Source organism: Lissotriton vulgaris, chromosome 1_1 (genome assembly GCF_964263255.1).
Source record: "Lissotriton vulgaris chromosome 1_1, aLisVul1.2, whole genome shotgun sequence".
NCBI lineage: Eukaryota > Metazoa > Chordata > Amphibia > Caudata > Salamandridae > Lissotriton > Lissotriton vulgaris.
The window spans coordinates 1,888,643,289-1,888,715,377 of record NC_141685.1 but is presented as its reverse complement, the minus strand read 5'-3'; the positions used below and the strand labels follow the sequence as shown (position 1 = coordinate 1,888,715,377).

General features: G+C 42.7%; 1 protein-coding gene across 1 annotated transcript; it reads right to left on the bottom strand.

Moving 5' to 3' along the window:
• Window positions 1-30,522: 30,522 nt before the first annotated feature.
• Window positions 30,523-31,209, bottom strand: LOC147751351 (T-box-containing protein TBX6L-like). Its single transcript, XM_086933188.1, has one exon. The coding sequence runs from the start codon at window positions 31,207-31,209 to the stop codon at window positions 30,523-30,525; it is 687 nt and encodes a 228-aa protein (XP_086789314.1).
• Window positions 31,210-72,089: the final 40,880 nt, after the last annotated feature.

Genomic DNA, 72,089 nt, shown 5'->3' with positions numbered 1-72,089 from the left:
TGTATGCAGTGTTATAGGCCCCACCGACATAGGGTTTAAAATTATTAAGGTTGCGTAGATGTTTTCTGGCTTAGTGTCATAAGAAAAGATTTATTTTAGCCGTGCTGGATCAGTGGGCATTTTACCCATAACTGTGTTTAGCATTTGCAGAGTTATTTTAGTTGCAGACCCCTGAATTTGTCCTGCTGGTGTAGCTCTTGTTGGCTGAGTGTGAGTGTTCTCATCACAAACTGTCAGGTTTCTTTAAAGTTTTATCGTTCGTTCGTGATAACTTTATTTCGATCAACGACCATAAAAGCACAAGCAGAATGTGTACATTCAATAAAATACATAAATAATTAAGAACCAGCAGTTAAAACATTATTAAACAATCAGTTATCCACGAGAAATGACCATCATTAAAAATTAATCACAATTAATCAAAGTGGACCTTCTGCGCCACATACCGTGCAAAAAGCGGGAGACCGAGAACACAATAAGGGGGGATGTATCATATTTTAAAATTCTAACAGCTTGAGCCCAATGTTTTAGTCCCAGATTTCGGCATAGTGGTACCAGCCAGGCTCTCCGGATTACACTATAAGCAGGGCAAAAAAACAAAACATGGGCAATGTCTTCTTTGCCATTGTTGCAGACAAGGCAGATTCCCTCCTCTTGACCTGCCCATTTGCAGGTCAATGTCCCAAGTGGCAGGCAGCCGTGCCTTAATTGTGTATATAATTTTCTTGCAGGGTGAGGTTCTATTTCATCAAGAAATTCCTCCCTGCTGGGCACAAGTTTTACCTGCAAAAACTCCGAAGACAACCTGCCCATACTTGGCGAACGGTGCAGCAGACTTAGGTTGTAGTGCCTCAGAGAGGCCAGCAGCACAGTTCTCCTCAGCACTGGACAACTCTCCGCCGGGGTCTCCCATATTTCGGGCATTCCTATTCAATAGGCAATAGTTTTAATATGGAGCAACCAGGGTATTTTCTTGCTCTTCAATGACCCCCAGACAGCAGCGAACTCAGCTCTATAATCCGCAAGCTCCGGTACTGTCCAGAGCCTTCTCCAGTACAGGAGGGATCGGGCCGCTAATAGTTCAGAGATGGGCACCACACCTAGGTCAAATCTCAAGGGTATGAGTGGGGTGCTTTGGGGTAGTCCAATCAAATTCCTCATAAAGGCCCGTTCAACCCTGAGAAGGCTTACTGTACTCGAATGTCCCCAAAGTTCTGCACCATAAGTTACAGCACGTCTAACTTGAACACTGTAGATTTCAAGCGCTGGGGAGACTTTCTTGTTTGTGTGGTTGACGCAAGTCAGCTAAAGGCATTGTGTCAATGTCTGAAAGCGATGTGTAAGCCGCTAGGACCGGCCAAGTCGCTCCACCTCTACCGATTGAACTGAGTCTTACTTTATCTTTTGTGTGAGAAAAGGGCACCTTTAAACCAGTTTAAGTGCTCCTGGTAGGTGAGCGGAATTTCAATATCCTCATATGGACCGTATGCGTCTGGTACTTCATTCTCAGTGTATGAATGAAATGTATTTGTGCGTGCATCTGCTGGTCGGAATTTGACACATGAATAGAATACTTCTGTTCTGTAAGACCCATGTGCCTCAATCACGAAAGTTACTGTCCCACCTCTAGATGTGACTCTGTCTGCTAGTTTTAAAGTAAGGGCAGTTCTAACATTTTCTGAAATGTTTATCAAACCTTCCTGCTCTTCTTCCCTTGCTGAATTCATACGTAATGATGCTGCAGCGTTGTCGCTTTCAGTCATTGTTGAAAGAGTTTCAAGGAAACTGGGATAAAATTTTATGCACAATAGGAACTATTTGTCCTTCAAGCTTGAATAAACCTACAGTCAATAAATAGGATATGCCTACTCAACTGTGGCAGATTTTTCCTTCCCACCCCAGACGTTTCTGGGTAGATGTGAGTAGGGGTCTCTGAGGAAAGCACGACTGAACTACTCAGATTTGACCATTAAATAAGTACTAAACCAACGTTGATGCCACCACGCCATGCAGTACCTATAAATCTATATTGGAGATGCGTGTTTAGACAACATAAATTGTGGGATTGGTTCCAGACTGACTCCGGACACCCCCATTGGTTATGTTCACCTGTGTACCAGCTAGCCCACAGCGTCACTGTAAGCTCCTCTTATCAGGGAGAGAATAGTTCCTGGCAACTATCTAACATGATAACCCTGTCCCATTAGGGATCATGAAAACAGTACAGTACTTTTTGCTCAGTCACTTGTGCTCACTTTGTCTCAGAGAGATACACAGAATCATCGGTGGGGATGTTTTCAATAAACATTTATTGAACCAGCGTCATTCTAGTATAAAATAGGTGTGCTGTAACAACCATGAGACAGAAACAGATCTAAACGATAATAAGCACCAATAGAGTAAATGGGTGGTAGATTTCTACCATAGTGCTAAAACAATGTATATATGCAAGCATATAAAGACATGACAGTAATAATGCGTACTCCTACTATGCAACCCTAACCAGATGTACCTCTGTGTACTTAGCATGTATGTAGGTGTAGAGCCAAGAATCCCCCTAGGCTTAAGTCAACCACATTACCTGAAGAGAGAAACTGTGGGACCCCGTAATGGTCTCGGGATGGACAACCCGCAAGGGATGTCAGACCACTGCGAGCTGGAGTGACGGCGTGCAGGAAACCCAGTATCTCCTGTCAGTGTGTCAGCATGGAAGTCTTTCTCCTCTGCCTGTTCCGGCAAAGATATGGTGTACTTATACCCAATAGGTACCCTCAGGGGATTCTACCTTGCTGTGTCATGTCGGTTGAGGATGACGGAAGGGATGACCCTTATACATAGTTATTATGCAGAGGATGGTAATTCTGCTGTGATTCAGAAATCCTCACTTATAATTAATGTGGCTAGTTTGCGGGGAAAACCACACAACATTTATGCAGTGCTTAACTAGGTAAAAGATCAATACCAAAACCTGTTATGTAGTGTAATGGTACAGTAAATGTAGGTGAAGGGTAGGGGACTACTCAAGCCTATATTCGGGTACTCTATGAAACATAACATGTCACTGCAGGATAGGTACAGGGTTTGGTGCAGATGTGTGGATGAATATGAGTAATAGAAGCATAAAATAGACTTTGGGCCATATTTACTACGCTATTTAGTGGTCTCAAACCCTGCATACGTTTAAAACACAGGATTTGCGACCAATAACGGACTTTTTACTGTGTACTAAACGCATTATTCGATTCAGTAAATAGTTGCCAAATTGCAAAATAATTTTAGAAAAGCAAAGAACAGAGAAAAAACACCTAACGATGTACAAAACACTAAGGGCTTCAGATCTCCGGGTGATGTCCACCTCGGACACAGAGGATGACCCACCTTGACCCTCACAATTGCAAAGCCTTTGATCAATAAGAGGCATCTTTGCTCCATTGGTCTATTCCATTGCTGTACATTTTTGCATTACATATACTGCTGAGGTCTGGGAGGGTAGGATATATAACAGCTGTCGTTAGTTGGAGAACAGTGTTGGTCTTTGCTTGATTAACCCTTTTATACAATTTAAGGGTATGGATTTATGCCAAATTCCTTTGGATATTTTTCTGTACCGATATTTTTATGACTGTAAAGTGTGTCATGTTTTTTTCAACCAAAATGCTAAATAAAGTTGTTAAAAAAAAGAATAGAAATCCAGAACGAATAGCAATTTGCAGGGGTGTTTTTAGAGCATTCCTTCTAAACTGTGATTCGCAGCCTTTGAAAACCATTGGTTTGAATGTTTGTTTTACGCTTGTAAATGGTTAAAAAAAGATTTGTTGGGCAGCAGGTACTGGTCCAGTAGATCACGGACGAATCTCAAACTAGCTTTGAAAAAAGATCCCATTTTCTTTCTTTAAAAGCAACCTCGTTCCTTTCAAGGAAAATGTACCGATTGGCGCATTGCTCTTTAATCTGCACTCCATATTTCTATTATTATATATGAGCTCACTCTCTGATATGCACAATTTTCTGGCTGGTTGATTCCAGAGAAATAAATATGCACATGGGTTGTTGTGAAGTTATTTCACGGTACAGATATTTAAATAAACACTTTTTAAGTTTCCGTTCAACACTTTGGCTAGACCAACCATTTTCTAGACATTGTAGGGAGTACACTCTCTTAGGGGACCCAGTTTCTGCTTCAGCCTTCATCACCTGAAACTGAGTGACAAACTAACCCTGGAAGACAGCCACCCAGAACAAGTGCAGGATCTTAGAACTACATTAAACCCAACACCGGAGTACTGCTAGAGAGTATGTCTGCCATCATTTTTTTATAGTAAACGCAGGCATGCTGGGATGGGGCGCACTAAACAAAGCTTTGCCATGGAAAATAGCAGTCTAGATAGAACTGATTGGTAACAACATCAAACCCACGCAGGAGCCATCAACAAATGACCTCAAAATTTCAGAACATTGAAAAACAAAAAGCCTGATGTGAGAGGGTACAGCTATACGGGAACCTGGGTAGGTTGAGCCTTCTTTCCCATTCATCTGCCCACAAGATTTTGACATCGTTTATAGGGACAAAAGAGGTGCTGAATTCACTTTATTCACGCTGACAATTTTCTGTTTGGCTAATAAGATTTCTGAGAGGCCACTAGTAGACATAGAAACGTGCACAGACAGCAAGTTCCGAAATTTGCCACCAAGACTCTTGGAATCTCCAGTAGCCCTCCTTGGCCCCTTCACCCTGAAACCGCACATTTCCCAATATTTCCTACAGTTGTGGATTTAATTGAGAGGTGTTGCAAATGCTCACCCTCTTTAGGGGAATTCTGTCTTATTTCCCTGTACTTCATAAGGAGTATCACCCTAGAAACGAAAAGGTGAGGCCAGTGACCAGGACAGCCGACTTGCCCTCAATAATATTGCTTCTTAGGTAATGCCTGACCAAACAGTGACCCTTTCAATCTCCTCATGTCATCTTCAAAGTTAGACACTTGAACACTTTCTTGAGGCCTTCTGGAAAAGAAGTAAGCAGCTGACTACAGAGCCCCTCTGGGCCAAGTTTGAAAGTCACCTTGCATCAATCGGAGGGACAAAAATAGACATATTCTCAAGACACAGAGAAGGCAAGAGAGAAGGATTTGTTTATTTTCCAGTACTTTACCAAGCAAGTGAGAATGAGGCTTAAATTAGCAAAGAAACAGCGTTCATTTCTCACACAAATTTCCATCCAACTGTGCGTTGACGTCACAGACCTCAGACGCGTTGGTGGCAGTTGGAGTATCAGATTCGTGTTTGCCTGCCAAGGACAATGGAAACACTACATGAGACATAACAGAGGTTATCAGTCATGTTGCTAATTTATGGTTTTGCTTCCAAATCAAAGGCTGTGATTTGACACAGCACATGACCTCATGTGCTTCAAGAATACATAAATCACTGGTACATAAATGTACAACACACAACATTTTCTTTGGACTGGAAACCGAAAATTATGCTCCTAGCCACCATACTTAAAGGATTTAGTGCCAAGATTAAATGTCTTGGTTAGAATTTGTGGAAACAGGACTTATATGCAATAATACTTAGAGTGTTTTTTCTCAGTGAGTTGAAGTTAACAGCAGATGGGAAACACTAATACCGGAAATCTAATGCATTTCCTTGGCAAGACCTTAGAGAGTGATGCCAGTAGGAATATAACATGTAGGGTGGCACGAGGCTACTGGGAGGAGTTGCTCTTTGTTTGGGCAATAATGAAGGAAACATAACATGGATTCACTGTGTCAATGGAAAGATGCACTTACCTTGCAATCTGCATCAGCAGGAACATTGTGAGCTTCCACACTTCTCTGAACCTACTGCCATACTTGCTACAGCAACATGTAGGTGAGAAGCAGACCCAGAAGCAGACCCAGGGAGAGAGGAATAGGACAAGAGAGAGAAAAAGAGACACAGGATGTTGCCACATTGCCTGGCAACACAACCGGCATGATTTGCATTCCAGAAGCATTAACATAAAAAACAAGAGAAAACGTTTAGTGATCTCTTGATAACAACTTCGACACCTAACATCTTATATTGAATACTTTCTGGCAATATGGATATTTGTAGTGTGCGGTATTTACAGAACCTTGTATCGACATGCGGCAACACGTAGAATGTTTGGGTCACAGTGATGTTCTCCTTCGAGACTGGTTCCGTGCTGCTGGGAGTGTGTTTAGTTAGAAGTTGAGGAACCCTGCAGCCGGTCCTACTACTTGCCTAGTCGCTAATAAAGTGTTATTACTCACTTCGGTGTAGCGTTATCACTACTCTTTTGGGAGGGAGGGTTGGGGGGGGGGGGCGAGACCACAACCAGCTTTTTGTGTGTAAAAGGCCGCTTTATTGGAACAGGTAACATAACAATTAAAACTCCTCGGCCAATGCCTTAAACTAAACTAAATAAAAAGCGTACCTACCCCCGGCCCCCCTCCCCCACCCCTAACATTTTTCAGAACCCGCCCCCACCCGAGCATTACAACGTTACAGCAATTACAAACACTATAATTCAATACATAAACATATAAGCCTATAAATCTAAAACATCTATTACACAAAAACTCCCCTGCCTGCCCTTTCACCACTTACGATCACCCAACCTCTGTGAATACCCCAACAATCAACCTGCCTAAACAATCCAGTTGATGACCCAACTTTAAACTAAACAACAAAAAATCTGCCAACCCTGGCCAACTTCCACTAATGCCCGCCACCCAGAAAGCAGGGGGGGAGGAGACTACACCCCCCATTCTGCCCCCCCAAAAAGAATAACTCCTTTATACCTCCATCGGACGGTCCTGTACATTGAGACACCAGGATAAAACTTCTCTAACCTCCAACAAATTAAGGTCCATACCAAACCTGGATTAGTGAACCCCATCACTCCGGAAAAACTCTACTGACTCGAACCGAATGTCTCAATGGCACACTCTCCCAAAGCCTAGACTCCTGCAAAACCTGGAAATCTCAAGGTTGACCTTCTTCCGGGCCCTATCAATCGCCCTGGGATTCCGAGCGCCCCTCCAAGTCCTGCGCGGCACAAGCTCTGTCCACAAAACATGGCAACCAGACCACTGTTCCCACAAAAGTGCCAAATCCCTTTTCATTTCCCTTAACAAAACCACCCCTTTCGCCCCACAAAGATCATTCTCTCCCAAATGAATTAGCAAAACATCCGGGCACTGGTCCCCAACCAACCACTTATTCAAAGCCGGAACCAGCTCCTTCCACAACATCCCCCCTTTCCTTTTCCAAACAATTTTAAACAACCGCTCAATAAAACCCAAAATGTTCCCAAAATAAGAACTGCCAGCTTGGACTTGAGCCCATTTAACGAAAGAGTGCCCCACTATCCAAATGGTCAACTCCGGGGAGCGAGGACCCGCCACAGAACCTGCAACAAGAAAAAACAATGTGAGATTCATGTAAAAGAGGGTGATGCAAGCGCTTCTTCTGCATCACTCCTCACATAGCGTTGGAAACAGTAAGATGACCAGCGTCCCAGCCGCATGTTTTCCCCCCTAGACCAGCCTCGATTGCAAGCTTCTGTAGCTGCCCTGATTCTAAAAAAGTGCGTCCCAAACTGAGACTATCCAGACCAATTTCCTGCAATGCTTTACGCAGCACCATGGGCAGTTGATAATCCGTCAGCATGCTGAAAAACCCTTACACTATCCTCCCCTCCAAACAGGGTCTTCCATCACCTGGCCCAGTATAAAGGGCACCGGAGAGGCCGCTTCCAGCCATACACCCTTACCACGCCTCCTCTGGTCTGTCTTTGCGCTGGCCAACCAAATATGAATCCCTCTCTCCGAGAAGAAAACCTCCTGCGAAGTGATCCCTAATTTCAACCTGGAAACTAAAAGCTCAGCAACCCTAAAGGCTCCAAAAACATCCAAACCATGAGAGTAGAAAACAAACAAGCTTCAAAACCATCTCTACAAACCACAGGTAACACCGCCAACAAACGCGCCCAATTCTGCCAAGATAACGACCTGCGTGATAAACGCTCTCCGCCCGCTCCCTAGCCCAACCTTCCAACATCATCCTCCCTACTTCCCCTGCTGAAGAAGAGTAGCCCCACAAGAGTTTCCCCATAAAAGAAATACCTGCCAACTTCCCTGCAATGGTAACCTTAGAAAGACCCTTTTCCATGAGGAACAGCAGAAACTGTATCACATCCTCTGACCGCCTCCATGCCCCCTCCCGCCGACAAGCACCTGATGCTATGAATTCATTCAGACCAGGGCATAAGCTTCACGAGTAGATGCTGACAATGAACCTACCGCCAACTGTATAACCCTACGTTGCCTACATACCACAGATGATCCGGCATTGGAGTTGGTGTCCTGTCCTCCTTGGCCAGCCCATGGAATCTCTCCCACTGCGAATGAGACAAAGCATCCACAATGTCATTGTCCACCCCAGGAATATGAAGTGCCCTGAATGCAATATCATGCCTAAGACAGCCAAGAACAAACACCTGCAACAACTTCAGAATCTGCTCGTCCCTGAGCCGACTGCCTGTTGATAATTTCCACCACAGCCATATTGTCAATCCTGAACAACACCTTCTTATGTGCCAGTTCCTCAACCCACATCGTCAATGCCACCAGCACTGGAAAAAGCTCCAAAAAGGCAACGCTTCTCCCACCATTCCTCCACTGCTCAGGCCACTTCTCCGCACACCACCTGCCCTGCTAGTATAAGCCAAAACCATCACTGCCTGCTGCATCTGAAAAAATCTGAACATCCCAATGAAAGTCATCCTCTCTGACCAATGGTATTCCATGAAAGGAATGCAGAAATGCTTTCCACAAACGCGGATCCTCTTTCACCCCAGCCGACAAATGGATATGGTGGTGAGGCAGATGATGTCCCGCCAATGCACGCCCCAATCTCCTGCAAAAGGTCCTCCCTGCCCTGACTACCCTGCAGGCGAAATTGAGATGGCCCAACAAAACCGGGATGTCCTTCACCGTTACCTTATGTTTTGCAAGCCTTTCTTCCAACAGCCCCAACATTTTTGCTTTCTTATTAGCTGGCACCCGCGCTTGCATTCTTACTGAATCAATTTCAATGCCTAGGAATGACATGCTCGTACAAGGACCCATTGTTTTTTCCGGTGCCAAGGGCACCCCCAGCTCAAGGAACATGTCCAGCGCTACCTGGCACTCCGTGGAGCCTGGGGAACCAACAAAAAAGAAGTCATCTAAGTAATGTGTTACCAGCTCATGACCAGTGTGCTGCATGAAAAACCACTGTATGAAAGTGCTGAAACACTCAAAGTACAAGACATTGAACAACCCATCAGTAATGCCTTATCCACGTACCATTGTCCTTCAAAATTGATTCCCAAAAGACTCTAGTCATCCGGATGTACGGAAAGCAAACGAAATGCAGATTTTATGTCGCATTTCGCCATCTCTGCAGTTGCGCCCGCGGTCACCACCAGTGACATAGCAATGTCAACTGAGGAATATGACACTGAGGCTGCCTCCTTATCAATAAAATCATTGACTGAAGACTCGTCAGGTCACGAAAGGTGTTGTATTAGTCTGTACTGTCCAACTTCTTTCTAGGGCACCACCCCGATTGGAGAAACAATCAAGTCGTCTACAGGCCAATCATCAAAAGGACCTGCCATCCGTCCCTCAGGGACTTCTTTGTCAGGTTCAGGTTTTAAAGTCTTTATTATGATAATAAAATCATAAAAGACAACATTTAAAAACACATAAGATTTGGACAACATAACAATATACCAATATACTGACATTTTACAACAACAGTAAACTTGTCCAAGCTTGTTAAAGTTTTTTAACAATAACTAAATATATTTAAAATAGTTATTAAACATCCAAGCAATACAAAGACAAACCTGACCAGATAATTCTAAGAGTGTAAAAACAATGAGTGAATTAAAACATTCTTAGTACGTTATACAGACTTCTTTGTCTAATTTCTCTTGCACCACTGACGTATGTTCAAATGCTGACTTCAAATTTTTTGCCCACCCCCTGCCAAGGACCTTTGTAGCCCAAACGAAACCCCTCTTCAAAACCCTCCAACAGCACCTGTTTTGCTTCCAAATCCCCGTAATCCCTCAACGCTGACGCCAATGCTGCCATCCTAACTGGTGTAGGAGCTCTTGGGCCCAGGCCCCTGAGATCCCTTACCTCCCCTACCACTCTGGAACTGCTGTGAAGCCCCCGATGTGCTAGCATCTGGCTATTGCCACTGCTGACTTCCTTGTGGCTTAACTCCCCAACATCTGACCAAGGGGTGTTTCTTTCCACACTGGGAGCACTAGTGCCGGAACTTATAATACTCCCTTGTACACATGCCTTTATTAAACTCCCAGAACGCTCCTGACCCAGATTGTGTGACTGTTGCACTCTCCACCCCTCCCCGAGTGGGTTTCCCCTGAAAGGGCCGGTACACCAAAGGTAAACCACTTGCCGTAAATATGGTTTCACCCCCCACTGGCGCCCCCATTGTATGTTGCTCTAAATCTGAGTCCAATTCCCCCCACTTTGCTTCCGGATGCCAAGCCATCCGGGCTCTGAATTCTTCATCACACTGTGCCCACGCATACCCACTACCCGTGATCTGCGCTTTCCGAATGACGTCCATATATTTAAATATAGCCACGCAGCGCTTTGGAAACTTTTCGCAATATACGCTGGCATATATAAAAAATGCAGGCGTCCAGTTTTCAATAGTCAAAGGCACCTTAGGCCGCCTCGCCAGCTCATACTCCTCCTCCTTAGATCCTTCTTTGGACCGTACCTCCCTGTGAAGTAGCTTCAAAATTTCAACGTACTCCCCCTTCCAAATGCGCTCTTCAGTGGCTAACATAAAATTTGCACCCAAGGGCTTCGTCACACCCATGTAGGGCAGCTTCTTAAACTTTAACTCTTTACTCTGTAAACCCTCTTTACCTGTGACCTCTGGTTCTGTATTCATTCCACTCTCCACTTTAGTGCTTGGCGCCACCATATCCCCCGTCCCTACACCTTGGTCTTTAACATATTTACCCCTATGGAGCTTACCACCCAGCTCCTTCCGAACGTCCTCACGCCCTGTCCCCACCGACACCATCTTTGGTTTGGCCCGTGGACAATGTTCTCACCTGGCTCTAACAAGGCTGCCCGACCAGGCGCTGATCTCCATGCCACTTGCTCCACAGGGTCCACCATCCGAGGAGACCTCACCCACAGGCCACGCTCTCTTCTGGGTCCCAACGACACTGCCCTCCTGGGCTGCACCACCTCTGGTGCCTGTAAAACACTAGATGACAGATGAGAAGGCACCACCCCTTCTCACTGTCCCTCAACTCCCCTTCTTCGGGACTGTCCTCATCATAATCCAATACAATCGCTTCCTCTATCTGTAGAGGATCTGACACAAAAACAACACTGCAGGCCTTAACCGACCCCACATTGCTTACACCAGCCCTAGCGGCCCCTGAAAGCACCCCTGGTGGGGGAGCTGACTGTACCCGCCAGTACACCCCCCTACGTTGACTGTCCTGAGGATTCCTGTCCAGTGGCCCTAGTGACCAACTTGTTCCTCCTGACGTTGGAGCCAGTGAGGCCGCGCCAGACCTTCGTAAGCTGGACATGCTGGGATCCCTCGCCAGTACGGAATGTGCCACGCAAGGCTCCACCCTCCCTTCTCCTCAGCGCAAACGAGTCGCACTTCGCCCTACCGAGTCCGCAGTCCCATGTCGCTCCCTACCCTGAAAAGAGAAAGTTTGGACTGGTGTGCTGGGACGTCGCAAAAAACTAACTGGCCTACTCTCTTGCCCACCCCAAAAAGCACCTTCCCCCTCACCGCCTTGACCTGCGTACCGTGACCGAAACTTACTTACCCGGGGACAATTGGGAGAAGAGGGGTCCCCCTCCATTTCGTCCCCACTCCACTCCAACATTGTCTCCGCATTTGGCGCAGACACCGTCGCCAACTGGCAACCCCTCCCAGCCCCCCACCCGACCCCATAGATTCAAACCTTGCCACCACATACCCCTTCGCGTTCCCAGCACCCCCCAAACCCCGTGAACTCTGGGGGGGCTGATTGTTATTGTTATTGTTAATTGAGATTTATATAGCGCTAAGTCACCGCCAGGTCTCTTAGTGCTCGGAACATGGGGGGGAGACAGCTTGCTACATGTGTGGTAAAAGGAAATAGATCTAAAGAAAGTTACTCTGCATTTAATACTTCTCTAAAGAGGACAGTTTTGAGTAGTTTCCGAAAGTGGAGCAAGTTGGGTTCTTTACGTAGCTGGTCAGATAAATTCACTATACCCACCCACCCCCCTGCCCACACTCCCTCCGCCGAGGACGGGAAATCATCAAGGCCCTCCCACGCTTGAACCCCGACCGCCGGGTCCAGCTCTGAATCCGAAAGCCCGTAGGCCCTCGCATCACCCTCGTCAACCCCAGTGACCTGGCCTTGAGCCACCCCCAAGGGCTGTAAATCCCCACACCCACCAACCTGCACCCACTCCCCCTCCCCATGAGAGCTGCCACCCACTGAGAAAGCCTTTCCTCTGCCCGAAGGAGAAGGGGAAAAAAGGAGCAGGCTAATGGAATCCCTCCCACCCCTGCCCTCCCAACCCGACCCCCCCCCCCTCCCTGTCCCCCTGCTCGAACACACCAAATGACAATACAGGCGATGCACCTGTCTCCGTGGCCCGCTCCCTCCTCTCCTGCCACTAGCCACCTCTGTATGCACCCCAATGAGCTGCGGGGATGCTATCTGGCCTTGGTGCTCCCCCTCTCCCACCCCACTCGAACCTGCAACTTCCTGAGTAGTAGATGGAGTCTCCAGAACACTACGCTGCTCCCCCTCTGATAACAAGTACCCTGAGAGGGGAGCGCCAAGCAAACTTAAAGTATCAAATCAGGCAAAAATGTGGAAATAAAAGATCAGGATTAAAAAGCTTTAAGAAAGGAACGTAAGTGCTTTAAGTGTGATAGTAAAAGCCATTTGGCCAATGATAGGAATTGTCCAGCCATTAAACAGAAGTGCAGCAACTGTGGAAAAATTGAGCATTTTGCTCCAATGTGTAAAACTAAAATGTTAAGAAAGTATAATGTCAAATGTATAGAGGAAGGTGCAACAGAACATTTGAGTGACGAAGAAGCTGATGATGGTGATTCATTTATTATGAAGATGAGAGAGAAGGTAGTTCTAAACATTGGAAATGGGTACAACAGATGTAAACCAATGTGCTCAATGAACATGGGGGGAGTAAGTATTCTCATTGCTGCAGATATGCGTTCCCCATTCACTATAGTTAATGAGTCACCATGGGAAGGTACATTTGTGGACAAATTGGGTTCCAATCTTCGTGAAACAGATATTGCACCTGAGAGTTATACTGGTGAAACCATAGAGCTGTTAGGTTACATAAATGTTATCTTTAGATTCAAGAACAGGAAAACATTGGGTACAGTGTATATTTCCAAGAAAGGTCCTTCAGTCCTTGAATGGAGGAATCAGAGAAACGTGAACATCATTTTAGACCCCAATGGAATAGAACAAGAATTGGTGCTAGATGAGGGTGAGGTTGTAGGTAAAAAAAAATGTGTTATGTATTTCCAAAAGCTTTTGCTAGAAGACTTGGGTGATGGAAGGATTCAAACACAAAATATTTTTGAAGCAGAACGATTCTCCCAAAATACATAACCTCAGGAATGTTCCCATATCTATAAGGGAAGAGGTAGGAACAAAATAGGGAAGATTAGTTAAGGATGGTGTGATAGGAACAGGTGGAGTCATCAGAGTGGATAGCTTCATTAGTAGTTGCAAGGAAAGCTAATAGAAAGAGAAGATTATGTGTTGTTCTACACCATCTTAATGCTAATAATTTGGTTGACCAATTTACGTTACCCAAAATCAACGAGATGTTGACTAAAACTAGGGGCATGGAGTTCTTTTCCACATTGATTTATCCCAAGCATACCACCAAATTCCTTTGTGTGAGGAGAGTAAAAAGTACAAAGCTTTTATTTCTCATGTGGGATGCTTTCAGTTCACAAGATTGCCATTCGTTTTGGCTTCTGGGGGATGCTCTTTTTCAGTGTTTAATGTTCAAGACCTTGACCTCCGTCACAGGCCTCCACTCACCCCGACTGCTTCGGCTGAGTGTAGACGCCGAGGGTAGGGTCTCCGGTTTCGGCGGCCATATTGGGTGGGGCTGGGCTGGTGATGCGCTCTGGCAGCACTACAAAAGGGCTCAGATCGGTGGAGCAAGTGACTCTGACAATAGCTACTCTCCCCTCCTGAGGCGGAAGCCGGGAGGTCTCCTACCTTTTCTTTTAATTACCAGCATTTTAAATTGTGTAAAATCGTATTTTGCATTTCTGATGTTGTTTTTGCACACTTGATTTTAGAAGTGTGTAGAGACTCCCCTGCGCTTCTTGGCGCTTTGTGTTCCTTCTCCCCCCTCCCTTTACCTCCGGACCGGCTCTCGGCTGAGTGAAGACGCCGAGGGCAGGGTCTCCGGTTTCGGCGGCCCTATTGGGTTGGGCTGGGCTTGTGACGCGCTCTGGCAGCGCTACAAAAACAGACGGTGATGACTCCGCGCAGCAGACGCGTACAGCTGACGCGCCGGACCTGCACCGGAATCGTGCCAGAGTCCTGCCCGTCTGCGCTCGTCCGCGCTCGATCGGGCTCAGGGACCAGGCACTCTGGTAGGCGTTTGTCTTACTCTGCAAATGACCTTCTATTACTGGACTCAGGTGGGCATATTGTAAATTCCACAACGTTGTCCATCCTAAAGGAATTTAACATCTTACGTTTTCCTAGTTGTAGGGACACTTTCCAACTATCTCCATTGAAGCTTGCCAGCCTAAATACTAGGTCACTTCAGAAACACCACCTGGAAATATTCACTCTCTTACAGGATGAGACCATCGACATATTGACCCCTACCGAAACATGGTTGGGTGAAAACTCCTCCCCCGACATCATAGCTGCTCTCCCAAGTGGATATGATATGATCTGGCATAATCGTCCGGACGAGGCTCGAGGTGGAGGAGTAGCAATTATTTTTCAAAAACAGCTAACAGTGGCTAAAGTCCTAGCTGAAACAATAAACTCTGTAGACCTACTTGGAGTAAAAATCATCCTGAATAATTCCTGTTTTATCGTTCTTACTGTCTATTGTCCACCACAATGTACTGCAGTATTCAATGACCTTTTCTTCCCCATTGTATCGGATATATGTACACGATACAAGAAAATCTTGGTGACAGGTGATTTTAACATTCATTGGGACAGGGCAGACAAAGATCTGCCAACACGTCAGTTACAGACCTCCGTGACCGCATTAGGCTTTGAACAATTAGTGGAAGCCCCAACTCACATAAAGGGCCACACCCTCGATCTAATCTGGACCTCTATTCCAGAGGTGGCCCTCACGAGTATTGTACCATGTATCTGGTCTGACCACCATCTACTCTTGTGTGATGTCCCACAGGATAGTCCTCAGGTCAAACTCCCGTTAAAAACTAAAAAAGTGCGTCAGTGGAAAAAAGTTGACTCGGCAACCCTAACCGACACCCTTTCCAAATATGTACAACAGTCAACGAGCCCACATGACAATCCAGATCTAGACCAAAATTACAACACCATAGTGGCGAGTCTTAGACAGTCTATCGACCAGATAGCCCCGGAAAAGACACTGAAAATAGAGGGCACGGAAAAAGGGGCCCCTTGGTTTACCCAGATCTTGAGGGATCAAAAAAGAAAGCTTCGCCATCTTGAGAGATGCTGGAGGAAGTCTAAAGACGATACAGACCGCGAACTTTATAAAACATCTCTGAAGGTGTACAAAAAACTTATTGTATCAACTAAAAAGGACTATTATGAAACCCGCATAAAAAATGCAGTAAATGTCCAGAAAGAAACTTTCAAAATTTTAAAAGAATTAAGTAAGAAGGTTGAAAGGGTAGATACAGTGATAGATTGTAACACCTTCCAAGGCTACTTCCTTGAGAAAGTGGCAACCATTCTGTTAGATATTAAGAAGGATATCCCTAATAAGCCTACTATTTCACTGGCCCCCCAAATTCCTCCGACCTCTACTATCTCCAGATTCCCAAGTATAGATTCTAAAACTCTTAGACAGCTCGCCACTTCAACCAAGTCAGGCTCCCCCGCAGACCCTTGCCCCCCTGGAATCTTTCGGTTGGCGCTCCCCGTTTTGGAGGACCAGATCGTTGGCCTTTTAAACAACTCACTAGACACAGGCCTATTACCAGCTAGTTTTAAAGAGGCACGCGTCAAACCCTTGATAAAAAAACCAGGGGCTGATCCGACCTGCTTGAAAAACTACAGGCCAATATCCCAGCTGCCTTTCCTGTCCAAGATTTTAGAACAGCATGTGTTAAAATCACTGTCACCTTTCCTGGAGTCATATCATCTACTCCAGGACCGGCAAGCGGGGTTTCGTGCCCATCATAGCACCGAGTTAGTAATGCTGTTGGTGCTGGATGAGCTTAGATGCATGGCTGACAGTAAAAAACCAAGCGCCCTGATACTTTTAGATCTTTCAGCAGCGTTTGATACTGTCAGCCATGCCTTGCTCCTGGACAGGCTGGCTGTGTCTGGGATAAAAGACCAGGCCCTCCAATGGTTAAAATCTTTCTTGCTTGGGAGGACTCAGAGGATCCAACTAGCAGATCGTATCTCTGAGGTGGGTGTTCTGGAGTGTGGAGTCCCGCAAGTGTCCGCACTCTCGCCACTCCTGTTCAATCTTTACCTGCAGCCACTGATAGACTCCCTGGCGAACATGGGCTGTAAAGTCTTTAACTACGCCGATGATACTCAGCTGTTGCTGAGTATCGACAATACAACATCGGCTCAGTACATGGCCCAGATTATACTACGGTTCACGGTGAGCTGGATGACGACGAATCTGCTAAAAATTAACCCAGATAAAACGGAGGTCCTGGTAGTTTCAACTGCCACCTCACCTTGGAATGATTTGTTATGGCCCCAAGAACTTGGACCGACCCCAAAGCCATGCCCTAGCGTAAAGAGCCTTGGTATTAAGATCTCTCAATGACCAGCCAAGTATCCGCCGTCGTTGGAACTTGCACTAACTTGATTAGGCAGTTGCGAAAGTTAGTCCCCTAACTTTCTCTAAATATGCTCCGAACCATAGTTTTGGCAACAATAGTCTCCAGGATCGACTACGGGAATGCATTATATCTAGGTCTGCCAAAAAATCTGATCAACCGCCTGCAGGTCACCTTGAATGATGCAGCACGGTTAATCTTCAGATTACCCAGACAGACCCATGCTTCCCCATTATTGCACAGGCTACATTGGCTCCCCATAAAGCAAAGGGTGGAATTTAAAAGCCTGTGCATTGCCCATAAGGCAATTTATGGGCAGGCACCTGCCTATATAAAAGAGAGGCTTGAAGTTTATAATCCCAAGCGAGCTTTAAGATCTTCCAACTCCCAATTACTGTCATGTCCGCGCTTTAAAATGGCAACCAAAGGCGGGAGATCCTTTTCAATCCAAGCCCCTCAAATGTGGAATAAGCTACCTGAGGCCCTTCGTAAAGAAACTAACCTCCTCCTTTTTAGGAAATATTTGAAGACACTTTTATTCAGAGATGCCTTTGGATCTCTGTGAGTCAGGCTGATAATCCGTATCCCTGTTTACTTACCTTTTCTTGTTGCTGTATCTGTCAGGAGCGCCTTGAGACCTGACGGTGATTTGGCGCGATATAAAATCCAGATAACAATAACAATAACAATCAGTTGCTGCCTCTGGTCCCCGTGCCTTGTGGGTTCGAGTCTGCTGTGTGCTACTGCTTTTTCATTGTTTCAAACTATTGTTTTTGTGTCCTGTATTTTTCTTAAATTCACGCTTGTCTGCTTTTCTTGTCTTACTCCTGCTATTTCATTGACCCCTATTGCTTTCCCTGGTTTCTGGCGCCTCTCGCAGTCCACATCCCTCACTTTCCGCCTCTGTTCACCCAGCCTCTCCCCTCTCCCTGTGCCTGTTTTCCCACCTCCCAACTGAGCGTCCCTCCCCTCCCCTACTAATGCAGACCACTGCTTGGTTGCGCCGCTGGCGTGCCGTAGGCATGCCAAAGGCAAGCCACTCTGCGCCCCTCTGTGCCGGGACCGCGCCCACGCCAGGACCCCTGGACCCCGCGAACGCCATGACCACGATGCCCACCTCTGCTAAGACTCAAGCACCCTCCACGCACTCAACACCGGTCGTTCACGCAGCTGCTGCCTTGCCGCCCAAAGCGCACCCAAGGACCCTTCTCCTGCCGGAACTGCAGCCTCACCAGCATCCGGCCCATCAACCCACCTACCAAAGAACCCAACTACATCAGATGCATCCTTCTCAACACCTGCTACACACACAAACACGCCGTGGAACTCTGGGACCTACTGGACTCCAACACCCCAGATGTCGCCTTCCTGACGGAGACCTGGACGAACTCCTCCTCTGCACCCGACATCGCCATAGCCCTCCCAGAAGGCTATAAGATCACCCGCAGGGACCGCACCAATGGAGTGGGAGGAGGAATCGTCATCGTCCACAGGAACACTCTCAAAGGCACAACCAACACCAACTACACCCTCAGCACCGCCGAACACCTGCACTTCCAGATTCACACCAATCCCAACACCACCCTCAGAGGAACCCTCGTCTACAAACCCCCCGGACCCCGAGCATGGTTCAGCGACTCCATCACTGACCTCGTCAGCAAACACGCAAACACGCCCTCGCCTCCATGGACTACATCCTCCTCGGGGATCTGAACTTCAACTTCCACTTTGAGAACAACGACACCAACTCCACCACCCTGATCAACAACCTCGCCATCCTTGGACTCAGGCTACTCGTCACCACACCCACCCACTCTGCCGGCCACACGCTTGACCCCATCAAGGGGGATGGCTACAGAGCTCCACGCCTCCGTGTTGCCTCCTGTGACCTGTGATCAGTGACCCCGCCCACTGGAATGGAATGGCGGCGAAACGCTGGCTGAAACGCTGTAGAAAGGACTCGCTTCTGCCTCTGCTCCACTTTGGATTTTGCTTTTCGGGCTTTAGCGGAGGTGCTGCGCTTGACATCTGTAAAATGGTTTTGCTGCTGCTGCTTTTGGATTTTGCACCACCCCTGAGCTCCGAGGTGGTTACTGTGGCAGGGGCTGTGGCTGCGGCAGCTGCACTTTTTCCAAGAGCTGGAACCAGAGGTGAGATAAGAAGTTTTTGGAACTCTCTCTCTACATTGGGTGCACCATCGTGAGTAATACCTGGCGGGGTAAAAGGAAAAGAAAAGAAACTTTTTTTTTTTCTCGTGTGGGCGTAATAGAAAGTAACAAACATTCAAGGAGGCTAAATTTTGCCAACTCTGTTAAAAAATAATGGGCAAGCTTCAAAAAGAGGGAGAGGAGTTTACAAAGCCCAGTAAAGTTGAATTAGCTGCCCGCCAGAAAACGAGAACTCGACAAGCCTTAGCCAGAAAGGCCACACGTAAAGCAGCCAAAGAAAATGACAAAAATAAAGATAAAAATGAGGGTGAGAGCTCGGCCCGGGACACGTTGCCGGAGTCCTCAGATGATGAATTACCTCTGCCTCCTACCTCTTTGAAAGTAAAGGGGCCAAAGAAGGCTACCATGGATTGTCAAGACATCGATAATTCAATAATACAGTCCGAACTAGAGCCAGAACTAGAAGCAGAAGTGCCAGCCGGCACCTTGGTGTCAGTTCTAGAAACACCGCCTCAAGCAGGAGAGGCCAAAAATAAAAGTGGTAATGGAGGGAAAGAGCTAAATGACTATCCTCTTTTTGCAAAGACAACAACTCCCAAGACTCTTTCTGTACAGTCCCCCACTACCGCAACTCTGGCTGCCTCACCAGCATTACTAGCCCCATCAGCTACAGCTACTGTTTCACGTCCCGACGACCCTGGCCCGACAAAACCATCTAAGTCACATTGCCATGACAAAACATCTGAGCCTCTTCTGCTACATACTTTGCAATCTCCTAGAATCTCCACAGAAGAGGTGATGGTCGGGGGAGGTTGTGAGCAAGACCGTTTCCCATCTCCGGATATACAAAGCAAGGTATTGGGAGCCGCTTGTGCAGAGGGTGATGAGGTTCTGCTGTGCCTCAATGAGAGTAATACGGGCTCTAATCTAAAACCTTCGGCAGGAAAAGATAACTCTCCTGGACTAGAGGAGAGATCAGAGGCGAGATATCAGCTAGATATCAGCAAAATGCTGAATTTAATCTTGGATGAAATTCGAGAAATCAAACATAATCAGCAAGTGGAGATAGCTGCCTTACATTCAAGAATGGACAAATTTGAGGAATCAATGTTGGCGAATCCGAGGAGACTCCAGGAAGCAGAGGCTAGGATATCTACCCTTGAAGATCAAATAAATCTGGTTTCGGGGGAAGTAAAGGATGTAACCAAGAAGAAAAACTTTCTCGAAATCAAGCTAGATGAGCTCGAAAATCAGTCCAGAAGGTCAAATTTAAGGATTGTGGGGGTTCCGGAAGGAATTGAGGGTTCCGATACCATTCAGTGGGCCAATTCTTTTATTCAGCACACAGTTCTACCTGAATTTGAGGGGGACCTGACAATAACAAGGGCTCATCGGGTCCCAGCCCAGCGTTTCCCAAATTCAACATTTCCAAGAACTATACTTCTGAACTTTGCTGATTACAGAATCAAGGAGAGGATTCTTTCTAGAGCTTTTCAACAACGTCAGTTTCCAGTGTCAGAAACTGTAAAATGTGGGATCTTTTCAGATATGACTGCAGTTGCTGCAAAAAGAAGGAAAGAATCTGTAAAAATTCTACATTTATTTAAAGCAAATGGCGCTCAAGCCTCAATTGCGCAGCAGTCAAAATTGAAGGTCCTGGTTAAAGGAAAATGTTACTTGTTCACGGATGTAGAAGACGCGCAATCTCTTCTTGATGAGATCTCTTCTGGTGCCAGGGCCTGAAAAGGGGAAAATCTAACCTTGGCCTTTGCTATGCTCGACTCTTCTGGAAGTTGTTTTCATCCTTTTCACTTTGGTGCCCTTTTTCCTTTCTTTTTGAATGGAGCACAATAGTACTATGGGGCGGCAACAGATTTACAGGTCACTCAGGGTGTAACAAAAGGACACCCAAAGCAGAAGAAGGGGGAGGAATGTGGCCAGCGTGGCAGGGAGGGGAGCTTTCACATTCCTGGGAGGGGGGGGGGGGTAAATGTAGTAAAAAGGAATAGGTGCAATAGGTATAGCATTTTCTTTAGGACAATTATTAGTAGGTACACAACAGTTGTTTTCCCTCTTCTCTTAGATGAAAATTAATACTTGCAATATCCTGTCAATTAATGTAAATGGAATATTAAACAAACAGAAGTATAGGGCTCTGGTGAAATGGGTATTATCTTTTAAACCCCAGGTGGTCTATTTTCAGTAGACTCATCTGAAGTCTAATAGTCCGAAGTTATTTATTCCTAGATACTTTTCTAATGTCTTCTTCTCATCAGCAGGGTTGGCCCAGAGAGGGGTTGCTATTTATTTCTCAAGGGATCTAGCCTGGGAATTCTTACAGGTTCATAGAGACGCCAAGGGGAGATGGATATGGGTGGTGGCCAAATTGCAAGATAAAATTATAAACTTTGTGAATTACTATGGCCCCATCCTTGATGATATTTCCGGGCTGTCAGAAATGCATGAATCTTTGAGGGGAGCCCCAGGACAGATAATTTTAGGCGGAGATTTTAATTATATTCAAGATTTGTCAAGAGATACTTCTAATAAAAAAAAGAAACAGCTTAAGCCTAAAACAAAATGTTTTTTTGAAGCACTCCTACATGAATATCAATTAAGGGATCCATGGCACTATAGGAATGCTGAAGGTGAATCTTTTACATGTTATTCACACCGGTTCTGGACTGCATCCAGAATAGATTTCTTTTTAATATCTAGATCATTTCAGATCTCAAGAACTCTGATTGGATGCAATCCGTTTTCGGATCACGGCAGAATAGAATTAGAGGTAGTACTTGGTGGAGAGGATGGGGATGGGGAGCGTCCCAGGTGGCAGCTGAATCGCACCCTGCTACAAAACCAGGAATGGGTTTCAGAATTCAGAGAATGGATTTCACAATTCTTTGAAATAAACGACAACACAGCTGAACCCTTTTCTGTTTGGTGCGGATTTAAAGTAACAGTACGAGCCCAGATCATCGCGTACACTAGCGCCAAGGCAAACGAAAGAAAGCTGAAAATATCTAAACTTCAGTTAAACGTAGAGAGGGAATATACTTTACAGCTCCAACAACACTCGAACCAATTAGAGCGAGCTAAAACTCTTCTTCGTGATTTTTGTATTTCAGAAGAGATTAATAGTTCAAAAGCCTTCCAACAAAAGGTCTATGAAGACAGTCAGTTGGTGGGAAAATTATTAGCTAACTCTACCAGAAAAAGGCAGGAGTCCTCACTGATAGGGAAAATCCGTGATCCTCAGTGTGAGTTGGAGGAGGAGGATAGAGACAAGATCTCTAGGATTTTTCTGGATCATTTAAAAAAATTTACTCTACGGAATACCAGGTAGAGGAAACAATGATCCAGGACTACTTCGCAAATATAGAAATCCCCAAAATCTTTGAAAATAGAGTCAACCAAATCAGCCTTGGAATAAATAGCCATGAAATACAAGATTGTATAAAAGCAACTTCTGGGGGAAAGGCTTCCGGCCCGGACGGATTCCAAATTGAGTTTTATAAGTTTTTTTTTAAAGAATTAGTACCTCCCTTGAAAAAATTGTATAACTATGTTAGGTTAGGCGGACACGTCCCTGTTGAGTTTAAGGAATCTACAATTATATGTTTTATTGAAAAAGACAAAAATCAAAATGATGTTAATTCATACAGGCCAATTAGCTTATTAAATTCGGATTATAAAATCTTCATGAAAATATGGGCTGAAAGATTTGTCTCGCAGCTCAAGAGGTTATCCATCAAGATCAGTCTGGGGTTATCGCAGGACGCTATATGGCAGCAAACACCGAGTTCTTAATCCAGGCATTGGACTATTTTAAAGTAAATTCGACTCCAGCCTGCATTTTATTTAATGGACGCAGAAAAAGCGTTTGACTTGGTGAATTGGGCAGCACTGTTCTATTCTCTCGGTCAATTCGGTTTCCCGGCCTTAATTATTAAGATGCTTTATAACATCTATGAGGGAGCATCGGCTCAAGTAATAATTAACACAAAACAGGCCGGTAATATCAAGGTAAACCGGGGTACAAGGCAGGGCTGCCCGTTGTCCCCGCTGCTCTTTACTTTTTTCATCGAGCCTCTAGTAGTAAAGATTCGGGACAACGTGGCTATTTAGCCCCCTATCATCGGTATGTCTAAATTAAAGTTATTTGCAGATGATATTATACTATATTTAATGCCTAAAAAAAAAAAATATTGAAAACTTAATGAGAGAATTTAAAAACTATGAAAAAATAGGGGGATATGAAGTAAATCCTAAAAAAACTGAGGTCCTCGCTTTAAACACTGATCTTCATTTTCTCCCTGTTGATCTGCCGGCCCAAGCTGCAAGGAGTGACCCAATTAGATACCTGGGCATTTTTGTGACCACCGAATATGATATGCTTTTTCTTTGAATTACATTAGAATGAAGAACAAAATTCGGAATCTTCTAGATCAATGGCTCCTTCTCCCATTATCAGTTATAGGCAGGGTATCACTGATTAAAATGTCGGTGTTGCCCTTGCTCATATTTCTGTTCAGTAATGTCCCCATTAAAATTAACTTAGGTTTCTTTAAAGAGCTCGAAACAATGCTGAGAGGTTTTATATGGGGCAAAAAAGCTTTGAGAGTTAAACTTCCAGTGTTACAACTTTCAGTTGATCAAGGAGGCTTAGCCCTACCCCTTTTAAGGACCTATTACGAAGCTGCATTTTTTGATATATATCGGCAGGATTATTGAGGAGCAATCAGACAAGAGATAATTTTTTTCTTATAAGGATGTTACAAGAGGCAGGTTCCAAAATTCCAGTTTTTTTAAAAGTTGCAAAGCTCCCAAAGAGGTCAAGATATAAAACGTTAAGAGAATACGCCTCAAGACTGTCGCTCCTTTTCAAAAAACATGGCACCAATGGCTCTAATTTTTTACGTTTAATTGAATGTACTCCAATAGGTCTCCCACTAAGCTTAAATCATATAAATAATTGGGAACTTTGTGGATTTCGCGAGCTGAGACATCTTGTAGCCCAAAACAGGGTAATTAGTTGGCAGGAGGTAGTCGCTAGATCCAACGGTCCCTTGTGCCCGACCTTTTTCGAATATATGCAGATCTTCTACTTTATCTGAAATGATACAAGTGGTCTGCTTATTGCTCCTAATGCTATATTTATAGCCTCATATGGAGGAAAGAACAAAGGTATCGGATATTGGTACAAGATGCTTCATCGCACAGAACAAAATGTACTAGTAGATAAACATTTGGAGAAAATAAGTCTCTCCACACAATGCAATTTTTCTACAAAGGATTGGGAGGTCCTATGTCAGCTGGGAAATAAATCTTTACGCGATGCCAACTATAAAAGGATGTCTTTTCTATCTCGCTGGCTAGCATATTATACACCGGAGGCATTGGAAAAGATGTATCCTGAAGTTGAGAACAAATGCTTCAGATGTATGGCTAGTAGCCAGGGAGGATGGCATCATATTTTTTTCACTTGCCCGCAGTTAGAAAACTTCTGGAGGGGAATTTTTGCCAATATCGAGCTGGCTATCGGGAAATCTTTTCTACCAGCAGCAGAAGTAGCCTTGTTCGGTATATGCAAAGACAGGAGCAGGCTTAATAAAGCAGAAGAAGTATTTATATTTATATCTTGTGCAGTTGCTCGTTCTTTAATACTTCAAAATTGGAAGTCCAGCGAGATTCCATCTCATATAAAATGGTTTAATAAAATGAGGAGAACATGTTTTTTTGAAAAAAGCTTATGCTGGCATAGTGGGAGCTATTGGGAGATTTGAGAGGAACTGGAAATATTTTGGGAATCTAGAAGAAATGCAGGGAGGATGATTGGTGAAGAAAATCGAGATTTGATGATTTTTAATAACAATCTTTTCATCTATGAATGTGATAGTTTTTTCTATCTCTTTCTAGGACATCTGCACTTCATTAGCACTTTCTCTCTACATTAGCTTGCACTATGCACTTTGTAAGATTGTACTTTTGTATACTCTTTGCACTTTTAGCAGTAGCACTTTATCACAGTTTTTGCTCGTTTTTGCAGATGCACTTTATAAATTGCATATTTTGTACATTATGTCTGGGAACATTTTATTGATGATATTGGCTGTTTTTCCATCTCGATGAATCTCCCTTTTATCTTTTTATCTTTTTATCTCTTGTCTGCTATTTAAGAAATCTATTGGAAATGTATTGATATTGAAATCTAAAGTGTAACATGCTTCGTACCTTTTTTTTTGTTAACCATTGCTCTATTCAATAAAAATAATTTTTAAAAAAAGACCCCTTCTTCTCCGCAAGCTCCCACATCTCCTTCAACCACACCACGAGCTCCACTGGACCGATCACCGCTACATCCACTTCACCTTCGGGAAACCCACCAAGCACCACCGCACCCAACAGGTGCCGCGCTGCTGCTGGAGCAAAGTCACTGAAAACCAGCTTTCCACCATCCTTGCCCGGAGCCTACCCCCAGACACGACCGACCCCAACACTGCCGCTCGCAACCTCAGACTGTGGATCAACGACTGTGCCAATACCCTAGCCCCGCTCAAGAAGTCCTCCAACACCCACACAAGCAAGAAAGCCATTTGCTTCATCGAAGACCTCCAGACCTCAAAGCAAACCTGCCGAAAACTCGACAGAAACTGGATCAGTGAACGAACTTCGGAAAGCTACACAGCCCACGAGAACGCCACCCGCAGAAACCACCACCTCATCAGATCCGCCAAAAGGACCTCCTTCAAAAACCACCTAGACAAAAACGCACACAACAGTAAAGAGCTCTTCAACATCATGAAGGAACTCTCCAACCCCAACTTCAACACCAACAGCATCCCACCCTCACAAGAGCTGTGCGATTCGCTGACCACCTTCTTCCAACGCAAGATCGCAGACATCCACAACAGCTACATTAACATTATCAGCACCACCCCGGCTACCACGGAGACCACCGCTCCCACGGCCATTAGCCGCTTGCTCGCCTGGACCAACATCAACCACGACAACACCATCAAGATCATGAACACCATCCACTCAGGATCCCCGGAAGACCCCTGCCCACGCTACATCTTCAACAAAGCCAGCAGCACCATCGCACCCCATCTCAGAATAACCATCAACTTCTCCTTAGAGACAGCGATCTTCCTGGAGAGTTGGAAGCACGCAGAGATCAACGCCTTACTCAAGAAACCGAAGGCGGACCCCGAGGACCTCAAGAACTTCTGAACCATCTCTCTGCTCCCGTTCCCAGCGAAGGTCATCAAAAAGGCCATCAACAAACAACTGACCAGCTTCCTCGGGGAGAACAGCATCCTGGACCCGTCCCAGTCCGGGTTCTGCAGCAACCACAGCACCGAAACTGCCCTTATCGCCGCCACTGATGACATCAGGGCCCTGCTAGACAACGGAGAAACCGCGGCCCTCATACTCCTGGACCTGTCAGCCGCCTTTGGCACAGTCTGCCACTGTACACTTCAAACACGCCTCTTTGATGCCAGAGTCCAAGAGAAGGCCCTGGACTGGACCTCCTCCTTCGTCTCCGGCAGAATACAGAGCGTCCGCCTCCCCCATTCCGCTCCAAAGCCACCGGGATCATCTGCGGCGTACCCCAAGACTCATCCCTCAGCCCAAAGTTATTCAACGTCTAAATGGCACCGCTCGCCCACGTCGTACGACGGCACAACCTCAACACCATCTTCTATGGCAATGACACCCAGCTGATCCTCTCCCTTACCAAGGACCCCCACAAAGCCAACACCAACCTCCACGAAGGAATGAAGGCTGTTGCAGACTGGATGTGGAACAGCCGACTGAAACTGAACTCGGACAAGATAGAGGTCCTTATCCTCGGATCCACCCCTTCAGCCTGGGACGACTCCTGGTGGCCAACTGCACTAGGAACACCCCCAACACTCACTGACCACGCACGCAACCTAGGGGTCATCCTTGACTCTACCCTCTCCATGACGAAGCAGGTCAACGCTGTCTCCTCCTCCTGCTTCCACCCTCCCCATGCTTCGCAGGAACTTCAAATGGATCCCCACTGAAATGAGAAGGATGGTCACCCAGGCCCTCGTCAGCAGCAGACTGGACTACGGAAACGCACTCTACGCAGGAGCTCCGGCCAAACTCCTAAAATGGCTCCAACGCATACAGAACACCCGATCCTCGACATCCCTCGCCAGAGCAACATCACACCCCACCTAAGAGACCTGCACTGGCTCTCTGTCAACAAGAGGATAACCTTCAAACTCCTCACCCACGCACACAAGGAACTCCACAACACCGGACCAGTGTACCTCAACAGCTGACTCAGCCTCTACACCCCCAACCGCCAGCTCCGCTCCACAGACCGTGCCCCCGTCACTGTCCCGCGGATCCACAGAGTGACCGCCGGCAGCAAATCTTTCACCCACCTTGCGGCCAAGACATGGAACACCCTCCCCATCCGCTTACGGCAGACCGAAGACCTTCTGCCTTCAGAAAACTTCTTAAGACCTGGCTCTTCGAACAGTAGCTGCTCCCCCCCAGCGCCTTGAGACCCTCAGGGGTATGTAGTGTGCTTTACCAATGCTATGGTTGATTGAATACTTTTGGAAAATTGGACCAAGTCTTAGTTTAGATGATATTCTTGTGATGGGTAAGGATAGTAATGACTATAATGAAAAACTCAAGCGTGTTTTGTCATTGTGGAACAAGTATGGCTTAACTGTAGAATATGCAAAATGTAGATTTTCAGAGAGGCAGGAGATGAATTTAGGACATGAGATCAGTGTGACAGGTATCCAACTTGAGACTAAACCAGTGGAAGCTATTAAAGATGCTTCCAGTTTAAAAAGTAAGGAAGAAGTCAAATCTTGTTTGTTGAATTTTTTTCCAAATTTGTCAGGAATTTTTTTAGGAGAACCTTCCACATTAGTCAGTTACTTAAATCCAGAGCGAAATTTGAACGGTCTGTGGAGAGTGAAAAGGAATTTTTAAATGTCAAAAATGCAAATGCAGCTGCTCCTCCGTTGCAAGGATTAGACTCCATGGGAAAAAGTGCAATCACCACTGATGCTAGAAACATAGGTCTTGGGGCAGTTTTATCCCAATATGATAAAAACGGTATGAAAGAATAATAGCTTATGTTTTAAGCTCATTATCACCAGCTGAAGAAAAGTATGCAGTAATTGAAAGAGAGGCATTGGCATGTGCATGGACGCTTGAACATTTTCATTCATTTATTTGGGGCAGAGAAGTGACAATCAAGTGTGACCATAAACTTTTGGTTTACGGTATTGACTAAGGTGGGTATGAAAAGTGTTTCATCAAGGTTGGCCTGAATTTCTATGAGACCACTAGACTTCATTTATAGAATGGAGTATTTACCTGGAAAAAATGTGGTGGCCGGTTTTCTATCATGGCTTCCAGATTCTAGAAAACCAAGATGAATTGTTGGATGAGATCCAGGTTGCTTGGGTATGGGACTATGGATTGAATGCTTTCACCAAGGAAGAGTAGGCTATTGAATATAACAAGGAGTCCATAAGTATGGGTAGTCAACCAAAAGTAGAGTTGTAGGAACTTTAACCAATCTGTGAGGTAAGAAATTAGTTAACACGACTGGTTCCCCCTGAATCCTTAAGAAAAAAACAAATATCCTTGTGTCATGAAGGGCATTTAGGGGTCATTAAGACAAAGCTGAATGTGAAAAGTCTCTACTGGTGGCCTGGTATTGACATCGAAGTGGAGATTGTGGTAAGCAAGTGCAGCATATGCGTGTCTGCAGATCAAAACTCTTAAAACCTTAAGAGCCTCCTATTGTGGAAAAAGTGTAATCATTTCTGTTAGCATAAGCTGAAGCCAATTTTGGTTGTGGCATCCATTTTGTTAGCTATGTAATTCTTCTGTCTTCACTGTTGCTTTCCCTTCTGTTCTGCTTGTGTCATCAACTTTAGTTAACTCCTTCTGTACTGAGCCAAAGCAATGTATGTGCTGAGAAAAGGCCTGTAGCTGCTGGAATGCACCTGGTCCAAGATATAACTGTTGACTATTTCTGGCTGCTGTATGCAGTTCTGTTCCCCCTCCCACTTTGCTGACTATCTGCCCATGTTTGTTGGTAGTTATTCTTGTGTATGCTTGTACCTTCTATTTGTAACTACATGCTTACTCTGCAACAAATTCTGTATAAAAGCACCATGGTAGGCGGATTCAATGTACTAACTCCTGGAACACTTGAGGCTGCTGTATGGACATAGTCCCACACATGAGTGAATAATAAACTTGTTATTTGAATTCCAGCTTCAGTGCCAATCTCTATTTTGTTGGTCTACAGACCCGTGGACAGAGAAGGGGGACCCCTGCACCGGTGTGCACATTAGAAAGCACATTTCCAGAGTTGGTGCCTGACACGTAGGTCCTTATCGGAGGCGCGGCCATCCAAATGAATGGTCTTGACGGAAGAGTGGAATATTACTGAGGAGACGTCCTGCATGAGGAGACCCTTGTCTTTGCAGACCGAAGTGACTCTTCAGTTTTTTCGATTAGACCCTCCAGATAGTGGCCAGTCCCGGCTGAGGTATCCCTTGGCTTAATTTTTTGCAGTGACCATTATGTTGACCAGGAGATTGGCAGTTGGAAGTTGGTGACTCTTGTTTGGTAAGGTTGCTGAAGTGGCACTCTTGATTTGCTTGGCCAATATTCTGGTTTTGTTTGTTTGATTTATTTTTTGCAAAAGATAAAGGAAGGTAATGTGGAGATTTTTCTCTACTTTTGAATATTTTGGAAAAGTAATATTTTAAAAATCACTTAGTAGCATGCCTGTTTCCAGCACACTCAGTAGGCTGTGTTGCCGTCTTGAAGGTACCAAAATGGTTTTAGACAGAAGTCAGCCGGCTCCCCCAGAAGAGACATCTAATTGGCATATGTACATTAAATACGGTATTTCTTCCATAATGTATAGTACACAGTGGAACAAATATACGAAAAACGATCCTGATCTCCAATGGCCAGTAAATGGGTTAAATGACTTTAAAAAAATTCAATATGTAGAAAAGTGTTTGTTTAAAAGAAAAAGTCGACAAGATATTTTTAAATATTTATTTGAGTTTTATATAGCGCTGGCTAGACCGGAGGTATCAGAGCGCTTTACATAAGGTTCCGCAGAATTACAAAATTACATCAGTTACAAGTTACAGCAGTTACAGGAAAACATTTTAAGAGCATCGGAAGACGAAATAAATGGAGCTTAGTAGGGTGTAGGAGGGAGAAAGGATGGAGATAGGATAGATGGAGAGACAAAGGAAAGTCTGCCCAAAGTCCGGCTGGGTGGGTGACGGCAGAAGGGAAGTCCACACCCCATCTCTTCTATAGCAATGAGGTAGCTCCACCGGGCATCAGTCAAGCGGCTAGGTCTCAATGAGAGCATTGCCCTTGAGAACACACTCCGGACACCCTGATACGCATTATAGGGGAACTGCGTTGGCACTTGCTGCTCTCTGGGAGGCGCTCTCTGCCCGCTAGACTCTGGTGACCCCGGCTGGATTCTGTTGCCGCCATCTTGGTCCTGCCCCCATATGGGGAACCTGCCCACTTGGACCAGCTGAGTCTCCTCTTTCACTTGTAGCGCTTGCAGAAGATCTGCTTCATCGGAGCAGCCTTCCTCCTCTTCTAGCTTTCTCTTCTTTGGCTCCTTCGCGGGGCTATTGCTGTGCTTTTTTGGGACAGGTTCTCTTCTGCTGTTATTCCCATGCTCCCGGAAATCCTTGGCAAAGGGGTTGTTTTCAATCTTTAGTTTTGTCACCATCTCATTCTGATAGGCAGTGACCGCGGTGAAGATCGTCTCCAGGAAAGCAAACATCTGGACGACACCCAAGCGCATGCTGTAGATGTCTTCAGCCTGTACAAAGTGGATGGGCAACTTGTAGCGGTGCATGGGTGGAGATCGGCAGGTCCTTTCTGGTCCAGGGTGGTGTTAGTCAGCTTGAGTTTATGGAAGGAGATGGCCTCTTTTATCCAGTGCCTGCCAAGCGTGGGTGAGTCCGGGTAGATGTAGGTACGGCAGGGTGGTGGTGGCTCAGCCTTTCCTGCCACTTCCCATTTGTTCTTGTTCCACTTGTATCTGAGATATGTTTGATTGTGTACGACTGTGGGAGAAAGAAGTGCAAGAGAGAGTGAGGAAAGAAGAAGCTATAGCAGAAAAAGAACAGCATAAAACAATATATCAAAAAGCAATGGAATTAAAAAATAAAGAGATGAAGGCAATAAAAGAAAATGAGGAAAGGGGGCGTCTCTTAGAGGTAACTGGCCAGTACCCTATTAGGCGCCCCATTTATCCCATACTTAATAAACCTCAGGATGGTTCCATCTTGTTAGATCGACTTCCGCCCCCGTATAAGTTTCCCTCTGCCCATGAGAATGATCTTTCTGAAGATGAAAAAGACAAAGATAATCAAGATAGGTGACAGACTCGCTCTGCTCTGTCCACTGCTCGCAAAGAAGCTTGTGGGACTATTTTTGCTCCAGACCTTGTAGCGATGGTTGAACAGTGGAAAGATTTAGAGCAGTTATATTTTGCAGAGAAGTTCACCTGGGAAGTAATACTTGCTTTTAGAACCATTTCCAAAAGCCTAGAGCCCATTAATTTAAATTCTGATTATAAACAATTAAGTGATGGAACTTTCCTTCTTTCTAATATATCTTATCTTATCTTATCTTAAGGGGATTTTGTATAGCGCTCTGTCACCATAGGTTTCCTGGCGCTGATTGAGTGCTGAGAGGTGGAAGCACGGGAGTCTAGCCAGACTGTACGAAAAGGAAAGTTTTCAGGAGTTTTCTGAATTCCAGAAGAGAATTAGAAGATTTTAGCAGAAAAGGCAAGGGATTCTAAAGGTTGGGGGCTAAGTGAGCGAATCTGCGGCCACCAAATTTTTTAAGCTTAATTAGGGGAGTAGCTAGGTGTAGGTGATGAGAGGACCGTAGATTGCGTGCCGGGCGGTAGAGGGTGACCAGAGATTTAAGAAAGGCGGGAGAGGTTCCATAGACCGCTTTGAATGCTAAACAGCCGATCTTGAAAGCGGCCCTCTGTTCAACCGGCAGCCAATGAAGTTTGCGGAGTAATGGCTTAGCGGACTGCCACTTCGGGATCTTGTAAGCCAGTCTGGCCGCCTGGTTCTGTACTATTTGAAGACTGTGAAGGAGGGATTTGGGTAGGCCATGGTACAGAGAATTTGAGAAGTCCAGACGGGACAGTACCAGGGCGATCAGGACTTGTATCAGAGCCTCGGGTGTAAGAAGATGGGAGACTTTCCTGATTTTCCTAAGTTGGAACATGCAAGAGGACACGACAACACCCACCTGGGGCTTCAGGGAAAGCTCCGTGTCAATAATGACCCCGAGACTTTTTGCTGATTTGGCTGGAACGGGTGGGGGGCCAAGCTCCACCGGCCAGAACTGTGGACCCCAGTACGTGGGACTATTGCTAGGGAGAATTCGCTCTGTTTTCCCCGGGATTAACTTGAGCTGGTTCAAGTTCATCCATTGTTGGATGTGTAGCATCACCACTTGACAATCAGTGGCTGCATTTGGGGTGTTAAGAGGGAAGATGATTTGCAGATCGTCTGCATAGTTGAGGACGGTGATGTCCCACCTCTTCAGGGAGTGAATGAGTGGTTGAAGATAAATGTTAAAAAGCAAAGGGGATAGGGAAGATCCCTGTGGTACTCCGCAGGTCGATGGCACCTTGGCAGCCATAAAAGGGCCCAAGCGAACCGCTTGGGTTCTGCCCGACAGAAAGGATTTGAGCCAGGCAGAGGCCAGACCCTGGATGCCGGCCTGCTCGACACGATGGAGGAGGATGTTATGGTCCACCGTGTCGAACGCTGCTGACAGATCTAATAGGATGAGCCCTTGAGGTATCCCTTTGTCGGCGTTGTCCCTTAAGGAATCCATAACTGCCAGGATCACAGCCTTGGTGGAATGGGCTGGTCGGAAACCGGCTTGGTTGGGTTCGAGGTAGTTGGCGCACTCGATGAATTGAGAGAGGCAACTGGTGACATGTGCCTCCAGGAGTTTGGATAGATAGGGAAGAAGGGAAATAGGCCGATAATTCGCGAGGTCCTCTGGGTCAGCACAAGGTTTTTTTAGCAAAGGCACCAAAACTGCCTCCTTAAAGGAGTTGGGCACCGTGCCTGTCTCAAGGGAGGTATTTAACCTGATATTTTATACCTGATCTAATTAGGCGAGTGGTTAAATGACGAGATGATACACTACATTTAAAAGCGGAGCAAAAATCAGTTAGTAAAGTTAAAACTGTGCAAACAGTTCACACCCCAGCCCAAAAAGAAGAAGTTTTGGAAACAGCCAATTACCCTAGTAATACTATAGTTACTATGAAACCAATGTGTGAAGCTGCGCCTTTGAATGTTTCTGTGAAGGGTGTGGGAACAAGTGCTGATAAAGATTCAGATGATGCAAAGGGATATTTTGCTTATAATTGGGTTTATACTCCTTGGTGTAGAGCAGACGTTATGGCTCTTAAGGCTGCTTTGCTCGCTCCGAGGAAAAATCTGCCTGCTTTCTATGAAGAAGTGAAAGGAGCCATTAGCTCCTGTACTATGACCTTGCCATATATCGATTTTTTGGGGACTTATTTTGCCCCCTGATATGTGGAGAACAATTCGGAAAATAGATGATAATGTAGCATATGGTGATACTTGGGTGCATTTAGAAGAAATAGATGTGGCTAGGGAACCTGTTCAGAAACCACAACAGGAGATATTAGATCTTCCCAAAGCTATCGTGACTAAGTTAAAAACTCTCATACCCCTAAGAAAATAGATTGGATAACATTAGCATCTTGTAAACAGAAAGCAGGTGAGTCAGTTATGATTTCTTTACACGATTTGAAGAGACATTTCATGATTTTAGTGGGCAGTCATTGACATATGACACAAGTAAGCATTTGTTCGTCGACAAATTTGTCGCTAACATGTTGCCAGAAATTGCTAGTCACCTCAAGGCCAGCGAGAGTTCCTGGACTACGTCTTCCCCAGTCTCCCTTTTGACTATGGCCCAGTATTATGAGCGTCAGGAATTGGAAGCAAAAGATAAAGAGGATAAGAAGGATTTAAAGATGAAAGTTATGTTGGCTCAAGTATTTGGTTCACCATTCAGAGGTAGTGGTAGAGGCAGATGTGCAGAATATACCTGGTGTACCTCCTTTCTCTGAAGCAACTGTGTCTTCTGATCAGTGTGCCTATTGTAAAGAGATTGGACATTGGCTTTCTGAGTGCCCCCGTTTGCGAGGTCAGCAGTATCAACGAGGTAGAGGAAGCATGAGAGGACAGGGAATTCAGGAAAAATCGGAGGAATAGGAAATTGTCCCAGGTTTGAGGCAGTTGAACTTGGACCAAATTATTCTAATACCTTTGATAGACTAAATCAATATCAAATGTCTGATTATTCGACTGTTGGTCTTGCAGGCACTGATTATGCATATTAAAGCCTAGGATGGGGTAAGGAACAGGTTGAGGTCCAAGTAGATCAGAAAGGTCCTTATGTTGATGCAAACGTCTTGGGCTCTACTGATCGGTTTCTGGTTGATACAGGAGCTACTCGTAGTGCTCTGTCTAAAACATTGGTTCCTAGGGCTACCCTGTCTGGGGAAATGATAACATCGATATGATTTGATGGGACACATACATCTAGCCCACGGTCAAAGCCGCTTGCATTTAGCCTTGATAAATTCACTGCAGAATGTCCATTTTTGCTTTCCCCTAACACGCCGGATAATATTGTGGATATTGATATGCTCAAATATTTTCGTGTTACAATATGTTGTTCCCAAGAAGGAGTGCGTGTTATCTTAAATGATAACTATCCAATGGTTGAAAGGTCTTGTCTCCTTAAAGAAGATATTGCTCTGGCATATTTACCTAGTACTTCATGGGCTACATAAGATACCAATGTGGGACAAATGGTTATCCCACCAGTACATATTCAAGTGAAGGAAGGTGCTTCATTGCCTCGACTGCCCCAATATAAAATATCTTGGGAAGGCAAAGAAGCATTGACGCACATTGTTTAGGATTTGGTAAAGGTTGGGGTTGCGGAAGAAGTCCCTTATAATACCTGTAATAGCCCTATCCTTCCTATTTTGAAAAGAGACACTGATACTAAAATGTACAGATTCATTATTGATTTACGAGAGGTTAACAACATTGTGATGCCCCAATACCCGGTAATCTCTGACATCACAACACTTCCTACTATGGTTCCTCACACTGCCACTACATTTAGTGTAATTGATTTTAAAATGTTATTTGAGTCAATACCTATTCACCCTGACAGCCGTTATTTGTTCGGCTTCACTTTGAATAATGGATCATAAAGATTCTGTAGAGCTCCACAAGGGTATACATAGAGTCCTAGCATTGAAAAGGCAGCTTGATTCTTTTCCTGTGCCAAAAGGGGTGGCTCTTATTCAATATGTCGACGACATCTTGTTGGCTGCTAATACCCCTGAACAGTGTAGTTGTTTGAAATGGCCCTTTTTGCAGGGTTATCCCCAAACTTTTTGCTTCTTCCTCCTTTGTTTTTCTGACCTGTGGTTGTTTGCTATAGGACTCTGGACACTGTCCCACCGTTGATCAGTGCTAAAGTGCATATGCTCTCCCTGTAAATTGTTATTGTGATTGGTTATCCATAATTGGCATATTTGTTTTACCAGAAGGTCCCTAGTAAAGTTCACTGAGGGTACCAGGGCTGTTGATTCAAATGCTACTAGTGGGCCTGCAGCACTGATTGTGCCACCCACATGAGTAGCCCTAAAATGGTGTCTCAGATCTGCCACTGCAGTGCCTGTGAACTGTCATTTTGTCCTGGCCAGTGTACACACTTGCCAGGCCTAACCCTTCCCTTTTCTTACACATTGGACACCCCAATGGTAGGCCCAAGGTACTCCACTGGGCAGGGTGCAGGGTATGTGAAAAGGTAGGACATTAACTAGTGTGGGTAACATGTCCTGATAGTGAAATACTGCTAATTTAGTTTTTTACTATTGAAAAGGCTGTCTTGCGCACAGGATAACATGGGGAATGCTATGTAACATGTTTACCTGCATATCTTCCCATAGCGGCAAGATAGACATATGGAATCTGGTAACCGAGAACTCAGAATTTAATAACACAGCTTTTAGTGAAGGTGGTTTTTAAATTCTAAGTTTCGAAAGACCACTTTTAGAAAGTGGCTATTTTCTTGTTCAGCCTTTCTGTGTGCCTCTGCCTGTTTGTGGATTGACTGTCTGGTTTGTGAGTGACAGGGGCTGGGGTGGCTCCAGGAGACTGGGTGGGTCAGCACTAGGCTGAATAGACCCATCTGCATGTAGAGTGGTGGGAGGAGTAGCAACTGGGTCTGAATAGGGCTGTGCATGCCTTCCACAATGCTGGCTCCACCTCCTGCGGTGTGTCTGATGGCACTGGCCCACACTCACAAAGGAAGAAGTTGTGCACTGGCAGAGTGCACCCAGAAATGGTTTGGACTGGGTCCAGGACCCCTCACACATGAAGAACAAATACTTTTGGGGTATAAAATTAGAGCTGAGACCCTTGTAAAATTAGATTAGGAAACTTAGTGATCAAGAAGGAATGCCTGCCCAAGAAGCACAGCCAGGAAGACTGAGGAAAAGTGCTGCCATTGCTGAGTGTCTGGAAGCTGAACTACAGTTGCTGTAATTACTGAGGAAGATGACCAAGGGACTGTCTGCTGTGTGCTGTGTCCCTCTTACTTGAAGAGGAGATGTGCTGTGTGCTTTGCCCCCTCTGAAGGCCATCTATCTCCAAGGGCCTGGGAAGAGCTGACCTCCTGTTATCAAACTCAGGGACACAAAAGTCTGCGAAAGGACATCTTTTCCTCACTGTGGGTGTGCGCTTAAACCCAGCTGGTTTCTGCAGGAAGTGTGGGGTTAATTGGCACCATCTGCCTGCTCTCCCCTGCTCGTTACCGTGAAGAGGCTGGGGAGTCTTGTGCCAAGATCACCGCCGCCGGCCCGTGAGCCACAAGTGCCTTGTGCTACTTTGTACCACTGCAGACCGTTGAGCCAGCCAGTCCTGCCATCAACTTCATTACTGCCAGCCCGGTAGAGAGAGGGCGCTCTGGGGGCTGCCTGGATGCTTTGTGCCTATTTTACTGCGCGACCGAGTCAGGAGAAAGAGCTGCGCTGAGGGAAGTGCAGGAGCATCACCTAGCAATGGTGGGGGCTCATCTGCAAGGAGCCGTGCTCGCACATGAGCGTGATGCAGATGGAGAAATCCCCAACAGGACATGAGCCGGAGCCAAGGGAGAACCACCCTCGAGAGCGAGCCGCCACGCCAGCCAAACCCGACCAAGGTATCGCTCCAACTCGCTTTGCTGCCCTACTTGGAGCGGGTTGTGAGTGAGCGCGGGTGCTGGGGGAATTGTGCCCATAGCTGTGACAGACTGTTACAGCCCATACCAGTTCACAGAGGGACCGCAGTATCGGAGCCCGACTTGGTTATTACCCTTGCAACCCTTGCACTAGTAGGAAGCGCTGGCAGCTAAAAAGACCGCGTAGCACAAAGTACTTGGCATTCAACAATTGTAAAACAGTGATGATACACGCCCCAGTAAAGGACAACTGTACTGGGTTATAGACTCAGCACTCGTCATTTACATTGGTTTTGAAATAACTTTCCACACGCTAGGAGCAGGAGTCCTCCAAGCAGAGGGGCTCAGTCAATTTCCTTATTCCTACAAGTATGTTTCTTTTGCACAGAGAACATTGATAAAGCGAACTGTTTTCACAAGGTTTACAAAGAACACTGCAAGAGAACCTTTCTCCTTTAAGATAACTTTCTTTTTCATAAGAGAACATTTCTAAGACAAGATTAATAGTGTATGGGATGTTTATTTCATTTCGATCTGCCTAATCTGTATAAAGATAACTTTATTTTTATAAGTAACTTGTGTAGTGTCTTTTTGTGGTGTATTATTATATAACTGTGAGTGTTGGTACACATACTTTGCAAATTGCCTTTGGGATAAGCCTGTCTGCTCGTGCCAAGCTACCAATGGGGTGAGCAGAGGTTTTCTAAAGTGTGTATCCCCCTTACCCTGACCAGAAGCAAGGGTCCCTATTTGGTCAAAGGTACCCACCTCTGCCAACTAGAGACCCCCAGATCTAACAATTATCATTTCTTGCCTCCCATAATCACAAAGTCTAGCGAAAGAAATTGCAATTTTGTAGACAGCAGGTTACCTAATTAGGTCACCTCCTATCTAAGGAGGGACGTGCACTAACACCAGAATGCATTCAGACCCTTTTATATACTCTTGTGCCCCGTATTCAGAAGGATGCTTGTGCACTGATTAGCCTCACTTTGTTTTTGGAGGCAGTTTTTCACACAATATTGAACCTTTGTTGGCCTTTTTTTCTTTTTTGCCCCTCCCATGTACTGCTGAGTGCCAGAGCGCCTTCGAACAGTTACCCCAAGCCCTTTGCTGTGCACCAGTATTAGGTACCCCAGACATGTTGATGAGTGACTATTTGTCCCAGTTTATTGACAGATTGTCTTCTATTTATCAGCAGGTGTGGGAAGCTCTTCCTTCGTGCGACCCTGCTGTGTTGACAGACCACCGCGACATCATGGTCACCGAGAAAGGACAAGCTCTGTCACCTGACGGATCTGAGGAAGTGTTCCCCGACCACACGATTCCTGGTACATCTAGATATGTGACTCGATCCAGGAAGAAAGACGTTTCAGCTCAGAAAGAGACTGTTTGAGCCACTGTCCTGGGAGGTTAAAGACTTACTACAAAGGGGGGTAACCTTTTAGTGACTGCTCGTCTCAACCTCAGTGAAGAAATCAACGTCTGCCCAGGACCTTAGGGCACCATCTGTTTTGTTGTTTGTCAATGAAATGAATATGCCTAAGGAGAAGTTTTTACTGGACTCACTTTGACCCTTTTTATTGTTGCTGCAATAACATGGATTGTAGAGGAAGTATCCCCTGTCCTAAATCTACTGACTGCTACTTCTTCTGTCCCCATTGAACACCATTACTTTGCTCTTCCTTATCATGAGCAGAAGCACAGAATGTCCTACCTCAATAACACTTTCTTCAAATGTTGCATCAGACACACCAGCTGAGCAATGCTACTAACTGTTTGGTTTGTGGCAAAATTCCTCCTCATCAGAACATAAAAGGAATCCCTTTGTCACCGCTGCCATTCTCTCACAATGGCTCATGCCCAGCTTGGCTCTAACTTCTATATGCCTCTAATGAACAAAGTCTGTTACCCCAACGAAGTTGGGGACCCATAAGCAAAAGGGACTGCTTTAGAAATGGAAGAATATAGTAAAGGAAGTGCAGCAACAAACTATGTTTATCCAACTTCTAGGTTGGCTAAAGTAAATGGACCCCTTGTTATCTCTGTTGCATGACCACTGGCACCCTTTGTGTACAAAGTACAGGCGATGTGCCAGTGGGCCACAGTAACTGTACTGCAGTGTTGCAGATGTCTAAGAGATGCCGAAGCAGCTTCCTTGCATCACGTCACACTTCTTTTGTTTGTGGAACTATGGCATACTACTACTTGCTACCTCCAGGCTGGTCTGGTACCTGTTACATAGCCTTCCTTCTACCACCTGTGTTTTAGCTCCCCTAACCTACCATCAAGATTTGCAAGTGTTCAATCGCTATGCTGGTAGCAGGGGAAATGTGCAATCAATGCCTCTGTAGTCGACCCGACAGAGACCACATGGGAACCATATAGACTGGAGCATGCTGTATCATCCGATCCAGCTGTTTTGTCTTCACACTGGACAATTCACCGTCTGTATATGCGGTCATCTCCAAACTACATAAAATAGCTACTGAGATATATCAAGATTCAGGAACATGGACTTGGGCTGGTTGGTTCTGGAGCATATTTTCTGCATAGGGATTGAAAATACTATGAGCCTTGTTTATATTATAGCTATTCTCTTCTCTTGTTGTTTATGTGTCCGATGTGGGCCAATGCTTTGTTCCCTGTGCATTTCCAGTAGTACTACTTGTCTACCATCTAAAACAAATGTCCAAAATGTAAATGTCTGTTTAGCAATAGATCAAGAAATCAGTAACATAATGTTTAGTGATATATATAACATTTATCGTACCCCTTTAGAAGCATAAGAACATGTCTTAGCTTAAGCTAAAAGGGCTGTCTGTGGAAAACGTGTAATCATTTCTGTTAGCATAAGCTGAAGCCATTTTGGTTGTGGCATCCATTTTGTTAGCTATGTTATTCTTTCGTCTTCACTCTTGCTTGCCCTTCTATTATGCTTGTGTCATCAACTTTAGTTAACTCCTTCTGTACTGAGCCAAAGCAATGTATGTGCAGAGAAAAGGCCTGTAGCTGCTGGAATGCAACTGGTTCAAGATGTAACTGTCGACTATTTCTGGCTGCTGTAATAAGTTCTTTTCCCCCTTCCACTTTGCTGACTGTGATCTCCCATCTGCCCATGATTGTTGGTAGGTATTCTTGTGTATGCTTGTACCTTCTATTTGTAACTACACGCTTACTCTGCAATAAACTCTGTATAAAAGCACCATGGTCTGTGTATTCAATGCACTACCTCCTGGAACACTTGAGGGTGTTGTATGGACGTAGTCCCACTCATGGGTGATTAATGAACTTGTTATTTGAATTCCAGCTTACGTGCCAATCACTATTTTGTTGGTCTACAGATCAATGGACAGAGAAGGGTGACCACCTGCACCGGTGTGCGCATTAAAAAGCACATCTCCACACTATGAGTAACCTTATGTGTCCAGAATCCCCATGGAAGAGTGTTGTAGTGGACATTATGGGACCAGTAGGGAGTTCTGGAAAGTACATAATTTCTCTCATGGATGTGTTTTCTAAGTGGCTTAATGTGAAAATCATTACGAAATACTGTGATTAAAAAAATGAAATTTTTCTAAAAAAAAGGTACTCCTGCTACTATTATCAGTGACAATGGGGTCCAATTCACCTTAGATTTGATGACACAGCATTTGAGCAAGCGTGGAATTAAATGTAGAACAGCGTTGCTGTACAATCTCAGTGGAAATGGTATGGTGGAGCGGTACAACAGAGTTTTCAAAGGGGCTATTCAATTGGCATGCAGAAATAATATTCTCTGGGAAATTCAAGTTTGAAAACTATATGATCTTACAGAGTTACGAAGGTTGAAGCAACACATTTTTCTCCTTTTGAACTTATGAGGGGAAGGAAACTCAGATCGATTGCAACACAGTGTAGAATTGTTGGGTCACAATGAGGGTTTCCTTGGAGACCAGGTCCACACTGCTGGAAGTGTGTTCAGTTGGCAGTTGAGGAGCCCAGCAGTTCGGTCCAAACAGAAACACGGATCCGGACGCATCACACGCCGCGTCTTCGCTTCAACAAGCGGAAAGCGCCTGACATAGCGGACGCGTTCACGGCATTATCAGTCTACGTCTTACCTATAGAGCGTTAATCGACTCGCCGTGGACAACAAATAAAGAGGCAAATATAATTACAATCTTGATCTTGGAAACGGGAAACCACTAACATAATAATTTATTTCACATTGAATACTCGGACTGGGTATTTACGGTCAAGAGCCCGGCTGGGTTGGAAGTATCACCAGCTAAGCGACCTTCTGACAGGAACACAGCCTTTTAGCCCTGAGGAATCGCGAGTGCGATGAAACACGTGTCGGCTGGCTGTATGCAACATTAAAGACTCCAAGATTTACCTATCGAGAGTTTTTTTGCTTGGATAATTCTGTCATTTTGTTTAAAGTGAATTGCTTTGTGTTACTTAACATTGTTTACACCGTCTTGAGTGCAACGGCAACCAATTTTGTCCTTACTAGAGTAGGTGTCCTCCTATTCTATTGAGTGGTTCAAGGTTTTTCCACTCGCCGTCTTGCACCTTTATAGTCAGCAACTCTATACTGATGTGCGTATATACGGGCAGTGCACCCGAAGTCTAACTGATCAAAAGCCTTCCGTAGCTCCCAGCCCAGCAGTTAGTCCTACTACTTGCCTAGTTGCTACAAAGTGTTATTACTCACTTCGATGTTATGTATTCCACTCTGTATTTTGAAATGTAGCTCATTAATTTTCCTGAGCTGGAATACAAAGATATGATAAATGGTAACAACATTCTGAATTCTCAAGCGAAATACCTTCAATTTGATGCTATGACATACCATGGTTTTGATTATATTCAATGTAATGGGTTGATAATTGGAATATTAAACACATTCATTACTGAATAAAAGGGTTCTTAATCCTGTTGGAAAACTAGCAGTGTGCAAAATATGAGTTTGTAGTTCTACTGAAAAAAGCTAAGTGCAAAATATGAGTTTATAATCCTAATGGAAGACTCCTTGTGAATGCCAGCAACGTTCAAATATGAGCCCTCTGGATCACGAGAAACTGAGTCTCTAGGCTGTTACCTTTTGCACATCTCATCAGAGCCCCGTGGCTCCATGGGGAATGTAGTCTTTCTTGCTTTCATTTTGATGTTTGGTGTGGCCCGTGAGGCTTTTGTTCAGGGAGTGTCCAAACTCTGAGCACCTCCCAACCCTTTCTGCTCTTGAAGGAGCTCATGTTCAGGCAATTCAAAGAGAGGAATTGTACAGGACCATCACAAAGTAAGCACTTCTTGCACAGCATTTTGCCAGTCCCACCCTTAAGATTACACTGTGTTTAGTATTCAGGTCTTGACTCCTCAGCCAGAGAAAGACATGTGTCTGCTGATTGCTTTTAGGCTGTCCACAAGCTACCACTACTTGTCACCATCTCCCAGGTTGGCATTCATTTGGTGAAGGTTGGATATTGAAGGCAGTGAACACTGGGTTAAACTAGCATTGTGAAACCATTACATTTTTTTTTTGAAAAAGGATATCCCAGAACCTTTGCTATGGTCCATGAAAGCAGAACAAACCTTTGTTTCTTCAAAATATGTCCTCTGCCCCTGCTCTTTATTTATGTGATTATAAAAAACCTTTCCATTGTTTTGCCATGAGAGAGATGGCTTTGCCCTCAGTGTGATGATATAAGACCACGGGGTCACAAAGAAAACAACTGTTTATTATTATTCTGCCCATTATGCTGTGCAGTGGGGGTCCCTCCTTGTTTGGGCACTGCTTTTGTAGCTGCCCAGTATGTTGAATTGTTTGATAACATTTGTTTCTGAATCGCCCCTCACAGTGACTGTACTACACTGTTGTTAACTGTTAAAATGCAACAACCTTTAATGTCCTTTAAAGTACGAAAGGCTGTTACTAACTGCCTTTCATACCACCCTGGTGGAAAGTCCTTGCTGAACTCAGCTTCACTGTTTCCCACTTCACTTGATTCATAATCACACACCTCCATTCTTACTGATCACTGCCTCACTAAATACTGTATTCTTCTCACTGATACACCCCTACTTAATTGTTAACTTGTTATTGGCGGTTTAAATGAGGCACTGGTTGCGCTGTTTGCATCTTAGATGAAATTATTGGGAGTCAATGTTTAGCACAAGTGTATCCTCCCAAGTAGCTGAATTGATCACACTTATCCATGCTTGCTGAATAGCAATTTAGAAAACTGTAACTATCTTTATTGATTCTAAATACTCATTTGGGGTCATCAATGATTTTGAGCTCCTCAGGATACACAGAGGTTTCCCCAAATATATTGGGGACCCTAATCAATAATTGGTCCCACATTGAACCAACAATACTTGTTGCACTCCAGATGCCGTGTAAAGAAGCTGTTAATTAGTATGCTGCCATTAATCTGCCAACTGTGAAGTATTGAAGGTAATGTTTTTGTTGTCAATCAGTGGGATGCAAGCCTACTAATATGTTTCAGCTGATGCTATTACTTGGCCACAGTAAAAGCGGCTAGATTAAGTCTTTGCCCCCATTTCTTTTAAACCCACTCATGATTGAACGTGGCATCGCATACTATGCTTTGAGGCCTTTTGGTCTGTGTTTAAACCAGAGGCAAAACAAAGTGTTCATTTGGCGGAAGACTCTAGGCAAATAGAATTTTTCAAAGGGCATTTTTACAGTCACTTGAAAAATGTACCATGAAACTGCCTTCCTTAGGCCCATTACATTGCTCTTCTTCTGTTGATAGGGCTTGCTCTTCTATGATGAAAGCCTATTGTTTTGTTACAACATGGTGTGAGTACCATCAATAATTTGTTCTTTGATTTTTTTGATTTGATTAACGTATTTTGGTAGGCATTAGGACTCTGTGCACTTTACCACTGCTAGACAGTAATAAAGTGCTTGTGCTCACCCCCTTAAACATGGCTACATTGGCATATAGCCAGTTGGCATATTTAATGTACTTAATCCCTTGTAGAGTGGTACACCAGGGCCTGTAAGATAAATGCTTCTGGTGGACCTGGAGCAGTGATTGTACCACCCACTTAAGAAGCACTTTAAAACATGTCCCAGCCCTGCCATTGCTGCCAGAATTACGTTTTAATCTGCCATGTCGACTTGGCATTTAAACCTGTTTGCAAATTTTAAACTCAGCTTTTATTACATATATGTCACCCTTAAGGTAGCCCATAGAGCAGAGTGTTGTGTAATTGAAAGGCTGAGCTTATACTTTTATGTTTTACATGTCCTGGTAGGAGAAAACACTTACATGTGTTTGTCACTACTGTGAGGCCTACCCCTTCCATAGGATAACATTAGGGATTCATTATTACATTTAATTAGCTGTAGTTACTAAATGGGACCTGGTATCTATTTCATGGTTGGTGTCTTTTGAATTGTAATGAAAAACCTTATTTAATGTTAAACTGAATAGCCTGTGTACTGCCTTCACAAAAGGGCCTAAAGACTGAACATTGTCATTGCAGCCAGGCCAGGGAAGGCAGGAATTTCCATGCAATTCAAAGCCACTGTCTAGAAGCTTTTCCCATTTTCTAGAACCAAGGCACCAGGGTATAAAAATGGGACCTCAGACAACAATTCTTCAGTACACTTCTGGACCTGTGGATACTCTGTCAGGAATAAGGACTGCTGTGCTTCTGGAAGGACTGCCACTCTGCTGGACTGCTGCTCTAAAGCACTGCTGCCATTCTGGAGTGCTGTTCTGTTGTCCTGCTGCTCTGCTACTTTCTGCCTGGGTGCAAGGACTGGATCTTCAGTTGTCACAGGACCTTCATAGTGACTCACAACGGCTGATTTGCTGGCCTCCTGTTCAGAGCCAGAGGGACACAAAAGGTTTCTTCCATCTTGAAACGCACTTGGACCCAGAGTAAGTGAATCCTGACTTTCCAAGGAGAGCTCATCCATTCCTGGATGTTTGGAAGTGATGCTAAAAGGTGCCCATATAGCCAAAATCTTAAAGTGGGGACTTGGGATATTTTTGCCTAACAACCAATCTGAGACCCAGGAGCAGACAGGGACCAACCTGCTCAAATTTTCACCTGAGGTGCATCGCCCATCAGATTGACTTCACGGCGTCTCCTGCTATGTTCTTCTCCACAGCAGCCAATCCTTTTCAGTGGTCCTTCGCAAAGGGGGTATCCGGCCTCGTGGAACTTTATTAGGCTATAACCCTCATCCTGTGGGAGATTTTCGACTTCCATTTCAGAAAACTAAATCCGAACATAGAAATCTTAACTGCTGCTTCGACCCAAGACTATCTGACAATGACGTTCCCTCCTCGGACGCCTCCTGCATCCTTTCCCCTCTGAGCTTTATCATCTTAGAATATTTTCATCTGAAATGCTTCTAAGACTAGAAATAAGCACTGACCGGGCCCAATCCACTTCCCCTACCACCCAAATAGGAACCTCGGATGCTTTCCTGGCAGTTGTTCCTAGAGTGAAAAGAGCCAGGACCGGGGGTAGGCTGTTCTCGCTGAACACCGCCAAGCTCTGGAATGCTCTCCCCCTCTCTCTTCGCTCCAACCCCGACTTGCTCGCATTCCGGAAAAAGCTGAAAACATTACTGTTCGCCAAATCTCTCTAATCCTAATCTCCCTGTTCCGTCACATCTCTGCTTCTACTCAGCGCTTGGACGCCCGTGGGCAGCAACCGCGCTTAACAAATCCATTTCCATTCCATTGTATCTGAACCACCCTCCATCATGGTAAGCCATATTTTTTTTTACTTCAACCCGGTCTCGTGAAACTAGATGTCTCAGTTTGCTTTTTGATCTTGTGAGTTCTAGCTTTTACTAAATTCTTTAGAAATTCATAACTCCAGTTCTTCTTATTGGATGTTTGTACTTTTGATGTCAAATAATGTATAGAAAAATACTCTGTTTTTCTAAATTGGTTTGGGTTTTTTATTTTATTGTGATTTTACTTTATTGCTGTTTGTGTGCTGCAAAAATACTTTACACATTGCCTCTAAGTTATGCCTGACTACTTTTTGTGCCAAACTACCCTGGGTTAAGCATAGGTTAATTTAGTGACTTTTTGGTGTTCACACTGTAGGGAATTGTGGCTGTTGCTTGACCAGGGCTCACACCCCAGTCAGCCAACAACCCAATTTCTTACATTGGTGGCAGCTGTGGGATCAGGACTTGTGTTTGTGTAGTATCATACAGTTAGCTTGTGTTACACAAAAATCCCAAATAAATAAGTTGGCATCAGAGTGACCCCTTTTTAAAGTCTTCCTTAGCTTTCTTTTAGCTGTTTCTCCCCTTTTTTAAATTTACGTACTCCTACCTTCCTTTTTTTCACCATGGTGATAAAGCTGAACAACTTTGATGACCTCAGCAGGGCTGAGCTGCTCAAACTGTGCAAACAGATTGGCTACAAGCAGACAGGAAGGCTACCAAACTGGATCTCCAGGTAGTACTCAGAGCCTTTGAGGATGTTCAGAGGTGACAATCCTCTTCGGGAGAGGATGATTTTGAAGATAATGAGGAAGTCTTTGACTTACGTGAGGATGAGAAGCAGGACCAGGAGAGGGACTATGGACTGCACAGAAAGCCCAAATTCCACCAAGAGAGAAACCAGGATACCCAAGATGGGTCTGGGAGCAGTGAATCAGTCAGGAGCCCGTCAGAAGTGGAGTTGGAGAACAGGAGGGAGAAAAGGACACTCAACTGGAGCTGGCCAAATTAAAAGTGGAAGCTGAGAAAGAGAATACTGGGGCTGAGAGGGCTTTAATAAAGGAAAAGGTTGAGAGGCCCTTAGCTGAGAAAAAAAACTGCTGTTGGATCATGAAAAGAGCATGAGGGACCTTGGATTAAGGGCATGGTAACTTTCAGGACACAACAATGATTATTACAGTGTACCAACAGTGTCTGCTGCAGAGGTCAGAGTCTGCATACCTCAGGAGCTAGTGCCCAACTATGTGATGGGAGATGATATTGACAAGTGGTTTGCGGATTATGAAGTTGCACTCAGGGTGCACAAGGTTCCAGAGGAACACTGGGCGGGTGGCCCGTGGAAACACATGCCTGCGGTGGGGAGGGATATACTTCTCACATTAGAGGCAGAGAATCAGGCTAGGTATACCCCCATGAACGCAATATTTGTTGCTAAATTTGGGCTGACCACTGAGAAGTACAATCAGATGTTCAGGGTCAGCCAAAAACTCCCAAAACAGACCTGGATAGATGTCCTATATTATGCCAGCAGGGCATTGAAGGGCGGTATGAAGGGCAGCAAACTGGATGCTTTTACTTGGCTGTACAACCTAAGTCTGAAATGAGCAAATTATAAAAAGATGTTTTACAGAGCTACACCAACACCTAGTAGATAGTTGGCTTACTGATCCCAGGAAGCTTGCTGAGCAGACCTCTGGGTCAGCACCAGAGTATCTAAGAAAGTGTTGAGGGAGGACTCCCAAAAGGGTGGTCAGGGTTCCCAATAGAAAAGAAATGGTGGAGATAAAAATAAAACCGAGGTGTTCTCTCAAGACCTCCAAAACAGTAAACAGGGGAAGTTTCACAATCCCAAACTAGCCACCAGAAGAAATCCTTCATATATAAGGATATCGGAAAGTTGGTCCCCTAAGTGCTATGAGTGCTACCAATATTTGCATGTCAAGGGAGATGCTAAGTGCTCCAAGAGGACACTGCCCCCCAGTGATGGGCAGTCACATGGAATGGCCAGTTGAGCGCTTGGGGAGTAGATGGCCCCAGGTAGTGTAGGGGAGACTAGTGAGGTTATCCTAGTGTCCCTGGGTGACACAGAGATGGTTCCCAAAGCCCACATGCCTTCCAATACCTACAAGTATAGGCAGCGGGTCGCTATCAATGGGCAGAAAGTGGAGGCTCTGACTACCGAGGGACACAGGAGCCAGTATGACTACTGTTGGGTTTCATCTGGTGGCCTCAGAGCAGGTGATACCCAAGAGATTATACCAGGTTGCAGTGGCAGGCAACCAGGAGAGTCATTTCCCTGTGACTCTGGTTTCCTTTGAGTAGGTGGGGTCTCCGGTCTTCTGAAAGTTGATGTGAGCCCTGCGATGCCCATGGACTGTCTGTTAGGGAATGATTTGGAGCACACTGAATAGAAGAAAATGGACCTCAGGTCGCACCAGAAAATGTTAAGGTTGCCTGAGTGAGTCTGGGTGACCACCTGGCCCATGGCTTCCCAGGAGGGGAGTCAAGAAGGTCTGGAGTCTGAAAGAATGGCCAAGACAGCTGCCGGGTAAGGGAAGGGCAAGGGGCATGGGAAACCAGACCCTAATTGCCCGACAGTACAGTAGGGTGGGGCCCTGAAAGAGGCAGCTTTGGAGCCTACTAGGTAGGACGTTGCCTCTGTTGGTGACTTACCTGAACTTGCTGGATGGCAAGGGTTAGACCCAGCACTTACGGCTGGCTGAGACACATCAAAACCACTAACTGGTTGGTGGCACCTAGGATAGATGCCAACTCTCAGCGCACAACCTCAAATGAAACAGATGAGTTTCTTCAATCGATCATTCCAGATTAAATTCAAGAATTAAACCAAAATCATTGTTGAATTCTCCATGTTTAATTTCACATGTGTCGTTCCTCCAAATCAATGCAATTTCATGTCATGAATAAATCCAATCAACAAATATGGGTGCGCATTATTTCCCAATGCATTTCGGATATTAAATCCTTCATCAGGGGAATCCTGAAAACAAGATAAAATGAACTAAGTATGATCCTCGATGGTAGAAATGTATTTAGATGAGGTTACCAATGTGATAAATATCCTAGTTGAATAACGTGCACAGTATGTAAAATAAAGTGTCATCAAAGCACCTCAATGTAAAGTGTCCATCAATGCCAGAGTGAACGAGTAACGTAGTCAAAAGGGTGAAAGTCAAATGGTGCTCAATGAGTGAAACGTGCACACGAAAAAAGCTGAAAGTCAAATGGTGCTCGGCAAACGAAAACATGCAAATAAAGTGACTGCTCGTATATTTGTTAACGTTACGCGCAAAACTACATCAAGTCCGTTATCACCCCAAGATAAAGCATAAATGAAACAGAAGTGGCGTGAGCATTAGTCCGCGATTCAGGTTAGACTTACGATAAACTGAAGGCAAGAACACGCGTCTTGCTGTTGGCGTCCTTCGCCATTAGTTGGGAAACGAAGTGCTCGGTGAAAGCGGAAATGTAACTGGGGTGACGAGAAAAATAGAGAAAGGACCATAAAGTGCGGCGGCCATCTTAAAGTGGTAAAATGAACCGTAAATCCCCATATGTGAAGAGGGAGGTATGGTAATGAAAAATCGGGTGCAAATAGAAAATGAACAATACAAGACCTATGGTGCAAAATAGACAGAACATAGATGGATGGACACATAAATGTGATGGAAACAGAATATAAGACATGGATTAAAAATACAAAAATGAGATGTCAAAAGTATAAGAAAAACATGTTTTCACAGGTAAACACTGGATATCACATCAGTGGAAGCAGTTGCATTAAAGATAACATTGAAATTCCATCCGATCATTGAGACCAGATGGTTTCATGGTTTGCAGAAATTTAATCCAGTGGTTTTCACGCTGCAGTAAAAAGTTATTGTTGTCTCTGTCGTCCCGCTTATTCACCACTTCTACAGCAGCGAACCTTAGTTGACTGATGTTATGTCTACTTTCCTTAAAATGTAATGCCAGGTTTGATTTGATGTTTGCTGTTCTTATATTGCTCTTGTGTTCATTTATTCTTACTTTAAGCTTGCGGGTGGTTTTGCCAGTATACATCAGTCCACAAGGGCATTTGATCACGTATATGACATTTTCAGTGTCGCAAGTGGCATTCAATTTGAGTTTCACATCTGTGCCCTTCATGGGATGTTTTATTACAGGGCCTTTGATCATGTTGTTACAGTTCTGACAATTGAAGCACGGTTGGTTCCCTTTGTAGTTGGCATTAGTTTTGATTCTAGGGTTTTTTATAAGCTCCTTTAGGTTATTTCCCCTTTTGTAAGCAAACAGTGGTTGTTCACTGAAAATTCCATTAAAATCCTGTTCTTGACTGATGATCGGCCAATGTTTCAAGATGGAAGTTTTGTAAGCCCTGGAGGCCTCAGAAAATTTGGATACAATTACAGGTCTTGTCTTTTGACTTTTTTGTTGTGTGGCTAATGCTTCCTCTCTTTTGATGCTATCGCATCGTTCTTTGGCGTTGATCAAAATGGTTTGAGGATATCCCCTTTTGGAAAAGCGTGTCAACATTTCAGTAGCTTGTTTTTCATACTTGTGACAGTCAGATGCAATCCGTTTGATCCGTAACAATTGTGAAAACGGAAGATGATTTTTCAGTGATCTTTGATGATAAGATTTGTAATGCAACGTGTTATTTTTGTCAGTGTGTTTCCTATATAGGTCGGTCTCAAGATGATCACGCACCTTTGTAACTCGCACATCAAGAAATGTGATGGTGTCCTGGCTGGTTTCATGAGTAAACTGTATGCGATCATTGATATGATTCAAATCCGTTAATGCTTTCGTTAAAGATTCATGATCTCCTTTCCACAATACAAAAATGTCATCAATGTATCGCAAGAATGACATGGCATGTTGAATCCAAGGTGTCTGATTCAAGATATGGTTCTCCTCAAAAGGAAAGAAAGAATGGCCAAGACAGCTGCCGGGTAAGGGAAGGGCAAGGGGCATGGGAAACCAGACCCTAATTGCCCGACAGTACAGTAGGGTGGGGCCCTGAAAGAGGCAGCTTTGGAGCCTACTAGGTAGGACGTTGCCTCTGTTGGTGACTTACCTGAACTTGCTGGATGGCAAGGGTTAGACCCAGCACTTACGGCTGGCTGAGACACATCAAAACCACTAACTGGTTGGTGGCACCTAGGATAGATGCCAACTCTCAGCGCACAACCTCAAATGAAACAGATGAGTTTCTTCAATCGATCATTCCAGATTAAATTCAAGAATTAAACCAAAATCATTGTTGAATTCTCCATGTTTAATTTCACATGTGTCGTTCCTCCAAATCAATGCAATTTCATGTCATGAATAAATCCAATCAACAAATATGGGTGCGCATTATTTCCCAATGCATTTCGGATATTAAATCCTTCATCAGGGGAATCCTGAAAACAAGATAAAATGAACTAAGTATGATCCTCGATGGTAGAAATGTATTTAGATGAGGTTACCAATGTGATAAATATCCTAGTTGAATAACGTGCACAGTATGTAAAATAAAGTGTCATCAAAGCACCTCAATGTAAAGTGTCCATCAATGCCAGAGTGAACGAGTAACGTAGTCAAAAGGGTGAAAGTCAAATGGTGCTCAATGAGTGAAACGTGCACACGAAAAAAGCTGAAAGTCAAATGGTGCTCGGCAAACGAAAACATGCAAATAAAGTGACTGCTCGTATATTTGTTAACGTTACGCGCAAAACTACATCAAGTCCGTTATCACCCCAAGATAAAGCATAAATGAAACAGAAGTGGCGTGAGCATTAGTCCGCGATTCAGGTTAGACTTACGATAAACTGAAGGCAAGAACACGCGTCTTGCTGTTGGCGTCCTTCGCCATTAGTTGGGAAACGAAGTGCTCGGTGAAAGCGGAAATGTAACTGGGGTGACGAGAAAAATAGAGAAAGGACCATAAAGTGCGGCGGCCATCTTAAAGTGGTAAAATGAACCGTAAATCCCCATATGTGAAGAGGGAGGTATGGTAATGAAAAATCGGGTGCAAATAGAAAATGAACAATACAAGACCTATGGTGCAAAATAGACAGAACATAGATGGATGGACACATAAATGTGATGGAAACAGAATATAAGACATGGATTAAAAATACAAAAATGAGATGTCAAAAGTATAAGAAAAACATGTTTTCACAGGTAAACACTGGATATCACATCAGTGGAAGCAGTTGCATTAAAGATAACATTGAAATTCCATCCGATCATTGAGACCAGATGGTTTCATGGTTTGCAGAAATTTAATCCAGTGGTTTTCACGCTGCAGTTTCTACACATCAAAACCAGTCAGAATTCACTGTTCTAAATACGATGAGCACTATACACTTGTCCGATAACCTGTGCTCACCCTCTTGTAGATTGGCATTGAACAGTCAGGCTTAACCTCAGGGCTTGAATGTAAAGTATTGGCACAACCCCTCCCCCTCACAACACACTGCGTTTGGTGATTCTTTTTCTGATATGGCTTATTCAAGAACCAACTTTACATGTGTAGCAATTAAGCACCTGTGCGAGTGCGGGATCGATATCTCCACATCGCCCTTTTAGACAAAAGGTTGTTACCCAGGAAGATGGAATGCTACCCGTCTGGATTTTTTTTTCCCCCTGAAGCGGAGGTGTGATCTGTTGCCAAGCTACCCAGGTTTAAGCACATGTTAATTTACTGACTTTTTGTGGTTCACCCTGCAAGGGATTGTGGTTGTTGCTTCACCAGGGCTCACACCCCTGTCAACCAACAACCCACTTCCTCACACATCTGAACAGCAACATCTTTTGCAGGACATTCTGGGAATGAGTTCTGAGTTAAACACCCATCAGTTTCATTACAAATCAATATGATTGAACATTTTGTACATAAACTTCGATACATGATGATAACTCACTTGATGATAGAAAGAGTGCCTCCCAGAGAGGTCATTTTATCAGTGAAAAGTATCCGGCAGAGATAAAGGTACAGGTGTTGGATCACATTTCTTTGGTGGTACAAAAGAAAGAGATGCAGCACCTGGCAGCATTTCTGTTATACTGGGAAAGAAGAAATGAAACAGCACAGAAATTATGTAGGGGATTGTGTGTCAGTTTTCAACAAGCCCGAAATAGAGTAAATTTATGGAAAAATAGATAAATAAATAGGGAAGTAAAACCGTGTTGATTTGAAATCTGGTTTAACACTGTCCATCGAAAAGTCAAGCCTTCTCTAATAAATGCTTATTTGCGAACATGATGAAACCAAAATTAGGTTCTTGCTTTAAAACGCAGTGCATTCGAACCATTAAACCTATTGTTACAGTAATTTAAAAAAGGAAACATACTGCTCCGTATCCCTGCCAGACGGTCGTGCTGCATTTTGTGCCAAAACCTTCATATAATAATATCTTGAACATATGGTCATTTTGCTTATTTTTCTTGGCTCATTTAGAACATTTAGAAAAATCATCTCCCCTTTTTATTGGGATAACTGCATGTATCATAGCTGCTCCAGATGTATAAAAACACAAAACATCCAAAGCGAAATAATTAAAGCAACTAAGGCAAAACACATGTTACTGCAAAAAACAATCCAAGACAATGCTGATGAAGTCTTTTACCCTATGTTTGATAAAGCCTAGTACATAGGCAACAGTATGGATATTACAGCATGGAGGAGTCAGCGGGACCCTTCAACAAAGGTCATTTTTTTAAAGAATAGCTGGGTACATGATAAAAAGACGTGAAACATGGTATGTTATTACCTTTTACTGTGAACGATGGGGCTGCTAAAAGACTTCCAAGACCTAGACATCTAAAGGCTGCCAGTCATTATATTATTTAAAAGTGCCCTAAAAGCAGTGCAAGGGGTGGAGAATACACAATACCTGTGTTTGGGTATTGCTGGGGCTTTTGCAAATTAAAAAAGTACACAGTATAAGGGCAAATCTATAAAGGACACATTGGTGCACGAGTACCTGAACTGAAGGGGATTACTTTTTAGGCATAAATTCATACTGAGCAAAATGCCACACTTACAGTGAGGACATCAATAGCTGAAGGGGACTAACCAATTTCCCTACGCTGTATGCTGTGGTGGGCTGAAGAAACAATGGGGGATATTCTCAAGAACGTTTGATAAGTAACGCAAAATTAGCTTAACGCAACTCTTCACATCGCAGTTAATCAAGGGAAAATAAAGCTGTGTTAACGTCATATTCACAACGCCGTGGTACCATGCAATAGGCTCAAGATAATGCGTAAAATGTCTGCGATAAAGTCAAGGTGGCGTCGCAAAAATGCAAAACACAAATGCAAAAAAGTTGCGGAGAGGCCAATCGCTATACAAAAATCAGCGAAAACCAGTGACAGGCCTGCAATTCCCATGTGTTTAGGTGGGAAAATGCACCATAAAAGCAACAAAAAAAAGGGAGAAAAAAAGAAACTGCGTAGCACCATGGATGCAGCCGGACCAAGTGCAGAGGCCAACGCGAACCCCACAGACCACCAGCAAAGTACCTTGTGGTCGGGGAAGGCCGAGGAGAAGAGGAAGAGGCAGACGGGGCACAGTCCGCAGGAAAACCAAATCAGCGTCACAGAGATGACAGAACACTACCTTTAACTGAACGTCAATTTGACAAACGTCAATGCAGTCGGGAGTGTCGAGGAGGTCAATGGAGGAGGCCAAGAGGCAGTGGCATGATGTGAAAAGCCAAACCAAGCACAAACCTGCTGCCAACAGGAAGGCAACAACAGCGACAGAAGGAGGGAGTCCTACACCACAGGAGGAGCTGGAGGAAATGGAGGCCACAGTCATCAGTGTGGAGACAGTGCAAGGAGTTGGGAATATGGACACAGGACCTGAAACAACATCAACAGGGTAACATCCAGGGACTGGGGGGGATGAGGTGAGATGGGCGCAATGGCACACATGTACATCGATGTGTAGCACACTGCACACCCACAATGACTCAGGTTCATGTCCCTGATCCCCGTGGCACACTGCAGCACAAACACATAGCATTCACAGCTCATCTGACGACAATGTGGTACAAAGTGGAACACCGACACTGCAGAACAGAGCACACAACTGGCTCTGCTCATACACAGAAACAGGCCAATCACATCTAACATAGCAGGAAACTGTGAGATGGAAATGTAGGTGTACAACCTCACATCCGTCATGTAGTCCAAATGTACCCTGTCCCACATCAAATATGCTGCACTTCCCAAACAGTAACAATGTAAATTGTGATAGTCTGCATGTAAACAAGAACAATGCGCCAACATACATGTCAACACAATGTCAACATGCATCCCCCCTTCACATTGCAGAGGGATAAAAAACACCTCCAGCAGAGCAGACCAGACAACTCATCAGTGATGCTGGAGAGGACCACCACACCTTCAACACTCACGCCATACAACAGCTCATGGAAATCTTAGGCAACCCACCTCCAGGAGAAGGGCAGCCCAGCTACATAGAGGAGACCCCAGCCCATGAACTGACCACACAGCAGGAAGCCCCCGTCACCACGGCTTGCTCCCAACACTTCAACGAGGCACACATCGCATTCTAGTGCCAGGTGTCAGAATGCCAAAAGGATGTGGCTGAACAGGTGGGGTCAGAGTTCATGGAAGCTGAATTACATCACATATGGGGGTGTTTAAAGTCCCATCAGGGACCACCTACACCCAACAAAGGAGACCCACACTGCGACAGAGACACATCCAATTGCACCTTTCCCGTACTGAACCACGGCCAGAGCCCCGCAATTAGCATCTACACATCCACGTTGGATCTGCGTACGACGGCCCAGTCCACTTTTCCTACGTATTGAGTGGGTGATGGCAAAGCTACATGTCTAAGGTCTTACCTGCTGCCTGTGGTGACATGTTTGCGTCCACTGTACACAGCACGATGTAATATTGCAAGGCCCGGGGCCCTCATGCATACATTATGACCACACGGACACACACCGAAAGTCTGTTCAACTAGCTACATGTACAGTGACGCCTGTGCTGGATGTGTGTGGGCTGAGTGTAAGCCAGCCGCTCAAGGAGTGGTTGGTGCTGGCAACAACTTGAACAGTGAACACTATTGAAACATAAACAGAAAACACAATCATCACAGAGTTAACCGCAGAGCATCATGGTGGTAGCCTGAGCAAGTACAGAGGTCACCCAATATGCAATCAGAAGTGTCAGTGAGTTGCAGTGGACTGAGGTTGGGACACTAAAGCTGAGTGTGTTCATGTGAACAAACATGTGAACAAAATGTGTGTAGGATTGTTTCCCTTCGAGATATTCCTGCAGAAGCTGCAGTGGGGTGTGTTACACCTGCATCATCTTCCTCATCATCGTCCCAGGTCTCCCACACTGCCTGAGGTGGCATTGCTGCATGAGCTCACTACAGCACAAACTCAGTAAGAAATGGTCCATTAGTTCTGGTGCACAGAGTAAGTGGCACTGGGAGTGCTGAGCAGGGGATCAGGCAGATGATGGCATCCACGACATGTGTGAGCAACTCTGATAGTCTGCCAGTACGACTGTTCCAACTCTGGCAGTTGGCATCTGGAGGTGGTCCTGGTGGTAGTGGTGTTTGCCTCCTGCAGTCATGGGACGTCCGGGCCGGTCAGGACTCGATTTGATGTGTGAACCCTGGTGGACTGCAGTTGAGGCCGGAGGTAGCAGACAGTGCAGGGCCACAGAAACATGGCGTTAAAGGCCCCAAGTCCATTGCCTCAGAGGCCATCCAATATATCAGCAGACAGGGTCCCTGACTTGAGCGTCACAGAGTTAGTGGCCCAGGATGCACATCAACTGGCACAGGCACACTGCCACAGGATGGTAACTTGCAGTGCACTGAGGTAGGGCCATGCAGACTGAGCGGGTCCTCGTCAATGCCTAAGGTGAATGTGGCTGAGGGTTGCGGGGGACAGTGGAAGGTATCCTCCACGGCATGATGCAGAGGGCAGAAGGTGTCCGTAAGCAGCAAATGGAGGAGTGGAATGCTACAGGCTCCTTTTCACCACCAATTTGGTATCAGCTCCATGAGGATGAAGACAACCCCCAGTCCATAGACTCACGCGCCATCAAAGTTCAACCAGAGAGTGTCCCTGAATGTCGGGAACAGACTTAGTAGCACCGGGAATCAAGAAGGAAAGCAGTCTGCTATGAGGCAGGTACAAAGATATGAAAGCTGTCATTGCTAAGTCAAGATTCAGTTCCAAATGTGTGACCTCCTCGACCACTGTGTAGGCCGGAGGCAGTGGTCAGTAGTGGCCCACAGCCACTTGTCATCGTCTTTCAATGCACAGAGTTAGTGACACCAGGGCAGTTGTTGGTAGTGTTCGATCACCTCTGTAATGATCCTTTTTCCTCCTGACTGACACGCGTCTTCCTGTTACACCTCTCCTTGCATGCAATGTTATGTTATGTTATGGTAATATTATTTTTATAGCGCACAGCTGCCCCAGCAAAGGGGCGTCCTGGCGCTTAGACAGGTACTATAACATAACACACAGAAGGAAAAAGATGATATGAACTCTACCATTGCTAAATCAAGACTCAGTTCCAAATGTGTGACCTACTCGAGCGCAGTGTGGCCCGAAGGCAGTAGTCTGTGTGGGCCCACACACGTGTGTTTGGAATGGTATACACAGACTTGGTGGCACAATATGGAAGGGAGCACAGTGATATCAAACGTCCCATGAAAATATGAACTTGACCATCAGGATATCAAGACTCAGTTCCAAATGTGTGACCTTGACCATAGTGTAGGCTGGAGGCAGCGGTGGAGAACGTCAATGAGAAAGGAGTACTGCAGGCCTGTGTCAGCGCGGCTGTCATGGTCTGAGAAGGCTGTCAAGGTCATGGGCCTCGGGCTTGGAGCTTTCACCGGCACGTGGTGGGCCCTCTTTGACAAACACTGGTGTTGGTAGGTGAGCAGTGAGGCCTGGGTGCACAGGAAGGGCAAGACATGCACGGGGACCAGCGGCCCAGGGTGCAGCAGGGGCACAGGATTGCAGGTAACACCACTCAGGGCATCGACCTCATGGTGGGGTGAGAGGCGCCACCCTGGCAGAGACGATGGGCATTTCTGAAGAGAACCTCGCCCAGAGTTACTTGCTTTTTAATCACACCACTACAATGGCTTGGTGAACGCCGGGCCAGCCTACTCCACTCAGGCTTACGGGAGTTATGTAACAAGCTACATTTCTGTCATCTTTCCCACTTGCTGGGGTGACATGGTTGAGTCCACTGTCTACTACACTCCATACACCAGCGGTGTATGTCAACATGGATATGTGCGTGGTCTGCATACTGCAGTCTGGCCATCACACCCACGCCACACTTGGCATTGTGTACATTTTCATTCATGGGTCACTTGCTTCCTTTGCACATGCCTGGTCCCCACCTCTCGCCACAATCTGCTATCGTGTGATGGAGGTGCCGTGCCATTGATGGCTTATGTACATTGCTGGCCCAGGTTCCCACAGTAGGTTGTGCTGTCTGGTGGGTGGGCATGTTGTTTAGCATGTTGTATGTGAGTTTGTAACATGGGATATATGACGTTACAACGCATACTATTACAACGCATACCGTTAAAACGCATTTTTTACAACGCGAATACTATTACAACGCATGTTTTAACAACGAGTACTATTACAACGCGAAATAGTATTTAATTAGAAAAAATACCATTACAACGCAATATATAACAACGTGTACCATTACAACGCATATATATATATATTTTATTTTCTTCTTTTGTAAAATAAAATCTGGCACGGGATGCAGGGAAAATAGGGGTTTTGGGTGGGTAAGTGTATTAAAAAACGGCACGAAAAACTACCATATTATTACGAATGCCATTTAATTATTTATTTAATTCATACTCGAGTATTAAAAATCACATATATTATTATATTTTATTTTTCCTTAGTAAAATAAAACCTGGCACGGGATGCAGGGAAAATAGGGGTTTTGGGTGGGTAAGTGTATTAAAAAACGGCACGAAAAACTACCATATTATTACGAATACCATTTAATTATTTATTTAATTATTACTCGAGTATTAAAAGTAATACTCGAGTACTTCCATTAATACTCCGATTGATAAAAATGATAACATTTTACTTATTTTCAAAATTTAAAACTAATATAAACAGACCTTTATCAATAAACGAATATATATTTTACGTGAAATTCATGGACGCCATTTTAAATAGGTATCACTATATTTAGTCCTTCCATTATCTCTATGAATAAATACCACAACACATTAACCAAAATGGATGCCAAAACGGATAACATAACGCGAAATAAACTAATTATAACTAATTTTTAAATTATATGTTTTTAGAGAAATAAATGTTAAATTAAAAAGCTATTCTAGCGCATATTTTTACAATAAAAATTGAGTTACTAAGCCAAACTTATATATAGTAGCCAGACACCATTTTGAAATTAGTTGATCCTCAACTACCCGAGAGAGCAGACGTGAAATCTCATTCTGTGACCTTTTCACCCTGTCATCACAGTTAGACTATCAGAGCTACTTAATAAAACGTTTTACAACGAATTACAAGTAAGTAACGTTTACCAAAAACGGTAACTGAATAATTAATTTTATTTTAAAATGAATGTAGAACAAAATATTATTAACAATGCTTATTATTTAAAATATAATTAAATGTGGCAAAAATATTAATGGGATTTAATAAACATAATCGAAATAGAATTAAATTTCAGAAAAATACGTCCAATTTATATTGTGAAATAAAACATAAATAAAATAAAATCCACAATAAAACGTCATTTAATTTAAATACGGTACAAATAAATTAATATTTATTCATTATATTTCTCTTAGAATTCCATTCAAAACCGTAGAAAACAACAGACCTAAATATTTCATTTATTGTGAAAAAACAACTCGTTTTTCAAAGTTCACAGAAGGTACCTAATCATCCTTCATTAACTAACTTTGTTATTCAATTTTTTTTAAAAGGTCGCATTACAAGTAAACATTCATTTTTTTTGACAGAACTATTACTTCTAAAAATCATCTCGAATTATATTTGCCCCTGAAAAAATTTTCGACATCCTTTTAAAAGGTAATAAACATATTTTCGTGTGAAACTAAATACTGCATTTAGATTCCAAAAAACATGTACTTGAAACGTAATATATTGAAATTATTTCTTTATGTTTCAGATAAAAATACCAATTATTGACAGAAATATAAGAAAGAAATTGTAAACTGTGAAGAAACGTATATCGAAACCATCATATAAAAAGGTAAATTCGAAATATCGTTTAAAAATATATGTTTTATATGAGAAAGCCATTTACATAGCCAAAAGATGTAATTTACTATTTTAACTCCGATTAAATACTGCAGTATGAAAAGTACTGAATAACCCAGAGTTGGAAATTACTATTCCAAGTCCAGTTAAATTTAGCAGTAGTAAAACAGCTGGAAAATGTAAAAATATAAATAAAAAGTTTTCTAAATCCATTGAAGTACAGCAGTACAGAAATTGCTTGAAAATACACATGTTTAAATTACTATCACGACTCTGAGTAAGTGCAGCATTTGTGAAGTGCAGATAAAATGCAAAAGTGTGCCATATTTCTCTATCTATTGAATTTAAAAGCATTTAAACTGTTAAGAATTACAATATCAATGTCCTCTTAAATTATAAGTCACACATTTTTCACCATACATTTCTTTTTAAAGGACACTAACCTTGAAAAACTTCAAAAACACCAAAACAAACCAACCAAAAAATCCAGGAACCCATTTCAAAGAAGAAAACATCCAAATCGAAAAGTAAGTGAAAAACAGTTTTCATTATACACATATGAATAAAGGATAACCAAAAAATAAATGCTGGATAGTGTAAATGTACTGATATGTATTCCAACTCCAGGTAAATGCAGCAATAGAGAAAGTGCAGGATATTGTACAGGTGTAAATTACTATTCCAACTCAACATAAGTGGTGCAGTAGGGAAAGTGCTGAATAATACAGAGGTGTAAATTACTATTACAACTCCGGATGAGTGCAACAGTAGAGAAAGTGCAGGATGGTTTAAAAAACATGTCAAATAATATTGCAAATCCTCATAAGTGCTGCAGTAGGGAAAGTGCAGGATAATATGAAGGTGTAAATTACTATTCCCACTCCATCTTTGTGCAGCAGTATGGAAAAAGCTGAAAAATCCACAGGTGTAAATTACTATGACGACTGTGAGTAAATGTAGCATTTGGGGAAGTGCACATAAAGTGCAAATGTGTGCCATATTTCTCTTTCTGTTGATTTTAAAAGCATTTAAACTGTTACGAATTACAAAATCAATGTCCTCACAAATGATAAGTCACACATTTTTCACCATACATTTCTCTTTAAAGGACACAAACCTAGAAGATCTTTAAAAAGATCAAAACAAACCAACCAAAAAGTCCAGGAACCCAATTCAAAGAAGAAAACATCCAAATCGAAAAGTAAGTAAAAAAACAGTTTTCATTATACACATATCAATGAAGCATACACAGAAAATAAATGTTGGACAGTGTAAATGTACTGATAGGTATTCCAACTCCAGGTAAGTCCAGCAACAAAGAAAGTGCAGGATATTGTACAGGTGAAAATTACTATTCCAACTCCTAGTAAGTGCATCAGTAGGGAAAGTGCTGGATAAACCACAGGTATAAATTACTATTCTAATTCCTAGTAAATGCAGCAGTAAAGAGAATGCTAACAAACTACAGGTGTAAATTATTAGTATTCTAACTCCTGATAAGTGCAGCAGTAGAAAAAGTGCTTGGAAACACACAGGTGTAAATGACTATTCCAACTCAACATGAGAGGTGCAGTAGGGAAAGTGCTGGATAATCCAGAGGTGGAAATTACTATTCCAACTCCGGATAAGTGCAAGAGTAGAGAAAGTGCAGGATGGTTAAAAAAACATGTCAAATAATATTGCAAGTCCTGATAAGTGGTGCAGTAGGGAAAGTGCAGAATAATATGAAGGTGTAAATTACTATTCCCACCCCATCTTTGTGCAGCAGTATGGAAAAAGCTGGAAAATCCACAGGTGTAAATTACTATAACGACTCTGCGTAAAAGCAGCATTTATGAAGTGCAGATAAAGTGCAAAAGTGTGCCATATTTATCTAATTGTTGATTTTAAAACCATTTAAACTGTTACGAATTACAAAATCAATGTCCTCACAAATGATAATCACACATTTTTCACCATACATTTCTCTTTAAAGGACACAAACCTAGAAGATCTTCAAAAAGATCAAAACAAACCAACCAAAAAGTCCAGAAACCCATTTCAAAGAAGAAAACATCCAAATCGAAAAGTAAGTAAAAAAACAGTTTTCATTATACACATATGAATGAAGCATACACAGAAAATAAATGCTGGATAGTGTAAATATACTTATAGTTATTCCAACTCCAGGTAAATGCAGCAACAAAGAAAGTGCAGAATATTGTACAGGTGAAAATTACTATTCCAACTCCTAGTAAGTGCATCAGTATGGAAAGTGTTGGATAAACCACAGGTATAAATTACTATTCCAACTCCGGATGAGTGCAGCAGTAAAGAAAGTGCTGGATGGTTAACAAACATGTCAAATAATATTGCAAGTCCTGATAAGTGCTGCAGTAGAGAAAGTGCAGAATAATCTGAAGGTGTAAATTACTATTCCCACTCCATGTAAGTGGAGCAGTATGTAAAAAGCTGGAAAATCCACAGGTGTAAATGACTATGACGACTCTAAGTAAATGCAGCATTTAGGGAAGTGCAGATAAAGTGCAAATGTGTGCCATATTTCTCTTTCTGTTTAATTTAAAAGCATTTAAACTGTTACGAATTACAAAATCAATGACCTCACAAATGATAAGTCACACATTTTTCACCATACATTTCTCTTTAAAGGACACAAACCTAGAAGATCTTCAAAAAGATCAAAACAAACCAACCAAAAAGTCCAGGAACCCATTTCAAAGAAGAAAACATCCAAATCGAAAAGTAAGTAAAAAACAGTTTTCATTATACACATATAAATGAAGCATACACAGAAAATAAATGCTAGATAGTGTAAATGTACTGCTAGTTATTCCAACTGCAGGTAATTCCAGCCACAAAGAAAGTGCAGAATATTGTACAAGTGAAAATTACTATTCCAACTCCTAGTAAGTGCATCAGTAGGGAAAGTGCAGGATAAACCACAGGTATAAATTACTATTCTAATTCCTAGTAAATGCAGCAGTAAAGAGAATGCTAACAAACTACAGGTGTAAATTATTAGTATTCTAACTCCTGATAAGTGCAACAGCAGAAAAAGTGCAGGATATTGTACAGGTGTAAATGACTATTCCAACTCAACATAAGTGGTGCACTAGGGAAAGTGCTGGATAATCCAGAGGTGTAAATTACTATTCCAACTCCGGATGAGTGCAAGAGTAGAGAAAGTGCAGGATAGTTAAAAAACATGTCAAATAATAGTGCAAGTCCTGATAAGTGCTGCAGTAGAGAAAGTGCAGGATAATCTGAAGGTGCAAATTACTATTCCCACCCCATCTTTGTGCAGCAGTATGGAAAAAGCTGGAAAATCCACAGGTGTAAATTACTATAACGACTCTGAGTAAAAGCAGCATTTATGAAGTGCAGATAAAGTGCAAAAGTGTGCCATATTTCTCTAATTGTTGATTTTAAAAGCATTTAAACTGTTACGAATTATAAAATCAATGTCCTCACAAATGATAACTCACACATTTTTCACCATACATTTCTCTTTAAAGGACACAAACCTAGAAGATCTTCAAAAAGATCAAAACAAACCAACCAAAAAGTCCAGGAACCCATTTCAAAGAAGAAAACATCCAAATCGAAAAGTAAGTAAAAAAACAGTTTTCATTATACACATATGAATGAAGCATACACAGAAAATAAATGCTGGATAGTGTAAATGTACTGATAGGTATTCCAACTCCAGGTAAGTCCAACAACAAAGAAAGTGCATGATATTGTACAGATGAAATTTACTATTCCAACTCCTAGTAAGTGCATCAGTAGGGAAAGTGCTGGATAAACCACAAGTATAAATTACTATTCTAATTCCTAGTAAATGCAGCAGTAAAAAGAATGCTAACAAACTACAGGTGTAAATTATTAGTATTCTAACTCCTGATAAGTGTAACAGTAGAAAAAGTGCTGGAAAACACACAGGTGTAAATAACTATTCCAACTCAACATAAGTGGTGCACTAGGGAAAGTGCTGGATAATCCAGAGGTGTAAATTACTCCTGTTAAGTGCTGCAGTAGAGAAAGTGCAGGATAGTCTAGAGGTGTAAATTACTATTCCAACTCCGGATAAGTGCAAGAGTAGAGAAAGTGCAGGATGGTTAAAAAAACATTTAAAATACTATTCCAACTCCTGTTTAGTGCTGCAGTAGGGAAAGTGCAGGATAGTCTAGAGGTGTAAATTACTATTCCAACTCCAGATAAGTGCAACAGTAGGGAAAGTGCTGGATAGTTAATAAACATTTAAAATACTATTCCAACTCCTATTAAGTACTGCAGTAGGGAAAGTGCAGGATAGTCTAGAGGTGTAAATTAATATTCCAACTCCAGCTAATTGCAACAGTAGGGAAAGTGCTGGATAGTTAAGAAACATTTAAAATACTATTCCAACTCCTGCTAAGTGCTGCAGTAGAGAAAGTGCAGGATAGTCTTGAGGTGTAAATTACTATTCCAACTCCAGGTAAGTGCAACAGTAGGGAAAGTGCTGGATAGTTAAGAAACATTTAAAATACTATTCCAACTCCTGTTAAGTGCTGCAGTAGAGTAAGTGCAGGATAGTCTACAGGTGTAAATTACTATTCCAACTCCAGGTAAGTGCAACAGTAGGGAAAGTGCTGGATAGTTAAGAAACAATTAAAATACTATTCCAACTCCCGTTAAGTGCTGCAGTAGAGAAAGTGCAGGATAGTTTTAAAGTGTAAATTACTATTCCAACTCCAGGTAAGTGCAACAGTAGGGAAAGTGCTGGATAGTTAAGAAACAATTAAAATACTATTCCAACTCCTGTTAAGTGCTGCAGTAGAGAAAGTGCAGGATAGTCTAGAGGTGTAAATTACTATTCCAACTCCAGCTAAGTGCAACAGTAGGGAAAGTGCTGGATAGTTAAGAAACATTTAAAATACTATTCCAACTCCTGTTAAGTGCTGCAGTAGGGAAAGTGCAGGATAGTCTAGAGGTGTAAATTACTATTCCAACTCCAGATAAGTGCAACAGTAGGGAAAGTGCTGGATAGTTAATAAACATTTAAAATACTATTCCAACTCCTGTTAAGTACTGCAGTAGGGAAAGTGCAGGATAGTCTAGAGGTGTAAATTACTATTCCAACTCCAGGTAAGTGCAACAGTAGGGAAAGTGCTGGATAGTTAAGAAACAAATAAAATACTATTCCAACTCCTGTTAAGTACTGCAGTAGGGAAAGTGCAGGATAGTCTAGAAAGTGCAGGATAATCTAGAAGTTTAATTTAGTATTACAAATAAATGTAAATGCAGCAGTAAGTACAGTGCTGGATAATATAGAAATAAACAATTATCTTACTAATGCAAAATGAAAGCTGAATACAAATCTTACTGTTTAATTTGTATATTCAAAAAAATTAACATATGTTTCTTTCTTTTCAGAAAATGTCTACACAACCAACTGCTAAATATATTGCTTCAAGGAAAGGAAAACAATTACTGAATCATGCAGGTTACATTTATTGTAAGGATAGGTTAAGTAATCCACGGATTCATTGGAGATGCGTGCAATACCATACAACTCGTTGCAGCGGCAGAGCGGTTACGGTCAATGATATTATTGTAAGAACAACTGACCATAACCACTCTGCCTCTGCAATGGAAGTTGACGTTAGAGAAACTGTAAACGAAATGAAAGCTATTGCAAGCACCTCCAATGAATCCACAGGATCTATTTTGAGACAGGTTGCACAACATGTCCCTACTCATGTTGCTTGTAATATTCCAAACATTCATAATTTGCGTAGAATTATACAACGTCAAAAGCAGGCAAGTAATACTCAAGTAAACACACCACATTCCTTTTCTGATATCAATATTCCTCCTGAACTTACTATTTCTTTTTCTAATGAACCTTTCCTCCTGCATGATAACGAAAACCCTCTTAAGCGCATATTAATTTTTAGTACTCCACGCAACCTTGTTAAGCTTGAAACAAGTGAAATTTGGATGATGGATGGGACGTTTAAAAGCACGCCCCATCCATTCACCCAAATTTATACTATTCATGCAAAAATTAATAATAGTATAATACCCCTAGTATATAGTTTGCTGCCTGATAAGACTTCAGCAACTTACACAGAATTTTTAACTGTGATTAAATCAAAAACAAACCAAAGTCCTAGGAAAATAATTATCGATTTTGAATTGAGCATGATCAATGTGATCACCAAAATGTACACGGATACCCAAATTCAAGGGTGTTTTTTCCACTTTTCCCAGGCATTCTGGCGTAAATTACAAAAAACACCCTTAGTTACTGAATACTCAACAGACAGCAAACTACAAGTCGAATTAAAAAAATTAACAGCTCTTTGTTTTGTCCCTCCCGAAAGTGTAGACGAGTACTACACTGCCATTACAGAATCAGATTTTTATTTAACAAACGAAGATAAATTGGCACCCATTTTAAATTATATGGAAGACACATGGATTGGACACCTAGGCAGATCGGGTCGCAGGAGGAAGCCACGTTTCCATGTGGAGTGGTGGAACTGTTATTCGAGTTGCCTACAGGGAGAGGCAAAAACAAATAATGCCATTGAGGGATGGCATAACTCCTTCAACCATTTAATTGGAAAACCCCACCCTAATTTCCACTCATTTCTTGAAACTTTGAAGAAGGAGCAAAGCTTTCAAGAAATGAGACTATCTCAAACTCTCACAGGTAGTCTAAACTCACGGATTACTCAAAGAACTAAGGAAATGTCAGAACGACTATTGGCACTATTACAACAATTTTCGTTGTGTGTGGCTTTAGATTACCTTGAGAATCTAGCTAACATCCTTTCTTTTTAAACTATTATTAACATTACTTTCCTGCTTTTACCCAAATTTACTATTTTTCTAATTTAAATTGGCAAAAAATCATTTTTAATTAAAAAATTTTCTAAATTTAATGTTGGGTCATCTTTTTTTACTTTTAATTAAATTTTTCCAAAACTTTTTTAAATTAAACCCTTACATATTTGTAAATTTGTTTTACTTTTTTTTAAGTCAAAGTTTTGACAAATAACAGAATAACTATTTCCTGGTAGATTTTTTTTCCCGTAATATGAATCAATAGGATCTGACTTTGCAATTATAAAAGATGCATTTTTTTTTACTTTCCAAACTATTCTTTCTTTACTACACCATAAAATTGTTGAATAAAATATATATGTATAAAAATATAGATATTTCCATGTTTGTAAATTAAGTGCTTAATACTCAAACATTCGACAAGAAAATACATCATTCAATCCTCATTTTAAGTTGTTTTCTTAAAAAACAGAAAAACAATCAGACCTTTTCATTATTTAAATCCAACCTAAAAGATTTTTCCAAATCCAAATCAATTAACTCCTGCGCAAACTATAATGATAGACTTCACCTGAGTTAAAGAATAACCATAAACATTAATTCTGGCTTTAACTTTTGTAAAAGAAACGAAAGACAAAGCTGAATCTGAAAATAAATTATTGAATTATAAATATATTGCAACTAATATAACCAATCATAAGATCAATTATTCAGAAATAATCCCATCAATCGAATCTCCAACAAATACATGTTTTTTACAAAAAAGCACCATTAAAACATTGGAAATATCGCTATTAACAATCATATAATATTATATCAACAATTACATACAACTAACTTTCTCAAACTCCATATTTCCAATTTTTTTTTTTTTTTATGAAAATGCATTTTAATACATTGCATACATAAATATACTTTTTGTACATAAAATACAATATAAAACACTATTCATTCATAAAATCGAAGAAATTAATTCTTAAATCGAATTACCGATCTTCCCCACGCCCTCCGACCCAACATAGGCATATTCGAATAATACGAGTAGCGACATGTTGTTTAAATATCATATTTTTTAATTCGAGCAACCTCTACTTAACTTATCCTTACAATAAATAGTAACCTTTTTTTGTTTAACATTATTATTTAATATTTAAATGGTTTTCCTACCTGATCGTAGATCAGCGTCCTGCTGCTTCCTGCTGCTTCCTGCTCCGGATCTCCACAAAATGGCCGCTGACGCTCGCGTATACGTAAAGACGTCAAGATATGCTGCAGCAATAAACAAAGGACTACTGTACATTGATAATATTATACATTTTTGCAATAAAGTTAATTTTTATATATGATTACATGTATATGAAAAATGTTCAAAAATATACATTAAATGTCTAAAAAACAGAAGTTTATTTAAATATATTTTTTGAAATAAAAAATAAAATATTACTTAAAAATACACTGTTTGTTCGTTATTATTTAATTAATGCATTATATATTTACATTACTAATTTCATCTAAAATTTATACTTTCTTATCTTACCTGTATTCTTCTTTCTTTCTCATCATTTCTCATGTTTTTCCGTTGCTTTACTTAACTGTAATTCCGGACCGCTATACATATGTCAAAGAATCATGAAAATAAATGAAGGACAAAAGTATCCATTTAAATCAATGTAAAACCGTGGGAACCATAACAAAATAATGCGTTTTTCACAAATATAATAATGTATTATTTTAAAAAATATAACCTTTATTAAACTTTAAATCTTTCTATCATACCCATTTTTTTTAGTTTAATTTCTATTACAATAAATAATATAATTAATAAAAAATTAATTAATAACAAAATTAATACTTACATGAAATATACATAAAATAAATAAAATATCCACACAAACATAAATAAAATAAAAATAATTCTAATATATTAATAATACATACAATATATTAATTAAATACATTTCACATCATTTGGTTTATTTTGTAATACACAAATTAATACTCTAATTAATTAATTAATTAATTAAAATCAAATCTTTTATTCTGTAACTGTTCTATATTTAAATTCATACTATAATAACCAAATTAAAACACACATTAATTAATAAATTTCATTATTTATAATTATTTAAATAATTATTTAATTATTTTGTCATATTTCCAATAGCTTAAACAAATCTCAATTTACAATAACATAAAAATAATAATAACAATAAATCAAAAAAATATAAATACATTTACATACTCTTTTAATTATATTTTTATTTTATTTAAAATATTCAAATAAATTAATTATTTAAATCTTTAATACCCAAATTAATAAATTAATACCCAAATAAATACTCATAATACTTAACAAAACATTTTTTCCTATTTTTATTACTACTTTAATACCCACATTAATAAACAAATTATATTATATATATACATATATATATTTTTTAACATATTAATATTTATTCATTGTAATTATAAATATTATAAATTTATAAAATAAATGTTATTATAATTTACAATAATAATAAAAAATATTAATATATGTATATATATATATATATATATATGTATATATACATATATATATATTTTAACATATTAATATTTATTCATTGTAATTATAAATATAAATACCCAAATTATTTTTCTTTTTTTAAATAATTTTTAACAATAAATAGACATATATATTATTATATATTTTATAAAATAAATGTTATTATAATTTACAATAATAATAAAAAATATATTAATATATGTATATATATATATATATGTATATATATACATATATATATATGCGTTGTAACAGTACCTGCGTTGTAACAATACATGCGTTGTAACAGTATAAGTTGTAAATGTATGCGTTGTAACAGTATATGCGTTGTAATGGATGCGTTGTAACAGTAGTGCGTTGTAAAAAATGCGTTGTAACAGGTGTATACCGCCAACGGGCAGTGCATTTCTATAGGTGCCATTCTGGAAGCTCTGGTTGATGATGGAATGTCGGTAGATGTAGGTTACATGCACACTGCCTGGGTAGTTGGTGACGACGTTGGTGAGGAGTTCCCAGTGGTCCACTATTGCCTGCACATTGATGGAATGTGTGTGCTTTCTTTTGCGGTTATTGTGTGCAGTGTCAGCAGGGGACACAAGTAGGACATGTGTACAGTCAATTTCCCCCAAACACGCGTGGGAAGCCAGCTATGATGTAGGCATCTTGCTTGGTCTCCAGCTGTTCCTGCGCAGTGTGGGGGAAGTGAAGGTGCTGGGGTACCAACATGAGAATTTCATCCTGGACCACTGTGAGGAACTTGGATTGGGCTAGCTGTGAGACTCCTCCGCCAACAGGTGCAGCATGGCCAGCAGCTTTGTCTGAGGTGTGAGGTTGGTTGTCGGCTGTGTTGATACCGTCAGCCTGTGGGCATGATGATCAGGATGCGGAGGATGGTTGTCCTTTTGACCCTGTAGTGGGCAATGATGTTCTCTGGTGTTGGGTCTGTGAGGTTGGTACGTTTTCTGAAGGTCACTGTCTTTGTCTGTGCTGCCTCTGTGGTGGTCAGGGGGAGGCGGTGAGGGTCCGGGGGGGTCCTGGGGTTGATGGCAGTGGGTGTTGTGGCCCTGTTGAGGCTCCGAGCTGCATGATCAGTGGCGCTATGGCATCTGTTGCCCTTCAGGTGTGGCTCTGGCCTGGGCTCCCTTTTCTGGTGCAGGCTGTTGTCTGAATTCACACCAGGCCAGAGCAAGTGTTAATTTCCTGCTGCTAATGTGCCTAATCGCCTGTCTTGTGTTCTTATCGCAGATCGGGCAGATCATTGAGAATGTTGTGACGTGGTGTTGTCACGGCTTTTTGCACGAGAACGCCTACTCAGCACATTATTAGCGTTAGTTGCCAGGGTCATTTGTGGTGATGTTTTTTCCGGCAGGTAAAGTGGTGAAATGGGTTGTAGCACCAGCTTGTGAATGGGGCAATAAATGTATCGCCACTTTGGCTGCGATAAAGTGCCATTAATTCAGTGATACATCTTTGTGAATATGCTTCAGTGTGAACAAAACTACAACAGACCAATGGATGAAAGGGGCTGACTGAAAGCCTGTGTATGTCTGTCTATAATATTGTCTATGGATTTTTAGCTAATGCCAGAGATAAAGATGCATACTAAAATGAGTATATTGTGACCATCTTCTCACAGTAAAAGATTCGCTACTTTCCCTTTGGACTAAGCGAGTGTACATTACTCATATGCAAAACTTTTGGAACAATGAGGGAGGACCAGAGAGTGGAGGGTAAAAGCTATCCAGATTAGTCTACCTTATGTGAGTTCGACCAACTCTGATAAAAAGGCATTCTACACGGCTCTGAGGCTGGCAGTGGAAAGTTGAACAAGGGAAAGTGAGACTATAATTCTAAATCCCACCACTAAAAGCAATATCATTATAAGCTCTTCTTCTAGTGCCAGTGTGAATATGTGAAAATCATTACTGATTTAATGTTCTACTCCTGCTTTTAGTATGACGGTGTTTAGCTGCTAGAAT

Bases quoted from the DNA above. Each gene is read 5' to 3' on its own strand.
- LOC147751351 (XM_086933188.1), bottom strand. From the start codon at position 31,209: ATGCACCGCTACAAGTTGCCCATCCACTTTGTACAGGCTGAAGACATC.